General features: G+C 32.0%; 1 protein-coding gene across 1 annotated transcript; it reads right to left on the reverse strand.

The window, feature by feature from the left end:
* Positions 1-294: 294 nt before the first annotated feature.
* Positions 295-30,979, reverse strand: LOC131854366 (acetylcholine receptor subunit alpha-like 2). Its single transcript, XM_059205478.1, has 8 exons — positions 30,731-30,979; positions 19,432-19,476; positions 18,022-18,131; positions 13,243-13,423; positions 11,547-11,700; positions 2,756-3,326; positions 2,048-2,240; positions 295-1,516 (listed from the first exon to the last, which is right to left on the reverse strand). The coding sequence occupies exons 1-8, from the start codon at positions 30,908-30,910 to the stop codon at positions 1,280-1,282; spliced, it is 1,671 nt and encodes a 556-aa protein (XP_059061461.1). The 5' UTR covers positions 30,911-30,979; the 3' UTR covers positions 295-1,279.
* Between the last annotated feature and the right edge of the window lie 41,110 nt (positions 30,980-72,089).

Consider the following 72,089-nt stretch of genomic DNA (forward strand, 5'->3'; position numbering starts at 1 on the left):
TTTCAGTATAATACCAATATCTGTATTCCATAAATACGATAAATGATGATTTTTATTGTTAATATTTTGTTACAATCCTTCTAATCCTTATTAATATTTTAAATGTAAGATAACAGAACAGAAGATAACAGAAGAACATATATAATGAAAGTAACTTTGTCTGTCTGTCTGTCTCGCTTGCTTTCACTCATAAACTACTGAACCGATTGAAATGAAATTTAGTACAGATAGCCTAGATCCTGAGAAAGGACATAAGCTACTTTTTAATGCAAAATTAGGTTGTAAAGGGTTTAAAAAAGAAGGATACTGCCAGACCTTTCATATCGTTTATATGGAAAGGATTTATTACATGGGATTATCGTCATTTTTACCCTTAAGGGAATAAAATAAAATAAAAGGTAAATTGTATGGAAATTCGTCATTCGTCTTTTATTCCACGCGGACAATGTCGCGGGCACATCTAGTTATGAATACCATTGGAAGGGAAATGGACACAACAATTCAGACAAAAGCTGAAATAGATTTATTACAAGTATGACGTTTTTATGAATAAGTGAGTGTGAATATAACACACATCAATCAATAACACGCATGAGAAAACTGCAACACGGACCAACGCGCGCTCTCAATGTGAACTCGATTCAATAATTTTTATAAATCAAACCTTTATAAAAGTTACACACAAAAATTCGAAATACGAATATCCCTTCACAATATTTAAATATTATTTGCTTTGTTGTGGTATACAGTCTATATTTTTGTACGGTTGGTAACTAATTGGTTTATAGGTTACATTAATTACTAGTGGTAAAATTTGTGCTACAGATATCTTAATATTAACAAATGTATCGAAATTATAATATATACTTACCAGTGTTACCCAACACTTGAAAGCGCTCCTATAAACGTGTTGGCGATATATCCTTAGCCTATTAATTATTTCAAATTTCGAATATATTAATACCAGCGCTCAATATGAATTCGAAATTTGAAAATTTTATGAGCACGTTCAATAACGAAGATTTTGAAAACATTTATTTCTATTACAATCAGTCATATATTGTAACGTAAATAAATGATTCAAAAATGCATAAGATTTCATCACATGATCCTATAATTTGTATGAAAAGTTATATTTCCTTTCCTTTATGTATGAAATTTTGGACTATGCCGTTGTAAGTGTCCGCTGCTTGATCGTGATCAACTATTCCATATACCTACTAAAGTTTATTTACTTATATGCATAGTGCTGTTATGTAGTTAATGCATTATAAAATATTTAAGTATTTTTCATATTGTCAGCTCTATCTATTCCATACTGAGAATCCCCACTGTCAACTGGCAAGAATTGCTGTTGGGCCACAGATGAAAGGATCATATCTATGGGTTTAGTATCATCGTACAGAGATGGAGCTTCACAGAGGATAGCGAATGTGCCGACAATGGAGGCAATGGTGAAAATCCATAGGAATAATCTATCCAGAACCATAGCCACGAAGCCCCAGTCTTGATCTTCCTGTTGGATAAAAAGTTATTTTAGGAACAGAAAAAGCTTAGCTTAAATTAAAAAATAAAATAACGTAAAAAGAAGTTAATAAGCGAAGTCGTACAGGACTTCACATTTGTAGCACGCTTCCAGTTATCGATCAGATGGGATCTTATCGCACATAGAAACGTACTCAAAAATAACCAACTTTAGAAAATCCACTCTACATTTTTAACAATAAAGTTGAAATTCAAGATATATTAAATTATTGAGTTAATACAATATTGAATTAGGTGTGTGTTCTAGTCACAATGTCTATATAAAAAAAAGTGTAGAATTTAGATTCGAAATTCAAAAATTCAATTCGAGAGTTGAATTAAGTATTGTGCGTAGATTATATCAAACATAATAAAAATAAAAGGAGAATTTTTAAAAATTAGTCTTCAGTAATTGTTTTCTTTTTTATTCTGACTCAATTAAAGTTGTTCAGAGACTGGCCGCTTGGAATATGGTTGTTTTGACTAAAAAATATCTATTCTATATTCAAAAGTCATACATTACCGCATTGAATTCATCTTGTCGTTGCATGTGATGTTGTATAAACATGACGTTGTGTATAGCTTTTTCCAATTCAAACGGATACTTCTTACGAGGTGCGACATCGCTCAGCGAGTCATCCAGACCTGACATCACTGAAGGCAGTCCATTGTAACCAGGGCCTAGACTTCCTAATGCACCCACTAAACCGCTGAATCTGTTTAATAATAAATATTGTTCAAAATAAAAAGTGTGGATTAAAATGAAATTATTAATTGACGGAGGTATTCCAAATATAATAGTAATATAAAATATTCTCTAGGTACATTATAATATAACCTGTGTCTTTGTGCTTCGTCAAATATGATTAGCTTTATTTAATACTAGCTATGCCCTTCGTTTCACCCTCGTGAATTTTATAGCCTGTATTACTCTGATGTGTAAGCTATATTATTGTAAAGTTTCATTAAAAAGCATTCAGTAGATTTTGCGTGAAAGCGTACCAAACATCTGTCTATCCATTCACTCTCGAACTCCGCGTTTATAATATTAGTAAGAACGTTAAATTATTCACCCAAATAAAGTCGTGAAAATGTAACAAACAAACAGACACTTTATCATTTATAATAAGTAGTGTAGAGCATGATTATTGAGTACGTCGGTAATGAAGGCAGGTGATGGTTACCATTTACCATCAACTTGTTTGCCGTTTGAGTTATAAAAAGAAATTACCTGTTTGTAGCAGTGGTAGAATGCAGTCCATTACATCCACCAGGTAGATGATGTCTTAATGAATCAGGACTTGAAGCATTGGAGTTGGTCTGGTCAGCAGCTGCCAAGGCATCTTTGAACTTGTTCTTCTTCATACTTCTACCGGCTATCTTCTGCGCTGCTAGATCCCTCAACAAATCCTTTGGTACTCTCATCAGTAACAATTTTGGGAGTTTTGTTATAAAGAACTTCCGAACCCACGGCGCCATTTTATGAGTACTCGGTTTGCGGTAATGCACGTTTAATATTATAATTGTTATGACGACTGACAGCCCTACTAACAACATTGTGAATAGTAGGTATTTGCCTAATAAAGGCAGAGCTAGGGATGTCGACGGTATAATTTCGGATATTAGTAAGAAAAACATAGTTTGAGATAGAAGAATAGATATACTAAGTGCTATCTTCTCTCCTGAATCTGCTGGCAAGTAGAATACCAGTACAGACAAATATGATATGCCTACACACGGCACTATAAGGTTGACAGTATAAAACAATGTTTTCCTACGAAGAGTTATGTTGAAGAAGATATCTGAAACAAGATATAATAAGTAGGTTTGAAATATTTTTAAATTAACTACAAAACGCTCTTTCTCCTTTATTGGGTTTACTGACTCCACGGTCTCTGTGTTCTAGCGTTTTAGCAAACCGCTAATATGTCTCATGGTCATAGGTTCTATTCCTCGTATAGTACAATAATTTGTATAGATAAGTTTAATTGTTTGTATGGGTTTGGGTTTTTTCTACGTATATTATGTATTAAAAAAGTATTTGTATGTATTTGTTGTCAGTTTTGTAGTACATCATGGGTACTACATAACTGAAACAAATACTTTTTTTGTAAATACATACATAATATGCATAAAAGTTCACCTTTACTTGAAACTAGATGGCGCTGTGTAATTTATCTAGGGTTATTATTATTTAGATGGTAAGGTAGTCAGTTATAATCTAGCTGATTCGAGATGCCTTGCATCCGATTGCATCCTATACACCACGCCAAATATTTTGTTCTCGATGTTTCCATTATCATAGAGTAATACACACAGAAAAATACATTAACACACTTTTTTTGCGCGCTGTACCAACCGATACTTATCAGACAATAATAAAATAAGAACAGTAAACTGTTTATTGCTATATTGATTATTTTAATGGAAATTCTAATTAAGTTGAAGGGTTCACTTGGAAATTGATAATTATCGCCTACAGATATAACTAAGTAAAAGCACGCACATCAAACAACCTCCTGATGGAAACAATGGTTTCACTTATATAACAGGACTATAAATATTCCAGGTCAGAATATTGAAAACATCTAAGGAAATATCACCAAAGGTCAAATGTCGGGTAATGTTATTTTAATATTATAGACACCTAAAATGGCATCTATAAGTTAGGACACCATTTTGTGTGGGAGAGAAGTTGAATAAACATTCTTTTATTTCATTCAATCATTATAGGAAAACGTGAAGCAAAAAGTTTGTATCCATTTTTAAGATAATTACACGGACGTAGGAGTAAGAAATTTAGCACACATATATCTTGTATAGAGAAGGAGTTCGTAATACTATTTTTTATTACATTAAAACAATAAAAAAAATATTACACACACTATCATATAATTGACACACACGTGTATATATACTCTTTTGTTTAATTGTTATTGTCACTTCAAAGATCTTTTTGTATTTTTTATTATGGTCCAATGTCGACTACTGAGCGAGCACTAGTTGGAATAAATGGATGTGAAGATAAAAGGTATGAGAGGATGACATCTAAGTCCTTCGAAATGGCAAAGTATGATTGGTTCCACATACATTGCGTGATGACGTGATGTCCATGGTGTTGTTTATGTATAAGTCAAGGTTACCACTTGCTACCCGATAGACCCTTAGCTTGTTTAGCGACGGTTTCCTATGGACTCCTGAGACACTAAGGGTATCGCGTGCGCGTTTCTGGCCCTTAAAAAATCCTTAAATCTGAAACCTATACTATACCCATCTTGTAAAACCCCATGCTGTAGTCTAGTTACAAAATCTTCGCAGATACTTCATTCTACAATCTACCTGAGGAAGATCCTCTGAAACCGCATTTTTTTTTTCGGACTACTCTAATGCTGTTGGCCGCAGCTGGCCTTTACAGCTTCACCAGACGTTAGGGGGCGAGTGCAGATAGCACTCCAAACCCGAAGGACTTATGGAGCGGCTGAAGGCCAGCTCCTGCCTGACGGATCCGACTTTAGTCTTAGGGCACCACTAGGGGTTTGAACCTCGGCTCAGGCCGTCGTAATTTCGATCGCCGTTTGAATTGGTTGGGGGATCGATCGAGGGGAGAAACCGCATGTAAAAGATAATAGGTATGTTTATATTATATATTTATATTATACAAGTATTTACAAATGAGATATAATACAACTAAGTGATTGTTGACAAGGTTATTTCTTTCTGCATCGTAGACGACGGTTTTGCCGCACAATGTTAGTAATTTCGCCACAAGAGGAACTAAATCGATCTTTCAAAATAACTATACAACTCAATAACCTAGTAACCGGTTTTATATTTAACCTTCACTAAACCGTAATACATTTTAATCAAGATTAAACACGTGTCTTTACGTGGACAAATGTACACGTATAATGTTAGGAATGTTAGAAGCTATTTGCTAGCACGTGTTACGGTGCGTAATTGTCCTTTGGCCTATTGTCGCATTGTCGTTTAAGTGAGGTTTGGTCACTAAGGTACTGTAGACAAATTACTACCTACGGGCATTCATGGGAATGTAATGGGGACATTATTGTTTTCTTTTGTGGTTGATTGTACTTATCGATAATAATCACATTTTTAAATTGGGAAATAACAAATTTTCAATTCGGGTGTACATTTTTAATAAATGCCTTTTCATTATAGAATATAGATAATGGTTTATTATCGAAATAATTATTTAAAAGTATTAAAAATAAACGACATGTTTAATTATGATATTACAAATGAAAGATATAACGGTATTTATAAAGAATCGAATAACAAAATAAAAAAGAACAATTAATATTCGTAAATAATTTCTCCATTCGCATAGCATTCCTTTCGTATTCCACGTCACAATTATTCGGTCGTATGAATATAATACAATTGAATTTCGAATTTCGACATTTTAAACTTTTTAACATTTTTAAGCAAATAAAATATCAAACACTGCATACGTAGCCTAAAATATTTCATTAATAACTATTCCTATTTTCGAAATTCGAATTATAAATTTACCAACCAGCATTATTTAATCCTTCCACATGGCTATTATTTAATCTTTGCTACCACGCCACACCATATTCCTGCTCTATAATACTTATTTAATATAAGAATTAGTATTTCTTAACTATTGTTGAACATTAAAGAATGGTATCTACGGAGGGTATCAAAAGCCTCGCTGCGTCAAAACCAAAGGATTCCACTTTGATCCTTTTATCCTGGCGTTGTCATGTATAAAACTTGTCGTTCCGAGAATACAGTGGGCTTAATATTCGTGTTTGGTTATTGTGAACGACTTTTACACCATATTTCATGGAATGTTTTTAGTGTATAAAAGGATTTTATAGAAATTCACATAATTTTTATAATAAAGTATATTATTTAATCTACATATGTATGATCTGTTACCTGTGTACAATAAGTTAGGATGTTCAATATGGTATAATTAAAAAAAAAAACATTATTTTTCTATTTTAATGCAAAAATAAAATATCCTATATATATATATATATTATAAACAATTGAAGTGAATGTAGTATAAGTATATGAATATAGTATAAGCAATTGAAGGTTTTATTCTGTGGAAAAATTAAACTGTCCCGGTACTTCCATAAAATACACAATCAGCAAATATGAAACTGAAGATATTTTATCAACCTATAATATTTTATCAGGAAATCGACTATAAAAAATAAATAATAGCCAAAAAATAAACAAAAAATAAAACAGAGTTGACACCCTTTTTATTTCAAGTCGGTTATCGAAGGCTTTTAACCGCGTACTAATACAATTTACGGCAAATTTCGGTCCACCTGACGGGCGTTAATTTTTCGTGTCGCCATAAACGTTGGCACTATATAAGATAAATTACGTGCAAGTACGTCCCTTCCCGCAGTTACCGCTGATTCAACGGAGATTTAGTACTGAAAATTACTGTACTTGTTTTGCCCTATGTTTTACTCGGATACAAACTGGATTACTTTTTAGGCCTTTAAAATAAAATTTATAATTGTTCTTGATATTTTCTGTTAAATATTTCTGATTAAGGGATAGGGCATTGTTAGTAGTGGGGATAATATTAGCAATACAGTCTATCAGCAATACAACTATATGAGGTTTACCAATCGTTATAAATTCTAGGTAAATTCACCACGACAGCAACAGTTGCGTATCTCATTCCATTAATATCGATAAAAAAAATCCTTGACACACTTTTTAGGCCCTTTTAGAGTACTTTATTCACCGTTTAGCGTATATTAATGTATATATAAACAAACTAAAAATCAAACAATGTTATGTATACGACATATTTTGCTCCCTGTATTATTTCTACATTAAAAAATCTCATTATACTGTATGTATCCTAATTTTCAACAAATATAAAAAAATATTAAGTCTAGTATTGTGATCGCGCCATATAAACAAATTACCTATACTGTATCTACTCATAGCAAACCAACAAAAATACAAAACTGTCAAAAATATATAAAAACATAAATACGTGAATATAATACTATGGCCGTTCTCTTAAAAAAATCCATAATATCCCATATTTCACTAGTAGGATAGTGCATTGGCTTTTACGTAAGGTTTACGAGGTCACCTACAAATGTTTGTACTGAATTAATAATGAACCCCAGTTGCTTTATCTCAAGAAGCATGTCTGCCATAATAGGTGCTTTGTACTGGGTTAGTCGTAAAGCATACAGCTAGCCGAATATCAGGTAGAAATGAAAGAAGCACTTTTATTAAGAAACAGTGACAATATAAATGAATTTTTCATATAAAATTTATCATGTGACCGCGCAGGTCGAATAAAGATTTCAAAAATATTTTAAAGTATACACATTGTCATTTTGGGAAACTTATTCAGTTTCAAAATTACCTACCGTCATTAAATTTAGGCTTAGTACACACTTTTATGAGGAACTACGTATATATGTTCACCGACTGAGACTTATAGTGATCATTGTCTTGGATATTTGAAAACATTTAAACAAAGTGTGTGTATGTTTATAATTTTACTATCATAATTCATCTTTCAAACCAGATATAGACGATAAACATTCAAAGCAATATGCTAGGCGGTAGATATACTTACATCTAAGAGACAGAGGTACGCAGATTTCTATTAAGTTTGTTTATAGCTAATGTAATAAAGATGCTTCGATTAATCAAGTCCATATACATACTTTGTACCACAGATAACATAATATGCTTTGTACCAAGTCACGAAAGGTGTCTGAGTACCTTTGTTATACATGTTTAGGTGGTTCACTCAACTAGTAAGTGACATGTAGTAATCACAGGATACGGAATTATAATATCTTAGCCCTCCGGAATATTATGATAGCTTGATATACATGATCACACTCAGGGTCCTGAACTTGCTATTCCAGTAAACAGATAAATTACAAATTTATATTATCTCGTACAATAATAATATATTTTATTGCACTTTGCACATTAATAAATAAAGATAGTTATACAAAAATGTGAGCAAGGGTGGGCTTATCTCTGAAAGAGATTTCTTCCAGCCAACCTAATGTTGTGATAAACGTGATAGTTAGCAGGCAGCGATAGTGCTCGAGTTTTAGCAATAATAAATAAATTATATTCAAATAAATACTTACATTAATACTTATATATGCATATACATAATTTTATTTACTCAAAAATTAATACTGTAGTATATTTATTTCATAAGTCTGTCAGATATAAGAACCCTTTAACCTTTGATAGGACGTTCGCTGTCGGGTTGTACTCGAGAACAAATTAATTAAATGACTCCGGGTGTATACTCAAATATCTGGGGTAATATAAAATATGATACGGATCTCTCACGTGTAATGGTTTGTGATTAAGTATCATTTGTTTGAAAACGTAATTTTGGGTTTTCGTATATTTTATGGGTTCTACCTTTTGCATGAAGTTAACGAAACTTTTGATGTGTATGATACGCATTCAAATTTGGTATTTAAAATGATTCAAAATGAAGGTTATTAATATCGTGTTCAGATAAATGTAAAAAACAAAAATTTTACAAAGTATATGTATAAAACTCAAAAGTACTCGTCAGATCTTGAGCAAATTATATATATGGACCACAGGAGAGGAACTAGTTTTAAAAAATATATTAAAATTGGTTTACTAATAAAAAAGTTCGAAGGTTTTAGGTACAGAACCTTAGAACTTAAATTAGAAAATACCCCGACACATATAAACAATAATACTCTTGAATACAAATGTTTATGCCGTGCGAGGAATCAACCTGCGTCTATCTTAAATTTCAAAATAAATAAGATAGGATAGATAACATATAATATACTAAATATTTTTACAAGGCACTACATTCTTATTACAGTTTCCAAAATATCTATCATAATTCTAATGTGTTCATTTCGTTTAGATAAACACGTTTCGCTTTGGTAATGACGCCTCTCATTCCAGCTGAACGGCTCCCACGAGATTATGCAACTTTTTCGTTGACAGTGCCCGAGTATTATGGTTATTACATCTGACGGATCTGGCCTATTATTATTTTTTATATGTTACACTTATCTTTTTTTGCTTTTGGGAAGCGAATTAGGCCGGGTATCGTTTGAGATGGAAATATTTTTTTTCATAACTGGAATCGTAAATACACTGATGGCTTAGCTGATGGTTGCGGTAACTATAGACTATAAATATGTTCATATTTCACTCCACAGATAACACATGCCTCTAATGGGTGGCATTCCAGATAACTAAGATATTAGGCCTCTATACTCTGTAATTTTACTATTATACCTTCAAGCGAACCTACTTAGTGGCTGAAATAGATTAGACTAAGGTGAAACAGACTTACGCTGACGATTATGTACACCATCTTCATATTGGTAAAATTAAAGCCAAAAGTTTATGATAATAAACTGCATAGTTTGTATCCGGAAGTCCACGATCCTTCTGATTCATTCATGATTCTACCCTATTTCTAATTCCTATCTCTTTCTCCTACTGTCTCTGATCTCTTAAAAGAAGATTAAATTATCTTAGTGTTGCAAATGGGATCAGCGGCTAAAATCAATTACCATCAGTTGAGTTGCGAGCTCGTTAGCCCCAATTTTATAAATTTTATTGTTACAAATGAGAGGATTAATATATTTGTCTAAAAGTGTATGGTTTCGGCACTTTTTCGATGTTAAACTATGTGTTTCCAATTACTAATCTTTATATTCTCATAATACATATATACTACCCTGTAACTTTAGTAAAAAGGTATACAAAGTTTTTGCTTCACCTATTAATGTTATGGTTAAATAGATATTTTTTTTTATATAGTACAAGTTTCACAAACCCCAAAGTTTTACACCGGTACACCGCTAATCTCGAGTTGTTTACGGCACGGAACCACGTCGCTTATCTATGCTAAATTACTGCGTTTTACGTCTACAAGTACAGGTTAAACGGTTGTTTTGCTAATGCTCACGAGTTACGCTAACGTCACGCCATGAATACAGATCGAGGTGATGTAGGAGTGCCGTTCAGCGATTAATCAGATACGGAGATATAAAGGAATTGCGCTATTTTGTACCATTTCTCCAGAGTACGCATTTAGGAGCCAGCGTTTTATTAGTTTCGGTGACAGTGTTTTGTTTTCTGTAATTCGAAGATCGTATACTGGCTTTGGTGAAATCTACCATCTGTGGATGTGGTTTGCTTTGCTAAGATCCCTTATTAAAGTATATTAAAAGTTTTTTAGTAACTAAGTAACTCGAAGGGTCAATAATCTGACGACCCCATCTAAATAATAATAACCCAAGACAATTTACACAACGCCATCTAGTCTCAAGCAAAGCAGAGTACCTATAGATCTTGAACAAGTAATAAATACTTAGGTACAATTTGTTTATAAAGTCATACAAAAGATTTATTTAATAAAAATAGAGACGAATATCATCGCAGACATTACTCTCATTGTCATGTGACGTCCGTAGTATTCTTAATATATTGTATGTTGTTATTCCTGAAGATTAAGATATAATGTAATGCCCTCGTACCCTCTTATTTCACTGCTGTATCACATATTTCTACTATAGTACTTAAATTTAAGTTTAATTGAATAAACAATTGTTTATTCTATTCTTCAAATATATACATAGTTCACAATTGAAGCTTCACATAAAATCTAACATTGCGTTTGCTTCTACAGAATCTATTTCAGAACCTAATTTTCTCGCTAACCTTAGTAATATCTTTAGACATGTAAGATTCTTGTGTTGCAGTGTTAGTAGCCATACTCCTAAACACCTTACCCAATTTTGTTTAAATTTTATGTGTATACTTGGTAGGTCTGAGAATATGTTGTTATATATTTATACTCCTAATTAATAAGTGTGCCCACGTGTGTGTGACACGGAATAACCAACCCCTATTTTTTAATAGCGATATTATTTGTTATGGCAAATTTTCCGAGTCAGCTAGTATAATATAGATATATACTTAAGTATAATTAATGTTCATACCTGGATAGGGCTCCTGACAACACGGATAGTACCTCTCGTGACGTTCAGCTGGTACTCCCAATATGTCCCATTCAACTGAAGGATAATACTCCCGGAGATCGATTCCAACGTCCACCATGTCTCCTTTCTTTTGATTTATGTGCTTTAGGTCGATCTACATTAAAAGAAATTGGTTAAGTACTAGATGCTAAATTCCGATATTACTTGAAACTGTGCATATAGGAGTTGTAAAAGTCACTCCAAGTATATTTTATTTTTAAATTACAAATAATAAAAATAACATCATTGGACAGTTCACATAGCGTCATTTAATCCCAATCTAAGCAGAGCTTGCCTTATAGGAACTAGATAACTGATTAGATATTTTTTTTTGTAAATATATAAATAATATAACACCCAGACCAACACAAATAATCATACCCATAAGTACCTGGTACAAGTACATGTACCATTCGAGGAATGATCGTGTCATTATAAGTAAAGCGGTGTGCTAAAACTCAAAATCACCGAGACCGTCAAAAAATATCTTGTTAAATAGCCAAATAGGGACAATAATTATTAATTAATTCGTTTCATACATTTTAATGTATTAAATTAAAATAAATACTATTATATTAATTTATTCAGCGAGTAAATATAAATCAATAAAGTATTACATAACGAAGCTTCAAAATTTATTGACGATAATCCAAATATTACTGAGCGCACGTGATTGCATTGAACGTAGCGAGCTTAACTGAGCTTATGCTATCTATGAGTGAGCTTTGCAAACTCCTGAAAATACAGAACTATGATCAATGTAACGAAGTGACGGACCAGTAGTGCAAATCGGGTTTTACTACCGGCCTGGAGCTTTGTTTTGGATATTATGCCTTTAAGCACGATTGTGTTATTGCAAATTGTCATTTATTGACTGACTTGAAGTATGAAATATTTTATATACATTTTATTTTTAAAAGGTTTTGCAGGGGCAGACCAAGGACTGGGTGGAAGGATGTAGTTGCTAGGGATATGATATAATGCAAGATCTCTATGAACGAGAGGACTATGTCCAGGAATAGGATAAAGTGGCGTAAAAAATAAGGAAACCTGACCTCACTACCATATGGCATATATAGGTAGGAAGACAGAAATTCTATTTTTAAGATATTTATTTTGTAGAAAGTCATCTGTTTAGGTACAACTAAAAAGCGTGTATACAAAAGTAAACTGCGTTTCGGTTGAAGGTTTAGAATAAGGCAATGAAATTATGGGAAATGGATAGGGTATGTATCATGTGTGTCAGTTGATATCCGTAATACTGTTCATATATATAATCATTTACTATTAGGTGAGCTGATATTTTAGTTATGTAAAAAAATCTACCTGGTTATAGTTTATAAAATGTTATTTGCGTAGCTATATTTCTGTCTGAGCTAATTCTATGCTAAGCAGCTTTATGCAGCAGTGTTTTAGTTTGAAAAGTTGCACCTATGATAATACATACGTAGGTTTGACACCTTAATCCCATATCAATGTACAATAATGACATCTCGGAATCAAAATTTATTTTATAATCTATGTTTATAGACAACAGTTACTGTTTCTAGTCAGGTTGTTTTCCATTAAAAATAGGTAATATAATCATAAGAGAAGTTTTATATTATAAAGGAAATACACTTTTTATATATATTACTAGTATATAAAGATAACTTGCCTGGTCACCATCGTAACTCCAAGATCCAAACTTTAAGAAGCAGGTCTGCTGATCAAACGGAAAGTAGCGTACATCAATCTCGCAGGAAGACTTGAAGATAGCTGGTGGGGTCCACAGAACTTTGCCGGTGTGATGGAGTACAGCTTTTGTCATGGTTGTCACCACATATTCACCATCAGCACTATTAAATAATTAAAATCACGTTAATAACATTGTACTAATGAACATTTGCTTGAAAATCCAAGGTGAATTCCGTCCCCCAATACTACAAGATAGGCAATCGATGAAAATTATATGAAAACTGATTATAAAATTACGATAAGAGAAAAATATACGAAATAATTAATTAAAGTACTTGATTTTTTTTTAATTCTGTGCAGGAAAGAAGTAATCTACTAAGAGGCATTGCATAACCTGCTGAGTTTAATAGGTCTCTCATACTAAGAGCGTACCATGAACCGGTTGGTACATTTTCATTGGGCGGGTTATATAGAGCAAATCCAATTATGATTTGCGCGCCAAAAAATAAAACGACGTGTGAAATTTAAAAATGTTTACTTCCAAATTTGAATTCCATTCCAAGAAAATTGTATAGACTGATGACTTAATGTATATAGAGCCGTGAATAAGCATCTATATTTATTGGTAGTAGTTTCACAGTATAAATCATAGACAATATGTTGCATATAATGTAGCTCGAGGAACGTAATACTGTCCCCAGTTAGCGGATTACACACGGTAATAACGTTAACTCTGCGATCTTACATAGTTTATGACAACCACCATAAACCTATCAGGGGGTAACTCATACGTAAAGGGACGGATATACAGCCAAGAGATGACCTTACGCAATTGAGGAGAGGAAAGCGTTAATTGAAAGAAAATACTTTGAGTGGGATTAGCTTTATCTTATTATTATTCTGTAGAATTAAGACAATATTTATTCAATACTATTGAAGGCTAGACAAATTATCGGCTACTAGTAATTAATGCCAGTACATTGTCTTTAAGAAGACCATAGAGATCATAGAAATATGGTATAGCGTCTATGGCAATCTTGATAGGCTTAGAGTTTCTGTAGCAGTGCAGTCATTTACATATATTGGGTACCTACGATGTAATGTACCTATAATATTATGTTATGCGTAATCACTGTAGTGTGGGTGAGCCTTTGAGTTCATTTAGTATTATATAACCAATTTAAAATATCGTCATTTATAAATATTTATATACTTGTGGTGACAGCGACTTTTTCGACTTGAAAATTTAAATAATTAATATTCATATAATTTATTATTCCTCCCTTTTCTGCTTTTAGAGCTTACATCTTTAGCCTACATGGTGGCCCTTATTTAAGAAAAAATTCTGTGTAAAATTGATTCTAATTCTTCCGGTGTTTATAAGCGTAACCTTATAATAAAATCTATTTATTTGTTTGTATGTTAACAAACAAATAAATAGATTTTATTATATGTATAGATATATACTATAGGTATTGCCTTAATAATACTGACTGAAAAAAGTCGTCTGCGGGGAAACTTCAGTGTCACCTATTTCTGCCGCCAAGATTTCTACGTAAGCTGTGTTTTAATTGTAGGATGAGATTAGGCAATAAAATTACAGGACAAAGGATACAGCCGTCCAGCAACTTGCTTTGTAAGCTGTGTTTCAGATGTTAGGGTTGCAGATTAGACCGTGAAATTCGCGACAAAAGACATGGCAACTTAGTTCTCTGAAATGGCAACAAATTGGTTTCACATGATAACGTGATATCCGTAATGCTATTATGTATACGTCTAAGGTTACCGCTAATCGTCGATTATAAATTTGATTGCAAATCCAATGTAACAAAAAAAAATCTTATATAATTTACTAGCTGTACTTAAAAAAGTATAATATGCTTTTTTCAATGATAACATGATATCCGTAGTGCTGTTCATATATACTACTTAGCGTTATGTCGACCATCATTTAATCAAATGATCCATGAGTCAATATAATTAATAAAAAAAATCTTATATAATTTACTTAGCTGTAGTTAAAAAATATATGTGTGCTATTTTCCATGATAACATGATATCCGTAGTGCTGTTCATGTATACTACTCAGCTTTATGTCGACCACCATTTGATTGTCAATATAATTAAAAAAAAAATCTTATATAATTTACTTAGCTGGAGTAAAATAATATATGTATGCTATTTTCTATGATAACATGATATCCGTAGTGCTGTTCATGTATACTACTCAGCTTTATGCCGACCATCATTTGATTGTCAATATAATTAATAAAAAAAATCTTATATAATTTACTTAGCTGTAGTTAAAAAATATATGTGTGCTATTTTCCATGATAACATGATATCCGTAGTGCTGTTCATGTATACTAGTTAGCGTTATGTCGACCATCATTAGATTGTTAATCCAATTAATTAAAACAATATTAGATAATTTAAGAGCTACAGCTAGCTCAAAAAAAATATGGTTACTTTTTCTATTAGTAACGTAACCTTTAAGAAGTAAACTCCGCGTTGACTTCTACACTTAGACAGCGTAGGGTCGACATAGTGTAAGATTAGTCACACGTGCGTCGCTCACTCATTCGCTGGGGATGATTAATCGTCCCCCGGGCTGTTTTGACACGACATGATGTATCATTCCGGTACGCTTTCTTGTCGATATTCGACGCAATCAATTAACTTCAATACGCCTATGTATATTGCGTGCGTCAGCTAAGGTCAAGTGCAGTTTATCAAATCGTTCTTTATTAGTTAATAGTTTCAATTTATCGTCCGTTCACTTGTCCAATATATCAAACTTCACTATTTAATATTTTTGGGAGCAATTTTATGTAGTGAGATTGTCGACGACATACGAACCAAGGTTAAACTAACATTGAGGGTGACGCAGCTAGAGTCGAGTCACAATCTTAGTTTCAAGGCGTTTGTGGCTTGGGTCCCCAAAAACATGCAGCTGTCCACCTTCCTGAATGAGGACTAGTAGCAGAAGGAGATGGTGTATCGATGCTACCGTGGCAGATGTTGTAACCACAGATTGTAGACACGATTTATATTATTACATAATTATGTATGCTAGTATATAAAGTATTAATAATATGATCCATTAGTAGCCTCAAATAAATAAAATATATTTATGTTAGCACTTGTGGCCCGCTCCGAATTCATCCGGACAACGGCGGATATAACTCACGAATTAATACGATATTGAAACCTTAAAAAAAAAGAACTTATTCTTTATTAAAAGGCCGGCAACGGACTTGCAATTCCCTGGTGTTGGTGCTTATGGGCAGCGATAATCACTTACCATCAGGTAAGCCGTAAGCTCGTTTGTCCCCTATACTATAAGAAAAGGAATAACGTAAAAGTACCTTGGAATATCGAAATAAATTTCGCAAATCAATGCAGTGATTTCGTAGTTAATTTTCCATATTTAGATTAGCATTTGATTAAGACCGTTGTACATGTAAGATATTTATTATATAGTTATTATGCATCCCTAATGGTTTCCAAAAATAATAGAATCAAATTGAATTTATGACAGAGATATTAAAGGAGACTACAATACTGCTTGAAAATAATGTAAATCTTTATTTGTTTGTATACATAGAAAAAATAAAATCAGGAATACTAAGTACATATCTTTTTAGCCTATTTTTATTAATAGCTTATGTTTGTTTGTTTTAAAACTTATATTTTTCCTGAACATTTATTTATGTATATGCAGATTTATATAGTAATCATAGACTAAGTATACTGTTAGTATAAAATGATCCACAATAGTTATTCGAGTAAAATAACGGAAGTAAATTAACTAGAAACGGAATTGATTCATTCCAACATCAGATATCGAGTTATGCAGTATACAAATTAATTCGGGCAAAGCGCCCAGAAACTTTGAGAGCAAGGCACATTAGGTTGCACCAAATTGCATTGTTGCATGCCCAACTTGTCTGGGAGATGTGGTAATTGGACAATGTTTAGTGCCAGTTGCTCGACAGATATTTTAAGCGAAATCGACAAGATAGACAACGTCTCATAAGAGAGACAGAGACAAACTACAAGTATCAAGTGATTTATAGTATAAACTTTTTGTATTATATATATAATATAAATATGATATTTACCGTTGACTTTTTTAGTGGATAACGATGGAATAATGCTTTTGGTTATTTGATACATCTCGGAAATTTCAGGACAAGTTGACCATGAGGATGTTTAGAAGATCATGTGGGGGTAGACCTAATACAGAATATTACTAGCAATCGGACCACTATGCCCTATTACTAATAGACCCCCCGTGATAACAATATTAATAATAACCCAGGTCAATTCATACAGCAACACCTAGTTCTAACCTAAGCAGAGCATAAATTATACTAATGATATAAATACATAGCTGCTTTTTATGTAAATATATCTATAATATAGAAAACACCCAAACCGACATATTCATGAATACACATATTTATACCGTGCGAGGAGTTATACCCGCGATCAAAGGATGTAAGGCGAAGTGCTAAACCTCTAGATCACTGAGGCCACAGTGATGTTAGTTGAGCACCTTAATACCATCATTACTGACAGGTAACCTCATTTCTTAACACCTTATGTGAGTTATTTAGACTAGATCACCGAGGCCACAATGATAATGTTAGTTGAGCACCTTGATACCATCATTACTGACAGATTACCTCATTTTTAACACCATATGTGAATTATTTAGACTTCTACAGTCTAGTCTAAACTTTAATGAACTTACTTGTTGTAAAGGACGATATCCGGCAACCAAATATGTTCAGAAGGGACATATAATTCCTTAACTCCGCCATACTCCAATGGGTCCCACTTAAATTTGTGATCCTCCCATTCCTATAAAAAAAGAAGCATAATTAATGCATGACTCACAACATATGTAGTCTTATTATAAAAATTCTCGTGTCACATTGTTAGTTACCATACTCCTCCGAAACGGCTTGATCTTTATATGCATATTCGATAGGTCTGAAAATCAAATCTATTTTTCATATCCCCAGGGTGATAAGGGTAGTCCACCCCCAATATTTATTTCTTATTTTTTTATAACGTGGCATACAACCCTAAATTTTAACCCTTTTATCACCAACCCCTAAAATTGACATGAAGGCAGATTTATCATGAGGACGGCTATAGGTTATATTTGATTTAAAAAAGCAGACGATTTGGGCATAACAGTTAAATAATAAAATTGTAGGAAGGGAAAGGAGAGGTGACAATTTAATCTTGAGGTATGGTAATGCATGAGGTAGGGGCACTATATCTATGGTGCCGCTTCCATTGCATGAAGACATGGTGTTATTCATGTATATAAATAATCGATGGCCATTTTACCTCTGGTGGGTTGGTAATAAAAATAATAACAAAAATATTAAATATCAAAATTGTTCATTACATATTAATATATGTAATGAACAATTTTGATATAAACTGAAAACTATATTGATAATGACTTCCACTGGGTTACAATATCAGTAATGCTTGCACAAATAATACTTTCTAATATTAGTCAGATACATAGGTCAGGATTAATAACAAAGAGAAAATGACTAAAAACAATTAGAAATAATTGAATTTAAAATAAATGAATATTAAAACTATTTTAAACATTTCATTCGTGTGTTTACAATAAATTAATAAACTTCTCCAAAATCAACTTTTTCAATATTTTTTGTTTATTTATTTTGGGATTTATATATTTAAAAATCTGGATTTTAAAATAAAATGTTAAATCAGAGAAAGCTATTAAGACGTAAACATGTCATCTGTTAAAAAAATTTATATGCTACATAGCATATAAATTTTTTATATAGACATATATGTATAAAAGAGAAAACTAAATAATAATGTCATCTTTAATCGATCCCCCGTCTAATTAAAACGGGGATTGAAATTACGACGGCCTAAGCAGAGCTTCGAACCCCTATATAGCGGAGCCCTCAGACTAAAGTCGTATGCGACAGGCAGTAGGCTTTCAGCTGCTACATAAGTCCTTCCGCGGGTTTGGAGTGCCATCTGCACTCGCTTCGCTCCCTATCGTTCGGTGAAGCTGTAAAGGCCAGCTGCGATGAACAACATTAGAAAAATGGGAAAAAAAAAACTTTTAATATTAATAAATTGAAATAAATATACTTACATGTTCCAACCATACGTTAGTTGTTAAGATCTGATCCTTTAAATTCTGAAACAAAATCAAACAATTATTATAAGATCCACAGAAAATGCTATTTCAAAAATTTTCAACGTTTCTAATATAAGATAAATGTATATAGACAAATCTTACTGCGCAGTCTAGTCCCAAATTAAGCAAGACTTGTACTTGTTTATGTGCTGTATATAGTAGACTAGCGACCCGCCCCGGCTGCGCACGAGTGCAATGCTGATACTAAAGAGATAGACATATACAATGGCGGACTTTTTTGTTGACCTTTTTAAGGTGTACAATACTGTAGTACATTACTTTGATTTATTTTGTAGGGTTCAGCCAGCTTTTTCAATGTAAGTACTAAAAATGTGTTTATTTACGACATCATATTAGAAACCTCTAAATTAATCAGTATTTCTCTACAATATTATGCATGTATTATACATATAAACCTTCCTTTTGAATCACTCTATCTATTAAAAAAAAACCCGCTTCAAAATCCGTTGCGTAGTTTTAAAGATTTAAGCATAATTAGGGATGGACTGACAGCGACAGCGACTTTGTTTAATACTATGTAGTAACCAAAGAAATTAATAAATCAAGAACTCATGTATCTATATGGTGCAAGAATCGAACTCTCGACATATCAATTTAAGATAGTACACTAACCCGCTACACAAAAGAGGTTGTTAAGGTCAGTAATAAAATATCAAAGTTAATAAGATGTTTGCTCTACTTTTTTCCAGATTTTTATGCCTTTTGAAGCTATTTATAAAGATCTAAAGAGGCTCACGGCCTAAATAAGTACTTACTCGGAATTCCTTTATATTTTAATTTTAATATTAAAGACTAAGAAGAACAAAAAAAATGTAAGTAAATATACTACGTTAAAATTTGATTAAAAAAGTAAGTATTAATAATATATTAGTTCAGTTTTGTCAGTCTGTATGTTAACTAAACTAAATAGCGATGTTAACTTAATACCTATAATCCTTACTAATATTATCAATGCGATAGTAACTCTGTCTGTCTGTCTGCCTCTCGCTTTCACGCCAAAAGTACTGAACCGATTTAAGTAAAATTTGTTACATAGTCTAGACCCTGAGAAAGGAAATATGCTACTTTTTAATGCAAAATAAAGATTTGTAAGGGGTTGAAAGAGGAGATGAAAGGTTGTTGGGAAGTATCGTCATTTTTAAAGTGAGAAACTTGAAACTTATTTTTGAGGCTGATGATTAAATATAAATAAATATCATTCAAATTTTGTAGAAATTACCCTTAAGGGCTAAAATAAAATAGGGGATGAAAGTTTGTACCGACATTCGTCATTTTTGAAGCTATAACCTTGAATTTTTTTTCTTAGAGCTTATTAAAGTATTTATACGTATCGTCTTGTAAAATAATTTAAAATGCTATTAAGGGTCACTGTTCCACGCGGACAAAGTCGCAGGCACAGCTAGTATTGATATAACTGATTGTTGTGTGTAATGTAAGAAAAAGTGTGATCTCTACAGTCATTTCAAAACCGGAGTCTATGTATATTTTATATATTTTAGTATGAATAAATATGGAAGTACGATTTATGTATCTTTGGTAAATTTATACTACAATATATAAAATATATGTAATATTATATATTGTATTAACAATTTGTACGGAAGTACGCATATATCTTTAGCAAGTAATTTTTACTATTATTAACACTAGACTAGTATTGAAAAGGCATCAGATAGTAAAATCGATCGTCGGATGTGCCACCATCTTAATATGGGCGAATCGATTGACGATTCTTGGGCGAATGCCAACAAATTCCCCTGGGTCATCAAAACGAATGTATCCATGGTGAATGGTATACGGAAGCACGTAAGAATATCGGCTTTGGCCGTTCACTCATTGGCTCATGTTTACTTCCGGATTTAGTGAGCGATTTTCACTTTATTTCTACTAAGAATTTGGACTTTTCTATATACCACTGGTAGATATTATCAACTAGTTTAAGTTCTAAAAGAAACATTTACTTGAATTTATACAACCATACTGACGAAATTATTTATTCTGCAAAGAATTTTTTATTTATTTTCTGGTGATAGAAAGTTTAAGTTATCCGAACTTACGAAATTAATCGAATTTAAAACATCTACTAGTTGAGGTTCTAAAGCAAGTATTTACTTGATTTTATTAATACAACTGTACTGACGAAATGATTTATTTTGTATATAAATCATTTCGTCAGTACAGTTGTATTAATAAAATCATAGTATTTTGTTTTCTATTCTATTCTATTCTTTTGTATATTAATTTCTCATTATATTTCCGGTAACTTACGAAATAATCTCTCTCTCCGATTACATCATCTATAGTGATGTCATTATTATATGTTTGCTTGAAGAAAGATAATTTCAATTCGGTGTTGAGTTTTGTATGTACATAAGTACACGCATATGCCAAGCATGCATATCGTTATCGTATGCTATTTTAGGCCTTAAAATAATCAATAATAATTATGCATAAATCTCCTAATAATATTTTCTTTTATACATCTTTTTTGTACAAACAGAATTCAATTACATTTAAATTATAGGTATTAATGCGATTTGACTGTTTCCTATTCGTCCTTCCTTTAACTTTTTATGGTCGTTCTTCTTCGCACGGTACAAATATTTTCATTCTTAAGTATGATTATTTATATCAATTGGGGCGTTTTCTATGTATAATATATATTTTAAAAAATTTATATCATTATTTCTATCAGTTGTCTAATACCCATAAACACAGGCTTTGGTTAGCTAGGAACTAGATTTATTATTACTCAGAGTTATTATTATTATTATTATGTATATTAGGCCCGAGGATACTTAATAATAAAATTTGGATGGTTACGAATTTAATGTCTATTCAAAAGGCTTGAGGCTTCACTCGTCCGTAATCTGTAATTTTAACCCACTTTACACTTCAATCGAAACAGCTTACAAAACAAGCAGCTCGATAGATAAATAAATCCTAGACTTCGTATAAAGTCTACTTGGGTGAATAAACATATATATATCTAAGAAAATTTCGACGCTACGAAACTGTCCTGAACTCAAAATTTTACTAGGCAGTAAAAGAGTGTAGCTAAATTAAGCGTTTCGAGGTTAAGTAGACCCGGTTAAACAAGTTAGCTGTCATCCTTCACTGTCATCAAAACTGATTCGCCTGTAAGTGGCCATTTTATGACGGCACTACACTTCCAGGTTTACAACTGCCGTTTCTTTAATACGTGTCCTGGTTACAACTATTTGGTTTGTTTTGCATTTTCTGTTTAGAGAATTTCTAAGGAGTTAGTCTATGTGGTGGCAATTTATTAATACAATTTAAACTTTATGACTATAGGTCCAAGCATCATATTTAAGTAAAAATTATATCTCAGGACAATTCAGACAGCGCCATCTAGTCCCAAGTTACCAAAGCTTGTATTATAGGTACTGAACAACTGATATAAATACATAGTTTTTTTTGCAAATAATATTGAATAGATAATAAATTTATAATATTAAAGAATTATACATAATGATTATTTGCTTACTGATATCACTCAATACTATATTTGTACTTTTACTTACTGCCTCTCATCTTGTTCGTTCTGTAGATCTCGTGTTTTTTATTGTACAAATTAATATTAATTAGTTAATATAAGAAATATAGTGTTTTAATATCCCAAACCAATAAATATATATAATCTTAATAATATTATAAAACGAAAGTTAGTACGTATTGATGTTTGATGAAACTTTACAGTAATGTAGCTCATATATCAGAATAACACATAGACTATGTTTTATATTGAAATTTAACGCGGGTGAAACCGGGCACAGCTATGAAATGCTATAAATAAAAAAAAAATCTAGTACATAGTACTAGTACATAATACTCATGGAAAACACCGAGTACAATCTTATATATAAAATTCTCGTGTCACAGTTTTCGTTCCCATACTCCTCCGAAACGGCTTGACCGATTCTCATGAAATTTTGTAAGCGCATTGAGTAGGTCTGATCGGCCAACATCTATTTTTCATCCCCCTAAATGTTAGGAGTAGTCCACCCCTAAATTTTTTTTATTTTATTTTAAGGCAAAACAACGCTTGCCGGAACAGCTAGTAATTTATAAAAAAAAATGACTATTGAGATTTAACTCCAGAGTAAATCTACAGATTAACAATGTATGAATGTGTCAGTACAGTTCAGATTGAAGCGGTTGTTAGTGTGTTCAGGTTATATTATTCTAAAGCCTTTGTTGCTTAAGAGGTTAAGATCCGTTCAGCAGCAATGAAAAGATAGAATTATAAATTTTACATTTATAAATTAGAACATTTATATGGATTTTTACATACATAAGAAAATAAACATTCAAATTAAGAACCCTCCCCATTTTAAAGTCGGTTGTAAAACATCAAACGCACATGTAACTGAACAATATTCTTATGGTAACAAACAATTCTGTATTTCAGAACGAAAACTTTGTGAGGAAACTGCTGAGTAGTAAAAACGGTATAAACCGGGGCGAGAGCAGGCAGGAATGGCCGAGAATGGCTCAGAATAGCCCAGAATGGCTTACGTGGCGAACTGCATAGCAATTAAGAGACCCGTGGGTGGATTGTAAACGTCAATTTCATTTCAATTAGGGACCCTTTACAGCCAGAGTCGTTAGCGACTGCGTTATGCGAGAATAAAATTTCTGTACGGTAGCGTTATTTCATTTTAGAAACATGTTAAGTAACAGATCTTTTTAACGATGCATGCAACTAAATATTCCTTTTTTAGAGTCGGCTGATAAATCGTATTAAGGCAATGAATTTGTAGCAATGCTGGCCTTTTATTGTGTTAGGAGTTTCGCAGAGGTGAAAAGTGACTAGATTAATTTGAAATATAATTTAATATTATTTAATGACTGTCTGACAGCTACAATAGCCTGCTTCATATAGAACTATAATAGAATATAAATAAATAAATACTTTATACGATATTTTCTCTCACGCGCGATATGTAGGGCGGGCGATTTAGCGCGGGAAAGCAATCGCAAACGTGAGTGATTGCATTTCACTATTTTTGTGTTCACTCTTTCGCGCGTGATAGCCCGTATGTTTCAGTGTCATTTAATTTAATTTTTTATATCTACGGCCTCGGTGGTCTAGCGGTTTACCATACCGCTTTATTTCTGATGATCGGGGGTTTGATTCCTCACACAACACAAGCATTTATATTCATGAGTATGATTGCTTGTATCGGTCTGGATGTTTTCTATGTATTTACGAAAAAAAGCTTTAGCTAGCTTAACTTAGGTCTAGATGGTACTTTGTAAATTGTCCTGAGATTATTATTAATATATATACTATATTATATAATAATAATAATATTTTTTATTCCACAAATTTTCTTTTCCAAGGAGACGTTTAAGATTTATAAACTATAACATAAATATAATTATAAAATATACTTTATATTCTATAATTATGCCTTTGGTCCATTGACAAATGGCTGTAACTTTAGAATATTAATTAATTAATATATAAATACACGCACGATTGAAGGACGCAGTAATGCGCTAACTTTCAGCGTGAGCGGTCTTTCTCGTTCTCTTTATCTACTTTTACATGCTCATTCTACCGTATTACTACTACTCATTCGGAACGCAGACTCATCACAAGAAGATTGAGCTAGAAAAATTAGTTGTTCAGAATTACATTTTTAAGAATTTTGTGTGAAAACTACCAAATAGCGAAGTTGACATAAACAAATAAATAGTTACTTGAGTGACAAAATCAGTTATAAACATCAGAAATAATTAAGATATAGAATAGGTATATATTAAAACATATAGTATATGTATGTATAATTTAAATTACGTTTGTACTTGAAAATGTTATACGTTCAGGTAGTAGCTTCCTTGTAAACAGTTACGGCGCGGAATGCAAACTATGCGATACAAAGGGGCCGGTATGCACAAAGGCATAGTACATTTTTAGTCGCTACACGATATACGAACAGACGGCTTTGTAGTTTAGCGTACATTATTTTTAAACGAGTAGAATATTCACCACGCCAAATTTATATTTCACGCTAGCTGATACCCGCGACGCGGTCTCACTTTCTTACTAATATCATAAACGCGGAAGCTTGTGAGTATAGATGGAAGGATGTTTGCTAGTCTTTCATGTGAAAACTACTGAATGATGACTTTACAGTAATATAGATTATACATCAGAATAGGGCTATGAATTTAAAGAGAATCAAACTGCCAGCATATCTAGTATAGTATTTTGTATTTTCCTTACTAGAAACATAATAAACTTTTTTTTCTCAATTTTTCCAATTTTCTGTTTAAAGCTTGGGTAATAATAGGCTTCTTCGTTTATTTACTTTTCTTAATATTTATATTACTACCTAGTCGTTACCCCCGACTTCGTTCGCGTGGAATATAACTTCTTTGCAAACACTAAACAAAAATTCTAAAATGAAACTAACCCAAGTTACTTTTTATACATTTTCGAGTCAAGTCGCGTATGTATTATTTTAAATCGGTCAAGCTAACCACGAGATACAACTTGACCTCTCCCTTGTACAATATTTCATATAACATACAGGTCTACATTAAATGGATGTTTTATTAAGTTGTGAGAAAAATTAGTTAATAATAAATATATATACAGCGTTTTCTCAAATCCACTAATTGGGTTACATGTAAAAATGTAGTCTATGAATATAATAAGGTACCCGGAGGCTGTTTCTCGTTTCTATTCACAGCTAGGCACCTCGTAAGCTAATTAAACTTGGTTTATTTGTATTTGACCTGCTAACGAAGTGACGTCAACGCTATGTACAGTCAGTTTCATTAATTTATAAATCAATAGGCATAATATTAAAGATTATTTTAGATTCTTTAATTAATTTTTGCCACGAAATAAGATACGTAAATTGTGCCAATTAAAAATTTTGCTTTAATTTGTGTGTTATTCTGACAAATCAGAAAAAAGACCTAAAAGACCTAAGAGATCTAAAAGACCTTATATCAAAATTTTACGGCACGGTGGTCTTGAGGTTTAGCACACACTAACTGTGTTTATAAATATTGTTTTACTTCCGATGGTCTTGGGTTCGATTTCTCGCATGGTACAAACATTTGTATTCATGAGTATGATTATATCGATTAGGGTGTTCTCTATGTATAATTTATATATTACTTTATTTACAAAAAAATCTATCTATTTACATGTATTTAGATGTCCAATACTCATAATACAAATTCTGTTTAAAATTCTTCGAACTAGATGGCGTTGTGTGAATTGTCCTGAGACATTATTACAATTATAAATTAAATTATAAAAGTTTGGACATTCTGAAATGTATCAGAATATTTATGTTAAATATTTTGTTCAATCACTCGAATATCAAATTATTCTAAACATCAAAGAGGTCTTTAGTAATTCACATTCTAAATTTAAATAGGACTTTGGCATTTGAATGGCCGGTGACTTTTGAGGTAAAATATGATACTTTTAAATTCACCTTAGTGAGTATATATTTCGTTCGATATTTAAAATATAGGATAACTAGCTGTCCCGGCAAATGTTCTTTTACCTTAAAATAAAATAAAAAAATTAGGGGTGGACTACCCCTAACATTTAGGGGGATGAAAAATAGATGTTGGCCGATTCTCAGACCTACTCAATACGCTCACAAAATTTCATGAGAATCGGTCAAGCCGTTTCGGAGGAGTATGGGAACGAAAACTGTGACACGAGAATTTTATATATAACATATATATATGTTACTCGTCATTAAACATTATAGACTACTACACGCATTAGTTTAATGAGGCCAACTGTACCTACTACACTGGATGGTATAGAGATAGTTAGATTTGATTTGTGTGGAAACTAGACTGATTGAGCTGATGTGTAAGTAATACTATTTTAAATATACATACTTAAAATATTAATTAAATTTTCCCGTTATTACATATAGCTGACCCGCCCAACTCGTTTGTGTCGCGATTCCCCCGTTTTTGAAACAATATTGCAGCTCCGCTGCTATTGCTCGTAGGGTGATGTTATATAGTCTATAGCCTTCTTCAATAATTGGGGTATTCAACACTAAATAAATAATCAAAATCGGTTCAGTAGATCCAAAGATAACAACAACTGTACAAACTCAACGAAAGAGTAACAAACACTGATCCATCCACTACTCACAAACTTTTGCGTTTATAATATTAGTAAGATTATATGTGTGTATATATAAGCATATATATGTTATATAATAAAATATCTATAGAATATAACGTCTTAAAAAAGAATTATAGTTTAATTCAATAATTTTAATCTTACACAATTTTTTGGCTCTCCTATTTGTAATATAGATAATTTTGTAAAATAGCCAATAAAGCTTTGTTAGAACGTCCGTGACGATATATCAGTTTCATATTTACAATCTTAATAAGGATAATAAACGTGTAAGGGTGAATCTCTGGGGATGACGAGTAGTCCGATGGTAACCTTGGATATCATGTTTAAGAAATATCCAGAACACAGTTCATTAGAGAAGCTGTTGATATGCGAAAGGTGACTATGTTTGGTTCTTTTACTGCTTTTTTTATAATATTATTTTGCTTGTTGTAATGATTTGAATACTGACTTCATTATACAGTATAAAACAAAGTCGCTGTCGCTATCTGTCCGTCCCCATGTAGGTATACTTAAATCTTTAAAACTACGCAACGGATTTTGAAGCGTTTTTATTTAATAGATAGAGCGATTCAAGAAGAAGATTTATATATATTATACATGTACATCCGTGCGAAGCCGGCGTGGGTAGTTAGTATAGTATAAAACAAAATCGCAGTCGCTGTCTGTCCGTCCCTATGTATGCTTAAATCTTTAAAACCACTCAACGGATTTTGAAGCGATTTTTTTTTTATTATATAGAGTGATTCCAGAGCAAGGTTTATATGTGTAATACATGTACACCCAGGCGAAGCTAGGGCGAGTAGCTAGTTACCCATATTTTTATATGTAACAAAAATTTTGTTACACAAGAATTTTATCATTATTGATAATATTAATTTGTCTTTGCCATATCCAAGTATTGTTTTTCAATCTACTGTCGATGGAAACTTTACGCGTAACTTGAACTTCGAAGATGAACCGTATACTTATTAGAATTTCTGATTAACTATATTAAAGTAAATTGGCAATTATTTAGAACTAATCAAAAGGCAGACCCGCAGAGCCTTAAACTTGGATGTGGATTAAGTTAAGATTACTTTGGATACAGGGTGTGTAAGTAGGATTATATGGGTGTAATTTCAACAATTTACTATATCGATATTAAATCCACTGTAGGTATATACGAAGTGATCACTGATATGAGTTATTACTATTGGGATGTGTGTATATACATATACTAGCTGTCCCGACAAATATTGTTTTATAATATAAATTAATAAAGCTATAAAAAATAGTAGTGGTTGATGATAGAAGGGTGAAAATTTTGGGGTTGTATGTATTTTTAATGTCACATAATAAATAAATAAAAAACCTCGGTAAAATGAAAAAAAATTGGGGCGAGTCACCCATAACATTTAGGGGTATAAAATTTTGTTATAAACTTATTCTCAGACCAATTGAATATACTTATAAAATTTCATCAAAATCGGCCGAGCCAATTAGCAGGAGTATAAACACGAAACCTGTGACACGAGAATTTTATATATATATATATCTGTTCTGATCGGTTCTGGTGATTTGTCACAATGGGTTAACTGACCTGACCTCATGCTCATCCTATTATCCTCCACTGGTGCCCCACCAGCGTAAACCATTATCGCAGGCAGGTGCATCGTTACATTATCATCTAATAAAATCATATATGTGAATGGATGATAATTTTGAAGATTCTGTATTGGACACATGAATTAGTTTTGAAATTATATTGCTTCTTCGTTTATTTACTCTTCTTATTTATTTATATTATACTATCTATGTATATATCATTATGTATAAGACTAAGGTATAGGTAAATATTAATTTATATTTTTATTCCCGTATTAATTTTAATGGTTTGAATAATTGTACTTTATTAATAATAATTCGCCATTTAACACTACATATAAAGGTTATTATGAGGGAAATATTTTTTTAGCTGCCGGCCCACCTGATGGAAGTGACAACCGTATATTTACTGTATACTAGCTGACACAGCAAATATTATTTTGCCATATGAATTGTACTAATATCACTATTGCTAGAATAGGGGTTGATGGTAGAAGGGCGAAAGTAAGAGTTGTATGTATTTTTTATGGCCGAATTATATATAAAAAAAATAAAAAATAAAAATATATCTATGAACCAAGTAGGAGAAAGAAAAATAATTGAAGTTCTATTCTCAGACCTATTGAATATACATACAAAACTTTATAAAAATCGGTCATACCGTTTCGGAGGAGTTATGTTACAAACACCATGACAGAACTTTTTATATTAGACATATATCGCCTAAATACATAACATCGCGTAAATATCTGATGCTCGTACCAATGTTGGTTTGACATTCAGAGGATGAAGGTTTTTGTACCACAGAATTGTATTCTTTACAACAGAGAACATAGCGTACACAGCAAGCTGCTTGATTACTTGAGTAGTTGAGATAGAGGTACCCACGAAGACGTATCACCTGTACCTATTCACGTCAGAAAAAAAAACAAAAAAAAAAGAATCCTGATACGCTGACCATAACTCAGCCGCCTAGTTACTATACTATATAGATAGATAAAAAGCTTATTTTTACCAAATTTACAATCTCTGTCTTGCAAAACTCTTGTCGGTGTTTGTTTGCAATCAGTTCTCTCTTACTTACTTTACTAAGTAGGTATATATGTTAATTAGACAGTATATTTTTTTTATTATTATATTATAGCATGCAATCGTTTATATAATAGCTTATTACTGACATTTTACTGTTCAAATATATCTTACTTAAATAATTCATTCAAGTTTTAAAATATATATTCATAAAGTATATAATAGAAATAATCTTTATTGAAATAAACTTAATATAAGCACTTTTGAATAGTTTACTCACTTTTATTCTACCACATATTCGGAAAGCAGAGTCATCACAAGAAGAATGAGTAAGAAACTTGCGTGTTGCTCTTTTAAATAAATGTTATTACAAATTAACAAGGATTAGGCATAATATTACTAATAATTTAATTTGTTTCTGTCAAGTAAATAAGTAAAAACAAAAACACTTACCAAGTCAATGAGTTGAGACAATCGTAGACCCAACTTGACTAATACGGTGTTGTTATTTTTATCGACGGGACGAATCAGTCTATTGTAATTACTCAGCAAATCATCATAAAGTCTCTTCGCATCAGGGTTCGCTAGACAACCACTAATAAATAAACACACCAATAAAATTGTCCCATGCATTTTGGCAGATAAATATCACAATTTTCAACAAACAAAGAGGTTAGGAATAAAGCAGCTAAATTATCTCATAACTACAATATTATAAATTCATTAAAAATAAACGAATGGAATTCTGAATTTAAATTTTCGAATTGTATTTGAATTTGGAACGTGATTATGATTGTTTCTTCTTTTTTAAATGTAATAATTTTGACAGCTACGCCCGTGAGACTGCAGCGATGGCGACTGTGGCGCCCCTGTCGATACTAGCGGGAAAACAACGGAAACATACAGTTACTGCGCCGACTCGAACGAAATAATTTGATGGTGCCAGTATTCTTCAAGTAGTTGTATGAAGGTGATTTACATATAAATTATTTATATTATTTATTATATTTTATAAAATATTGATCTGGTATATACAATACCTTTTGTAAATATGTATTTCTTTTGACTAACACAAGAGGAAAATGTTCCTAAATTAGAAAATACCAATTCAAAAATTTGAATTTCGAATGTTGTAATAATGTGGTTTTATGTATTCATGTGTGTTTTATTTATAGCTGCTGACGTCTATGGGTTCATCCAAAATATTACAGGGCGACTTTTCGTCGTTGAATACATTATTTACATGCCTGTATTCTGGATCGATGCGTAGTACGCATGCGTGGTGCTCCATTCATGGACCTCTGATGCGTGATTGGTTTGCTTTAATAAATAAGAGATGGCGTTACTTGTATGTAACTTTAGCGATTGTTGGCGTAAAAATGTGGGTTTGTTTTGTGACGCAGAGATTTATATTTTTATTCATAGAGGATTATCTAATAGGGTGGTTGAGATTTCGTAAATAACAAGATGTAGGGAAAAAGAGGAAAGACGCCGCGGAAAATCATAAATTATGTAGTGCAACTTCGTAAAGTTGGATATATTACTGGCCGTCTTCGTGATGATATTTTGACAAACATGTATTATGGTAATACTAGGACATAAATACGATCTATGCAATCCTTACTAATATTATAAAGGCGAAAGTAACTCTGTCTGTCTGTCTGTTTGCGCTTTAACGACAAAATTACTAAACCGATTTAAATGAAATAGACTTTGAGTAAGGACATAGGCTTTTTAATGCGAAAAAGGGTTGTATGGAGTTGAAAGAGAAAGTGAAATTTGTATGGAGGTATTGTCATTTTTAAAACTAGAAGCTTCAAACTAATTTTTTAGGCTATTGATTTAATATATATTCAAAGTTTGTAAAAAAATTTACCCTTAAGGGGGTAAAATAAAATAAGGGATAAAAGGTCATGTTCTACGCGGACGAAGTCGCGGACACAGCTAATAAAAGATAAAGCAAATTTTCCGAATATACATTTTTTTTTATTTGTATTAAGGAGATCGGTTTCAGACAGTTTTGTACCCAATTCTCAAGTCAAATATTTGTCCGTACGAAATACTTTCATTTATTACTAGGTGTTACCGTCGACTTCGTATGGTTTTTTAACATAAAAAATAACCCAAAGCCTTCCTCGTGCAACAATCAAATTAACGCTAGACTTAACTGTTTACTCTTAAAAAGGTACAAATGTAATGATACATTTGAATCGAAATTTGTTAGTTTGTATTCACACATATTTTGATTTAAAGTTACAACATCAGTATAAAAGAGCAATAGCCAAATTTCTCGTTTATTCTTCATGTGCTGAGACAGCTTTCTGAATAAGCGGTAGATTAAAAATTATGACTATTTAAAAGTGCTTAAATTTGGGTTTATTTGAATAAAGAATTTTTCTATTTCTAATTTTGATTCTGAAAGTAAAAACGTCTGGTCTATATACAAATATTAATTTAAACTGAACTTACGACTTTTAACTGTACGAATACATGAAATAGTAATAAAATTGTCTGTATTTTTGCTTTAAACTACATTTTGTTATACTCGTACATAGAGAAAAGTTGTTCCTAAAAGTTGTTAATATACATTAACGTGCGAAGTCGGAACGGTTCGCTAGTTTATGATAATGTGAAGCCGCCTGTTAGCAAGGTCTTTCACACTATTAAATTTATTTTCGTTTCCTGGACTTTTAAAGTGTAAAGGGGTCTTTATAGTTTATTAAACTTATGATTATTGGGCGTTTTCTCTGCTTTTTTAAAGATAAAGGTGTCTTCTTGTCTATTTCCGTCTTCGTAATGTAATTTCATAGAAAACGTAGCTAAACGTGTAAAGATAAATAGATAAACAGACACACTTTTATGTATATAATATTAATATGGAATTAAAAATATATTATATCATTGCAGTTAGGTTTAAAAATAAAAAAAGTTTTATGCCAACTTAATAATAAATAATATGATTATAGGTATAATGTCTTTAAAACGTATTCCAATATTAAAATTATATCCTAAAAGTCTATCAACGTAAGTCAATAACAGGCCGGCGGTAATAACGTAACGGTAAATCCAAATTTGAAAAATATGAAAAGTTTTTCGTTTAAGTTTGGAACGCCCGCGTTTTATGTTCCCATTACTGACAAACCTTTTTGTTATGGTTCCCAATCATACAGGGTCCAGAGAGACTGTCGTGCAGTTCATTGTACTGGAAGTTAAAAAAAAAGGAAACTAAAACACCTTTTTATAAATTTACAGAATATTATCTACTAAGGTGTATATGCAAACTAACTTTTGCCCGCGGCTTCTTTCGCGTTAATTTATCCCCTTAGAGGTGGAATTTGTCAAAATTCTTTCTTAGGGGATGCCTACGTCATAGTAACTTTATGCATGCAAAGTCTCAGCCCGATCGGTTTAAAATTGACAAAGTTTCATACAAACTTTCATCCCCTATTTTATCCCTTTGGGGGTAGAATTAATCAAAATCCTTTCTTAGCGGATACCTACGTCATAACATTTACCTGCATGCCAAATTTCAGCCCGATCCGTCCAGTGGTTGATAGATCACTACGTCAGTCACCTTTGAGTTATATATATTTAGATATGCGGGTTAAATGTAATAAAGTGTGTAACTGTAGGCTTTGTGTTTTTGTTGTTCATAATTGTGAATTTGTGAAATAGAATAATCATATACATGAATGAAAGTAGTATGGATCATATTTATTATAAATTGTCAAACCTAAATTGATTTTATATGCATTTTGTTCCGATTGTCGCTTATAAGTCGATCCATAACTAGTATTATTTTCTATAATTTTGTTTATTCTATTTAATGATATATTTAATGTATTCTATATTTTATTTACCCTAAGGGCTCCGCTGAAAATCAGCGCTGTAGCTTCGGCTGCAGCAATATGCTGACCGGAGTCCTGTTTAGCAAATAATTGTTAGTAGTGTATAGGTTTTAATTATTGTTTTACTATATTGGAGTGGCGGTGTATATATATATATATATATATATGTGTTCATTCATGTATACATACTGCAAAATTAATTTCATGTAGGTATGCTAATGTTGACTTTTTTTAGTAAATAAATGTATATTATTAGTATACAGTATGCAGACTTATCATTCTCTTGGGCATACACTTTGGGGGCACCAAAAGATTGCATAACTATTTTTTTATTTTTTTTAATCAACCAGTATAATAACATAATTTAAATGTACATCAAATGATGAATTATGGAATGGAAGATATAAAATTATTTTTCAGATTTTCAATTTGTTTTCCTGATGTAATATCTGTATATGACTATGCAGCTAAATGGATTTTCGTGAAATTTCACATAAAGATACATATCTCAAGGACGGGCATAGGCGATTTGTCGATTTATAAAATACTACCGCCCCTTCCGGCTTCGCACGAAAGCATTACAAATCTTTGAATTGAACAAGACGAGCTTGTTGTATGTTTGAAGTCAAGACTCTTTTAAATTACGCAACAGATTTTAATGTAGTTTTCAACAATAGATAGAGTGATTCAAGGCGAAGGTTTATATGTATAATACACGCATATTAAAGAAAAAACAACCGTAATATTGAAAAAAATATCTATGGATTTTTAAATATATTAATATAAAGGAATTGAAAAGTCCTCCTTTATAAAAGTCGGTTGGAAATTAAACGTATTATATGAGTGTCTGCACAGTATTATCTATTTATAACAAAGATCCCTTTGGGGGTTGGAGCGTATTAAACAATTCTAACTCAGGATGTATGTTGCCAACCACTGCAATGCGGTGATCATGGTTCTATATTTTGAATACGCTGCTTTATTTTCTAACGATCATAGGTTCGATTCCAGCAAAATATAAATGTTTATATTGCGGAGGCATATTTTTGTATTGGTCGGGTATTTTTGTATGTTCCTATATTATTATATCCGTTGTTATGATATAAGTTCTACTTTGTTTGAGACAGAGTAGCATGAGTTATATAGATTATTTTTATTATGTCTGTCTGTCTTATTGCTACCTTATCACGGCTAATAGCTGAATGAATTTTAAAGAAATTTAACATAAAATGATACTATATTATTAATGTATAATAAAAGATTGTATAATGAAGATAGATAGACTTTTACATGAAAAATTACAAGCATAGTCACGGTAATAATTCGGTATTTATAAAATTAGTTCCATTTGTAGTCTAACATTAGGTTATTGTTTGGGTTTACAAGAGATATAGGTACTTCGTGTGTGTATAGAGTAAAGAATACAGTTCGTCTTGTTTTCGTGCATAGGAAAGTAACTAAGAGTAAAAGGGATAGATAAGGATAGATAGATATAATAAACATAGTAATAGCCGTAATAAGTGGATATTTATTTTTAATTTTAGTTTAAAATTAGGTTATTTCTCGTGGTAACGAGAGATGTGACTAACTGCGTGTGTATATACAGTAAGAATATATTGCGTCTTGTTTTCATACATAGGTAAATAAGTAAGAGTAAGAAGGACAAAATACATTAAACAGGGCTCATTTTATAATTAGCAAATCTATGGAATACTACAGCACGATAAACTAAAGTGGAATGGAAAGTCTTCTTTTGAAATCGGTTAGAAATACAAACGCAAATATCATAATACAAGTAACTGTATTTACCTTACTGTTGTACCCATAACACTACCACGGAAACCATTAACGTTTAACGTCACAATATTTCTTAGCGGATTTAAGATTCAAATTACAAGTTCCTAAAGTCGGGCAAAATTCTGAAATGTTAATTAAATTAAACAACCATTAATGGCAATTGTTCGTAGCCAGGCCCCCGGTCTACAAATAACGGTGTACACGCAGAAGTTTGTTTTGTAAATGCAGAGAAATGAGCGATACTGCGACGCTACGCTGTGCCGGGACCTCTTTGTTTGTTTAATGAACTATTCCACTGTTTCTCTATGCGTAGATTTAAATCTAAATTTCTAGGCTAAATGTTCTTTCTAACATTCTTGCTACGTATTCTGAATACTTCCTTAGTACAAGCAGGTTGTATCACCGGCTTGCTTACTGGAGCAAAGGGCGCTTGATAATACTGGCCACTTAAAATTCAAATTTAGAAGAAAAAAGCAATTAAAAATAAAGACTGAAAGAGAAAGGACGCTCCATATTTTAACTATTTTTAAACAAGGAAATTATTTATTTAATTAATATGATTGTTTTTTATTAAAATATACATTCTAGAGTACGTGGCCACTAAACTGTACTACTATATTACTATACTTACTGTTACTATACATATACACTACTATATTGGGATGTTTCTGAGCAAAGGTGAGTAAGTTTGGTGTTACTTTGCTTACTTTGGGTCTTCGGAGTGTGGAAGATGTTCTTCCCTGGCAAAATCGTATTTTGTCTTGCCTTTTCCAATAAATAATTTCTTTTCAAAAGTCAAAATAAAAGTACAGTCTACTTTTATTTATTTCTTATACGGTTACGTAATCCAACAATTGTAGTAATAAGTATAAAGTTCAGAACTGGTATATAATTCAATCTAATAATAAACTAATATTAAAATGTAATTTTTTAGTAGTTCTTATTTACAGATTCTTGTCAGTATCTTATGGATTAAATGTTTTATGAGAAAGATATTAATAATAATAACATAGAAAAGATAATTACTATACCTGACAGCTTCTCCAGTTCTTCCAGACATAGTTACTGTACACCCGGTCTACAAATAACGGTATACACACAGAGGTTTGTTTTGTAAATGCAGAGAAATGAGCGATACTGCGACGTTACGCTGTACCGGGACCTCTTTGTTTGTTTAATGAAATATTCCACTATTTTTCTATGCGTAGATTTTAGTTTAGTAGAACTTTTTTTGGATAAATTTTATTTCTAGTACTATATTACAAAGGAATAGCCAGAATTGGTATATATTTCGGTCTATTTATTAAACTAATATGTAATGTTATTTTGAGTAGTTTAATAAAAATAATAATAATAATAATCTAAATTCACACAGCGCCATCATATTTAGCTGGTTATCCTAGATTTATTTTTTTTGTAAATACATACATATTATACATAGAAAACACCCAGACCGATACAAACAATCATACTCATGGATACAAATGTTTGTGCCGTGCGAGGAATCGACCTTGATTTTTTGCTTGACCGCTAGACCACCGAGGTCGTCATCGTCAATAGTTTAATAAAATAATAATTCCTTTTATTACCCTAATTTATATATGGAGTGCTATCCAAGGATAATATTAATAATAATATCACAGGTAAGATAATTAGTATACCTAACTGCATCTCCCTGTATCCATAGTATATACTATATTCCCGGTATACAAATAACGGTGTACTGCGACGCTCCGCTTTTTATTTGTTTAGGACTTTTTAGCAGTCTTAATGTTGTTTCTTATACTTTAGTGAAAAGGATATTTCACTATTATTATATTAAGTAATCTTCGTGTAAATTATTTTGAAAACTTGTTTACTAATTCGATCATAGATTTGGTCTATTTAATTAACAAAGATTGAATTATTATTTACTGTAGGTACTGAATAGTTTAGGTTTCCGAGTTTTCGTTAATGTCTTGAGTTATCCATTAAGCATCTCTTGGGATTGCTACTAAGAATAATAGAACTAATAAGAAAAAAGAAAATCACAAAATGATTAATAAACTACGTTGCCACGTACATAATCACTGTATTTCCGGTCTACAAGTAATGGTGAATGCCGAAGTTTGTTTAGTAAATGCAGAGTAATGGGCGATACTGCGCTATTCCAGAATATTCTGTTTGTGTAATAAACTATTTAACTGCTTCCTTTGACAGTAGTTTTTAAGAAGTTTCTTAAATGAATAAAATTATAGGTACAACATGTTTAGTGAATCGATGCACTACCATTCACCTCTAGATCACTAAGGCATCATAAATAATACTATTATTAATATTAATATGCTCTTATCACTACGACTGATTTAATCTTATTGTATATTTATATTTGACCCAAATAAATTTGTGCTGGTTGGTAGTTTGTTTACGTTTCGACTTGTAAATGTAAACTTACAAGGATTATTTAAAAGAGCAACACACAAGTTTCTTGTTCGTTCTTCTTGTGATGAGACAGATTTCCGAACGAGCGGTAGATAAAAAAAATACAAAAGTGCTTAAATTAAGTTTATTTGAATGATTGAAATGATTTTCTATTCTATTCCATTTCAAAAATATAATAATAATATCTCTGGGTAAATCACGCAGCACTATCTAGTTCCAAGCTAAGCAGAGTTATGTGTACTGGGCACCTGATAAAAATACATAGATACTTTTTTTTGTAAATACATACATAATATACATAGAGAATACCCAGACCGTTACAACAATCATAGTCATGAATACAAGTGTTGGTGCGAGTCATCGAACCCGTGACTATAGGATGTGAAGCGGTGTGCTAAATCGCTAGACCACCGAGACTATCTATTAAATCATATATTCTAAGTTATTCATGCCAAGTCGTAGTATACTCGTATATCTGTAATATGAACAAGCAATTTTATAATCAAAAGAAGACAATCTTAAATCCCCGCTCAAACATCACATTCCACATTTTAATTGAAAGTGCTGTTAAATTATTGAACGCGGGGATTCCTTAGTAATTGCTATTGCGTTAAGATAACAGGCCGCGTGCCCTCGAGGACCGTTTTAAAATTATATACGTCCGTGATTACGTCAAATATTGCCATGGTGGCCTTATCAGTTACCTTTCTGTGGGTGGTGTTCATTGTGGAATCATTCTCGAGAGAATACCCAGTCTTATTAATAGAAAAATAAACGTGACGATGGAAAGTTTTATATATGAATACTAATATTATATAATAATATAATATAATAATAATAATAATAATCTCAGGACAATTCACACAGTAAATACTTACATATTATACATACAAAAGACCCAAGTTAAGCTCATGTATACAAGCTAGAGCTTGTGTTATGGGTCATCAATATTTAGATAACGTTTTTTTTTAATGATACATATACATAGAGTTTTTTTTTTGTAAATACATCCATATTATACATAGAAAACACCCCTACCGATGCAAACAATCATACTCATGTATACAATTGTTTGTGCCTTTATAATATCGAACCCGCGACCATCACTAAAAAACGTACGTAAACTCTAGAATTAAGGAGTAGAAAGGTATGTGCATTATTTCAGAGTGAATGAGGCAATATATTATGTTAATATACACAATAATCAGAAAGTTATAAAGCAAAGCTTATATATCTAAAATATTAATGTAAATTATTTTATATATATTTGCCTTATTCATTACTATATCAATTATATATATTTATATAGTAATAAAGAATATATTTACTTGGTTTTAAAATATGATGAAAATAATTTCTTATTATACTATATACACAGGCCCCTAATTATCATTCTTAATTCAGAACTACAATATTCAATATATTTTTTGGTTAATTGTATTATATCTGAACCTAAAATTAAAAAAAAATAAAGGTACGAATTGTGTAAGTATCCTTAAATAAAACTACTTAATTTTGTTGGCTAATATTTGTCCACCTTCTTTGAATAGGCCGGTAAAAAATTTGCATAAAATTTTAGGGGAAAAAAATTGTTAATTACACAATTTAAGTCATGTGTACACGGATTAAAATTTGGGACTTATCTCAAAGCAGTCAAAAAGATAAGATGTGATGAAGGGTCACAGTTATCGCATTATCAAAAAGGGCCCACTGAATTTAACTGCTTTATTTTCATTCATGATGCGTTCACAAATTTTTGTTAATGGTCCAAAGTTTCGTTTAGAAATTCTTTTTGACGACATTCTTTGCTTAGCTAAATAAGGCCAATCCTCGTTCGGGGGAATATAAACTGCTTTAAATTAGCTTAGGTCTTCCTAGATGTTATATGTTATTTAACTATATATCCGTTGTTTTTTTCCTCTAGCTTTTTTAATCTTCATTTACCCATATCATCTTCAATTATTCTTTTCTTCCTTTAATGTTTGCACACTATTTTTAAAACATTGATGAATTTTAAACTTAATTTTTGTTAGACTACAACATTGGCAAACTAGCATGGTAAACAGTTACCGTAGCCCTTGGATGCTATAGACACCAGGGATATCACGTGCGCGATGCCGACCCTTAATATATATTCTTGAAAAACCTCATGATGTATTCTCTCAAGAAAATGGTAGGTTGTACATTCCACAATCTAAGTGTACTCGTATGTGGTATGCTACATGCTTTGTTCGAGACCAGTTAGGTTCCAGAGTGCGGTGATGAATTCCCTGTCGATGGCGAGCGGTGCGATGGTAAAAGATAGCTGTTATGATGGTAAGATAGCCGATGGTAAAAGAATTAAGTTGTATTGTATTTTAGCTTCTCTTTAATAATATAAATATTTATCAAGGTAATATATTTAATAAAAAGAAAACATTTTAATTACACGAGTTTGCTCAGGTAAGTTAAGCTTGCTTTGTAAGCTATATTTCGGTTGAAGGGTGAGAGATGGCAGTAAAATTACGGTGGCACGACAGTTTAATCGTCTGGAATACTGTTACGGTCGTTGAATGATGACGTCTCTCTATTGTGATGTTCATATATGTATGTGTCGGCTAGCACTTACCATCATGTAGGTTATAACCTTGTTTACAATTCCAGTTCAATAAAATAATTAATAGCTTGTGGGGACTGGTCTGTTAGGGTTACGAACACTGATTATTTGCTTTTGCAATAGTATATGCTGGTGGTCACACTATGATCTCACCCCTCCGATCCCCCGTCCAATTCAAATGGGGATCAATATTATGACGGCCTGAGCTGAGCTTCGTATCCCTAGCGGTATCTTCAGACTAAAGTCGTACCCGTCAGGCGAGAGTTGACCTTCAGCCGCTCCATAATTCCTTCCGCGGGTAATCTGCACTCGCCCCCTATCATCCGGTGGAGCTGTAAACGCCAGCTGCGGCCAACAGCATTAAAATAGTCCGAAAAAAGAACTATTCTCCCAAATTCGAATTTAAAAATGAATCTGTATTATTGTAAACATGTACAACATTTATTTGAAAATAATACGAGCTGAGTTCCTTGTCAATTCTTCTCATTTTGAAATCATTCCGAACTAACGGTAGATTTGACATATTATAAGAGTCTGTAATAGAAATATTTTGAATTTGAATTTGAGCTACAATGGACCGCCGACAATTTTCTCTGCACCATTCATGGTTGTCTGGGGAAAAGGTGTTGACTAGTTGATATGGGTTAAATTCATCATAATTATGTACAGTTCATTTATGTGCATTGAAGTTAAATAAATAAATAAAATAATTTATACGTCAAATATTGACGTTCCGATAAATAACAGGTAAGGAGTACAGACAAGAACAAGTTTCTTTATTATATTTGTTGTGTTATAACCAGGAAAGTAATATAGAAAGGTGGGATCGGATCAAAACTTTCCGTATGTTAACACATATCGGAGGAAACTTGTCAATATTTTATTTGTACCTTTTATCGCGTCGTTCTTGTGTTAGTCGTGATGGTAGGTGATGTGAAAATCGGAACAATATTATTGTTGCTATATTTTTATTTATTCGTTAAGATTAATGTATATATCGATATCTAAACTAATATTCTAAACTAGCTGTGCCCGCGATTTCATCATTGTGAGATTTATAGGTTATGGTATTTGTTGGGAGAATATTACTATGTTTATATTATAATAATCGAATAAAAAATTGATACAATTTATTGTAATCTGAATTGAATGGTGACGCAGCGGAATGTTCGAAAAGAAGTAAAAAATGTCTAAAAAGAAAAACAATACGTTCTATATTTAAATTTTATAACTTTATTTTTAAAAACATTAATTCGCTATTCGCGATCGCTAATATTTATGTGTTATTCAAGTGTTAATATTTAAGTGTTGTTATGTTAAAAGCTATATTACTATGAAGTTACATCAAAATCCGTTCAGTAGTTTTTTTGCGTGAAAGAGTAACAAACATCCATCCATCTATCCATACTGACAAACTTTTACGTTTATAATATTAGTAAGATTCGAATGTATGCCCGTCAGTAATTTTACGTTCATGTAGAGTGTATTTTAGGATGGACATGGGCAGTATATCTTTAATACTTTATAACAAATCCATGGATCCAATAACGCTCTTGGATTATATTAGTATGGATTATTATGACTATCATTATATATTTCAATAGAAGAAAATCACAATTGTCTTCATTAAAACAATATGCAAATTATCGCATCGATTTCTCATATATCATTCATTTCAATTTCCGATAATATGTCATATCTATACCCGAAACAAATACCCGACCGATATTGGTATTTTAACTCTAACGTTGTGTTAAATAAACACCCTTATCGAAACTGCCATAAGGGTTATAATCGAATAGTTTATCACTAGATTAGCCTACTAGAACGTAGGTTTTGTTACTGCCATGGAACTAAATATCAAATAATGAATTAAATTTTGATTTAGGTCCGTGTAGAACGAAGTAAGAATATAAAAACTCAATGCCCTTTTTTTAACACAAGGAAAACTTCATATACTATGTTCCCATATATTAACTGCATTTGAGAACATAGCATATGAAGAAGGACTACTGGCCGAAGGAGGTGCATTCGTAGTGCTGCGGCAAAGTGGCGTCATTAGTGTCGTGACCCAGAGACGACTTATTATATTATTATTACATATATATGTTATTAATTGCTTATATTTTAAATACCTTGTAGACTACAAGGTATATGAGCAGGTATTTACAAATTAGTAGCCTGAATGAAATAAATATATATAAGTAATATAGGCGTATATGAATTTCAAGCCAACTTACTTGTCAGCAAGATTTATAAGCAATTGGAAAGAAAGAGCGATAATTAAGGTTTAGCCCAGGTTACACTACTATCGTCTTTATAATGTGAATCTTACAAACTCTCATTGTCACAATTTAATATTCTCTTTTCTTTGTCAATAAATGATGATAGTTCATTTTTAAACCATAGGGTTATTCATTATTCGTAGAGCAGAAAAACTAAAATAGTGTAAAGCAGGCTCAAGTTGTCAATCTTTAGTTTTTATACATAATCTTCATACCATACAATTCACAGTCTCTACCGTAATAACTTTACTATTAAAAGAAAAGATTTGATTTTTGGATGTATGTTTTTTTTTAATGGATTATATCATCATCGAGTGTGAATTAATGAAAGATATTTATTATCATTAAATTCCTTTAATTTGTTACTCGTCGTAATAAACTTACATTAAAATTTATAAAAATATAGTAATACTACTTACAACATGGCCCACATTCAACAAATACTGACCAGCTTACTGTTAAAGATCTGATATACTGTGTAGGCCAGAAGTGACGGATGGCTGATGACCGTGACTTTGACAGAAAAATAATAAAAATATTGAACTACATATTTAAAAAAAAATACAGGAAAATTAAAAATGTCTGTCTCTCTTTATAATCATTTACTTTACAATATAAAATTATTGAAAGCGAGCGAGGTTTTAAAGTAAATTTAACGAAATGGCTATTGGCACATTGTTTTTACAGTGTCAAAGAATTTATTCAATTTAGTAATTCAATGCATAACGTACAATAATTATATGTGTCAGTAATTCCAATGGAATATTCATTTTAATATTATTTATTAATTATTGATTAATTAGAATGACATAAACATAATAATATTTGCTCGCCTTTATGCAAGCTGAATACACTGGACATTAATATAAGCACTATATTTTGCAAATAAATTATTTGATTTCATTAGAAAAAAAAATGAGTGGTGCAATAACTGTACATATCTAATCGTAACACTAGTAGGTATTTTATAAAATACATCGTAGTTACTACATTATAAATAACTAAATAAATTATTAATATAAAAAATGTGGTGTCTTCCAGTTGGTATATAGTGCCATGACCATCCCGCCCTATACTTCCACCGCTGACAAGGGTGAGCTATTTATCATAATATCACGGGTGCTGTCAAGGTGCCGGCTAACTCTTATTAGTTTTTGGACCCTGTGTTTTATGCATGAACGACCGGTGTAATAACTATTCCTCGTGTATCGATGAAGATTAACACTTTTGCATGTACCTTGGGATTGATGAAAGTTTCTGTATTACTTAAAGAGGGAAATTGTAAAAGGTTATTGGGTACGAGGAACTTTGGGTTGAATAAGCTTTCTTTTATATACAGTTACTTGTTATAGTTTATATAATTATAATAACTACTGGTCACCCAGTAGTCGAAATGTAGCCATAATAAATTTAATATTCAGTAGATTATACAAATAATATTAATCTATTCTCAATTTGATCACAGATTTTAATAATAAACAATAGAGTATATATGCATATGTATGTCAAATATATGGTAGTGTGTGTAATGTTATTTTATTGAAATCATGTATATTATATGCTTAATTAAAGGTAATATTCGCTTCTGCACTTCTCTATATAAACTGTAAATGTACGAAATTTCATACTTCTCTCTCCGCGCAATTTTCGTAGTTTTTGCTCACGTATCAATATAAAGATATCTATGCGATATACATATGTATACATATTAGATTACATACACATACATATATATGTATGTGTATGTAATCTATATGTATATATATGTAATTTAATTATTCACCACGACGATGCCTGTTAACAATGGCTCTGACTTGCTCATATGGGATAACAGCCGTTAAAGTATATACCTCCTTACTAATATTATAAATTTAAAAGCAACTCCGTCTGTCTGTCTACTTTATAATGATAAAAAGGGTTGTAAGGGGTTGAAAGAGGAGATACAAGCTTGTATGGAAGAATCGTCATTTTTAACGTTAAAAGCTTGAAACTTCTTTCTTGGCTATTGTTTAAATATAAATAAAGAAAAAAACGTTTGAAAGGGAAAGTAAGAGGTTGTAGGGAAGTATCGTCATTTTTAATGCTAGAAGCTTGACATTTATTTTTTATACTGTTGATTGAGTTGTATGGAATTTTGTATAGAATATTCGTCATTTTTGAACCTAGAACGGTGAACCTTTTTTATTTAACTTTTATTGGGTGAGATTATTAAATATGTTTTCATTATTTCATCAATGTCACTATTTTAAGTGGACGAAATCGCAGGTACAGCTAGTACAAAAACGCTAAAGACTCGTACACATATTGGGCACCTGTTCAACGCAAGTTCAGTTTGATTGCGAATTTCACTTCGCTAATTGCGCTAAGAAGTGTTCGTTCGATCTCCAAGTTGCCGAATTGAGCTTACTCAAATTCCGAGTTCGTAATTGGTGAAACTTTTGCACGCCGGCATAGTTAAGTCGACGCTCGTATTCTCTACGTGTTCCTTATTGTTTGAGTAGACAAATCAATTCTCAAATAAGTAGCTTGGGATTTATTTCTCAATGTCATATATGTATGTACATCATTACATCTCAAGTTTGTAAAGTATTCGTATATGTATAAAATTATGAAATGGATACACAGCTAAATTATATACTCAATATAATAATACATAGTTATTTTACTGTAATGCTTTTTTTTTTATTATTGACGGCCCCGGTGGTCTCGTGCCTTGGTTTCGATGGTTGCGGGTTTGTTTCCTCGCACGGTACAAAGATTTGTATTTGTATTCATGAGTATGATCATTTGTATCAGTTTGGGTATTTTCTATGTATATCATGTATGTATTTTCAAATATATATATTTATTAGCTGTGCCTGTAATAATATCATATTCAAATTTTTTTAATTTTAAGTTTTCCATGTAATTTATGAAATTATGAATTCCATGTAAACTAAACATGTAACTAAACTAGTGACACTGATTAGTATTTTGATTTTTATGATTTTTTTTTATATAGTATATGCTGGTGGTCACTCTATTCTCCCAAATTTGAATTTAAATGAAATAGCATTATTGTAAATGTGTACAAAAAAAAAAACATATGGATTACAGTTACGGTTTTCGAAAAACAAATGCATGAGTAAATAGCTGTATAAATTTAAATTTGGAATTCCTAACCAAAGAGGATATTTGAAATCAAAGTGGCCAGTACAACAAAACGTCAATTTAATATTATTATGTAAGGATCTAATAGAATAAACGTCATACTAAGATCTTTTTACTCTCATATACTATTGCTATAATACCAAACATGTGCAATTTATATATACCCAAATGTGAATCAGTTAGACTCGTCTAGTGAGCGAGAGATTCCTACATGCAACTGAAATTAAATTTGCTGCAATTCGTTAAATAAATTTTCATATTTACACCATTAGCATAAATGTATGTGTCAGTAATTTTAATTGAGAATGATTTTGCCATGAGGAAATAGAATTAAAAAGCCGAGGGCTGCGGTGAATAATTTCGAAACGTTGTTCAAACTGATTCGTGACATACTGGCGGTGTTGCCCGAAGGCATTTATTTGAAGTTACAAATTCTACGGTTCAAATAACGCTTGTTAAAGTTAAGCTGCAAATTTATAGGCCATATATTTATTATTAGCTGTGTCGGTTTTACCCGCGTTAAATTTTAATATGTAAATGTCAATATATGTGTTTGTATATATGTGTTATTCGGATGCATAACTATATTACTATAAAGTTTCATCAAAATTCGTTCAGTAGTTTTTGCATGAAAGAGTACAAACATCTATACTCACAAACTTTCGCGTTTATAATATTGTCAAGATAACATACATATTTTTTAATATTTCAGCACAACTCGCATAGTGCCATCTAGTCCCAAGCTAAGCAGATTTTGTGTTATAGATACTAGACAACTGATTTAAATACACTGATAGATTTTTGTTGATAAATTCATTCTTAATATACATATAAAACAATCACACTGATGAATACAAATGTTTGTACCGTGCGAGGAATCGGAACCGCAACCATCGGGAGGAAGGCGGTGTGGTAACTGCTAGATCACCGAGGCAATACTGAAAATAATATTTAAACAACGTCGTATTTAACTACCAAGGAACTATGAGTAGTGAAAGTGAACTATATTGATGATCTGGATGGAAGGGATAACGATAAAAAAATACAACGTTAATAAGTGTATAGGACAGTTTCATCAATAAATAATTGTGACTATGATTTTAGAAACGTAAATAGTTCTAGCATTTTTTTTTTAATTTGGGTAGTTTATTATGTACTACTTTACTGTTATTATGATTTAATGCGTATAACACTAAAAAATAATATTCTACGCACGAAATATTAAGAATAAAATATTATAAAATATTTAATAGTAAAAAATTAATAGTATTGAAATTATTCTTTTTAAAGGTTCGATTTCTAATAAAATATATTACTGTCATTTTGCATTTATGTACGGGATACTAATGAATTTACTGTTGTATGTTGTCGTCTTTCGAGACAATTGTTTTGGCTTTATCCGGAAGGCGTTTTGTAACATCGTAAGTTAATTAAATTTTAAAATATTAGTCGAAAATAACATAAGTTTTTAAAAATTATATACTCAAGTGTTTTTAAGAATTCTAACATATATTGCGGTAACGTGAAGTTTACTTCAAAAAATCTTGGAATATATACAATAGTACGCTCGCAGAGCCGTGTTGGATAGATAGTTTTAGATATTGCTGTCTGACTAATATTTTGTATCACACTAGAGTTAGTTGCATTCTGTTGGTGATAATATATAATTAGTGTTAATACTAATATGTTGTCAAAAAATACTTAACTGATTTTTGTAACATCAATAGCAAATTACATAATCAGCCAGTAACATGTGTTGAAAATTTAGAGACCCTGCAATAGCCATGCAAACTCATGTTAGATCGCTAGTGTTAGATATTATTGTCTAAACTAGTAGCTGGTATCTCACTAGAATTTGATTTTCAAAATTCGAACATCTATAGTAAATTATATAATCAGCCAGTAACATGTGCTGAAAATTTAGGAACCCTGCAATAACCGTGCAAACCCATATCAGATCGCTAGTGTTAGATATTATTTTCCAAACTAGTAGCTGGTATGTCACTAGAGTTTGATTTTCAAAATTCGAACATCAATAGTAAATTATATAATCAGCCAGTAACATGTGCTGAAAATTTAGGAACCCTGCAAAAACCGTGCAAACCCATATCAGATCGCTAGTGTTAGATATTATTGTCCAAACTAGTAGCTGGTATGTCACTAGAGTTTGATTTTCAAAATTCGAACATCAATAGTAAATTATATAATCAGCCAGTAACATGTGCTGAAAATTTAGGAACCCTGCAATAACCGTGCAAACCCATATCAGATCGCTAGAGTTAGATATTATTATCCAAACTAGTAGCTGGTGTAGAGTTTGATTTTCAAAATTAGTACATCTATAGTAAATTAGATAATCAGCCAGTAACATGTGCTGAAAATTTAGGAACCCTGTAATAACCGTGCAAACCCAGGTCAGATCGCTAGTATTAGATATTGTTTTCCAAATACATAAGTAGCTGATATTCCACTAGACTTTATTTTCAAAATTCGAACATCTATAGTAAATTATATAATCAGCCAGTAACATGTGCTGAAAATTTAGGAACCCTGCAAAAACCGTGCAAACCCATATCAGATCGCTAGTGTTAGATATTATTGTCCAAACTAGTAGCTGGTATGTCACTAGAGTTAGATTTTCAAAATTCGAACATCAATAGTAAATTATATAATCAGCCAGTAACATGTGCTGAAAATTTAGGAACCCTGCAATAACCGTGCAAACCCATGTCAGATCGCTAGTGTTAGATATTATTGTCCAAACTAGTAGCTGGTATGTCACTAGAGTTTGATTTTCAAAATTCGAACATCAATAGTAAATTATATAATCAGCCAGTAACATGTGCTGAAAATTTAGGAACCCTGCAATAACCGTGCAAACCCATATCAGATCGCTAGAGTTAGATATTATTATCCAAACTAGTAGCTGGTATGTCACTAGAGTTTGATTTTCAAAATTAGTACATCTATAGTAAATTACGTAATCAGCCAGTAACATGTGCTGAAAATTTAGGAACCCTGTAATAACCGTGCAAACCCAGGTCAGATCGCTAGTATTAGATATTGTTTTCCAAATACATAAGTAGCTGATATTCCACTAGACTTTATTTTCAAAATTCGAACATCTATAGTAAATTATATAATCAGCCAGTAACATGTGCTGAAAATTTAGGAACCCTGCAATAACCGTGCAAACCCATATCAGATCTCTAGTGTTAGATATTATTGTCCAAACTAGTAGCTGGTATGTCACTAGAGTTAGATTTTCAAAATTCGAACATCAATAGTAAATTATATAATCAGCCAGTAACATGTGCTGAAAATTTAGGAACCCTGCAATAACCGTGCAAACCCATGTCAGATCGCTAGTGTTAGATATTATTATCCAAACTAGTAGCTGGTATGTCACCAGAGTTTGATTTTCAAGGTTGGAACATCAATAGTAAATTATATAATCAGCCAGTAACATGTGCTGAAAATTTAGGAACTGCAATAACCGTGCAAACCCATATCAGATCGCTAGAGTTAGATATTATTGTCCAAACTAGTAGCTGGTATGTCACTAGAGTTTGATTTTCAAAATTCGCACATCTGTAGTAAATTACATAATCAGCCAGTAACATGTGCTGAAAATTTAGGAACCCTGCAATAACCGTGCAAACCCATGTCAGATCGCTAGTGTTAGATATTATTATCCAAACTAGTAGCTGGTATGTCACCAGAGTTTGATTTTCAAAATTAGTACATCTATAGTAAATTATATAATCAGCCAGTAACATGTGCTGAAAATTTAGGAACCCTGCAATAACCGTGCAAACCCAGGTCAGATCGCTAGTATTAGATATTGTTTACCAAATACATAAGTAGCTGATATTCCACTAGACTTTATTTTCAAAATTCGAACATCTATAGTAAATTATATAATCAGCCAGTAACATGTGCTGAAAATTTAGGAACCCTGCAAAAACCGTGCAAACCCATATCAGATCGCTAGTGTTAGATATTATTGTCCAAACTAGTAGCTGGTATGTCACTAGATATTTTCAAAATTCGAAAATCAATAGTAAATTATATAATCAGCCAGTAACATGTGCTGAAAATTTAGGAACCCTGCAATAACCGTGCAAACCCATATCAGATCGCTAGAGTTAGATATTATTATCCAAACTAGTAGCTGGTATGTCACTAGAGTTAGATTTTCAAAATTCGAACATCTATAGTAAATTATATAATCAGCCAGTAACATGTGCTGAAAATTTAGGAACCCTGCAATAACCGTGCAAACCCATATCAGATCGCTAGAGTTAGATATTATTATCCAAACTAGTAGCTGGTATGTCACTAGAGTTTGGTTTTCAAAATTCGAACATCTATAGTAAATTATATAATCAGCCAGTAACATGTACTGAAATTTTAGGGACTCCGCAATAACCGTGTAAACCCAGATAGGACCCCTAGTGTTAGATACTGTTGTCCAAACTATAATAGTCTAGCTATCTCACTAGAGTTAGTTGCATTCTCTTGATGATAATATATACTTGGCGGTAACACTGACACGCTGTGTATGCAATTTAAGCTGAACCCGCATTGCGGGGCGCTCCCGTGCTTAAAAGTCGCAATGTGAGTGTGTGTGGCTGATTTATGGGACGGTTTGGAAGTTTTGGGGTTTGGATTAGAAATCTCGGTGTATTTTTTTGTTGTTATATGACTGTTACCTACATATTATACGTATTCATTGCTAAATGGCTTAATGGATCTTAATGTAATTTATCTTTAAGATGTATTGTTGTACAAGAAAGAGCAGCCTGTATTTTATCTTAAACAAGCAGATGCGATAAACACCTTCTGTATGGCGATATTTGTTGTAGTTGTAGTTGTAAAATATGTATTGTATATAAACTACAAGTAATATCTTCTGTATTTTTTTTTCGGTTATATATATCATTACATAGTATAAAACAAAGTCGCTGTCGCTGCATGTCTGCCGCTATGTATGCTTAAATCTTTAAAACTACGCAACGGATTTTGAAGTATTTCTTTTAGTAGATAAAGTGATTCAAGAGGAAGGTTTATATGTATAACACATGTACACCCGAGCGAAGCTGGTGCGAGTAGCTAGTTTATTATATTTCATAACATATTCTGTAACAATTTCTTCGCGCTTACCTCTGCTATCTATACTCGTAAGTGAAGCAAACAAACAAACAAACAGGCATTATATTTTGTCAAGTTACCATTTTATTATATGTAATGATAACGTCAAATGTTAATACATTTGTTTTGTCCTATTCTTTCTAATTGTTTTATTAATAAATGTTATGTTACTTTCTATTTAGCGTACTTTTTATAATATAGCGTTATCTAGCGTATATTGCATGCGTCTATATAATTTAGCTTATAAGCATACAGAGTGTTAAATTACAATCACCAGTTTTGCACCAAACTACATGCTTCTAATCAAATTCTTGTACTGATTGTAATTTGTTTTGTGTGCTAGTATATTACATAGTACAAAATAAAGTTGCTGTCGCTGTCTGTCCCTATTTACGGTTAAATCTTTAAAACTACGCAATGGAATTTGAAGCGTTTTTTTAAGAGATAGAGTGAATCTAGAGGAAGGTTTAGATATATATATATACATATAATATATGTACACCCGTGCGAAGCCGGGGCGAGTAGCGAGTATATAACTAATGTAATAGGAAGTATTATAACATAACTCGATAATAATAAGTTTTTAGATTAAACAGAATATAAAGTGTACAATTACTTATTCTATGTTCAGATCATGAGATCTTAAACTATTAATGCTAATAGCATGCAACTAAAGAGACAGTTGAGAATTAAATGCTCTATAAATTTGTGCCCGAACAAACCTTACAACAGTTGTAAATGCACATTTGTTGATATTATGCTGTAAGCTATTTTCAACTAAAGTTTCCATAGTGGACTATTAATCAACTGTTTAAACTGTCTGTGGCAAAACCATAGCTATAATACTTTGTAAAATATATTCCACAGACTATAGCAGAAACGAGATCTGTGTTATTTGAAAGGTCATAGTAATTATCAGCTATGTATAATAAATAATAATAAACGACCCTGGACAATTAACACAGCGCCATCTAGTCCCACGGTAAGCAGAGCTTGTGTTATGGGACAACTGATATAAATACTTAGATTTTTTTTTATAAATACATAATATACATAGAAAACTCCCGGACCGATACAAACAATCACACTTATGAATAAAAATGTTAGCACTGTGCGAGGAATCGAATCCTCGATTATCGGAATTAAAGTTGCGTTGTGCTAAACCGCTGGACCACCGAGGCTCACAAATATATATAACATCTGGGATATCGTATAGAAAGACATAACATTTGGGATGTCAGACAATACATTGTAAAGCCTTGGAATCTGCACCTATATACGATAAACATTCTTGAGCACAAAAATTTTATGTTTCGATGCACTGTAATTACACTACCCTTCAAAATACGGTTTACAAAGAAAGTTAAAAGGCGGCTGAAATAGCACACAAATAATTTCATATTGTGTACTTTAGTATTTCAGTTTAACGACTGGGTTTGGGTTTCTAAAGGACTACTTAATAATAATTTTATATGAAAAGAAACTAGAGTCGCTGATCGTAATATATATATATTTTAAAAGTGACAAAAGTAAACGAACAATAGGAAGAAAGATTTTAAAATTAAATATCGTGTCGTTTAAATGTGAAAGTGCGTCGTGCACAAGTATCCTAAATAAATGCAGACTGTATGTTCAGACAATAAAATAAATAGAAGATTTAGCAAAATCATTGAATCAGGAGTACATAAAGGATCGTTGGAAGAAAATAGTAAAAATTCCGCACAATACAGAGCGGGTGGAATCAAGGCAATGCAGTTTACGAAGGCTCGCTGGCCCGACTAATGGGTGTATCCGTAGCAGATGCTTGCACCGGCGGGGCTTGCTAACGTTCTGTTTAGACATATATACTCTCCATATTTGTAGATGAAAATATTCTTTAAAATCTCTGCTCTTTTCGTTACCTATTGTTTATTGTAGATATGAAATTAACTTAACAATTGTTTGGAGATTATAACGATTTGTTCAAAAGGTAAAGAGCTCTCATTTTTAGTCGATTCATTTATAAAGTAGCTATCTAACCCGTTTCGTATGGGTCTACATGTATTACACAAATAAACCATCCTTTTAAATCACTCTATCTATTAAAAAAACCGCTTCAAAATCCGTCGCGTAGGTTTAAAGATTTATTTAAGCATACATACCTTTGTTTTATACTATGTAATGATAATAATAATGACAATAATGATAATGATAAGTAAGTGATGATAAGTGACAAATTCACCAAGAATTTATCACGATGATTTCCGAGGGGAACCGCATGGAGGTCAACCTGAAATTGCTAGCAATAAGATCATCAGTCCACATTACTAACAATCTCCTTTATCGCTAGCTGTAGGGGTTGCTAATATACTCGTACATGAGCTGAACATCGGACATAACATTATCATGTGTCACTCGCAATACCACTCGTGCGTTGTAATTCTAGAGGACTAAGCAGTCATGTCTTATACTGTAATTTTACTGCCTAATCTGTACCCTATAACCGAAACAGATCACGAAGCAAGCTGAAATAGGTTAAACAGAGATCGCAGACAACTTTTATGTCTGTCTCTAGTACATCTTATACATTCTGAAATTATTAAAGTATTAAGTATTAAAGGATATTAACATTAGCTACTATCTACTAGTTTAAGTTAGGATTACTAGACATGTATATCCTAAGATATATAATTATTATATAGTGTGTTTGTCAGACGATACGTCGACACCTCACCTAAAGGGCTGGATCGATTTTGATGTAATTTTGTGTGATTCGATGGTAGGTAAACACAATTGGAACCAATAGCTTTAGGACTTTATTTTTTAGGACATCTGCCTGATACTTTAGTGTATATATATTAATTATGGTTAGATTATTACTACATCAATACTTTTTTATGTGTAGGGTTCAAACGAATACCTGATGATAAGAGACTTTCGTTTTGCCTTTCCCTACCTTCATCCATCTTTATATGGGTATTTCAACTTATTTACACAAAACCTTCACTAATTATATCAGTTAATGTATAAAAACCGCATTAATATTCTTTCAGTAAAATGTGCGGTTATTGTTATTGTAAACATGTTTACATTTGTTTATAAATTAAATATATTTATTTCCCTAAGCTATAAAATAATTAGATTTACGATAGAATGAGGTGATACTTATACATACAGATTACAGATAGTTGTATAATATCTCTAATATATTGTGTATAATAGTGTATAAATGCAATATCCGTATAAGTAAACCAACAGGAGATTGCTTGTAAAAATCTGAAAGTGTACATTTCTCAAGATGGTAGATTGTGTCATGGTTGACGAAGGGGAAGCGCTATGTGAATGAAAAGGGATTCTTGTACAAAAGATAAATTATACTATAACACTATAGCTTCAACGCACATTATTGGAGTAGGGAAGCGGTTTATTAAACTTAGACTCTATTACCAGAGTATATAACTTTAAGTTGTACAATCGATTCGTTATCTTCGTAGATAAATTATTAGATACGTAATCAATTTATAATAAATCGTATATTAAAGTTATAAAGCTGAATTTCCATGTGTTTAATATTTAATAAGCACTTCTTGCGTCAATTAATATGGATCTTTAGCTTCTGAGCAGACTTAGATTTTAAGTATTTATATTACTTCGAACATTTACATATTTTACAATATATATAATAATATAAAACTTCATCCTATATTGGGTCAGAGGCTTTGTCAACATATGTTATCTTACTGAAGTATTTTAACAATGATGTGTTTAAGAATGAATGAATGTTTATCTATACATATAAATAAAATTAGAGTGTCTGTTTGTAATATTAAAATAACCGTTTTTTACTACATGCATATAAATATAAATACGGTACATACACTAAAATAACATTTATTACAATTTTTCTCTGTCTGTTTGTTCCGGCTAATCACTGAAATGGCTGGATTTTGACGGGACTTTTATTGGCAGTTAGTTGATGTAATAAGGAGTAACTTAGGCTATTTTTATTTTAGAAAAACTCATGCGGATGAAGTTGCGGGTACAGCTAGTTTACAATATATTGGTATTTTCAAAAAGCGGATATTATATACAAGCGTTCTTCAATATTTACCATTGTATGGCAACTAAATTATCTATACTTATAACTCTATTTTATTCTATTCCATTATTTAGGGACGCGACAATGTATATTCCATTTTTTATTTCAGTTTTCATTTAGACTGTAATAAATTGCAATAAGTTATAAAATCCTCTATAGAATACCCGCAATTTACCCCTGATTTTGTCATAACTTTATTGACCTGTAGTAGTAGTGTGTATGTTTATATATATGTAATGTTTACCCGGGATATTGTCGCTTTGACCGGCACAACTTTTTTCATCTGTAGCGAATCTACATGTATGTCAGAAAAAAATTGCAATAACATGATGGAACGTTTTATTTCGACTAAAATACAAATACTTCCGTATTCGAATATCTGATGCGTATTCGCGACGGATCTTTTCATAATAATTTCTAGGAATAGAGTTTCTGTCTAACAATACACAATATTATTGGGTCCACGGACCCCGCATGTTTTATGTATGAAGATTCCGAACGCACTTGGTAGCGCGTTAAGGGCATTATATTTACGGTGACCACAATGGAAAATATTTTGTACGGATACATACTTGCATAAGGTTACAACTTTATTAATATATACCATAGTTATCCAGCTAGGGGTAAAGTATATACTCGTAGCTAGCTAGGTCCAATTTTGAGAAAGAGGTCTATCGTGGAATCCTACTTAAATGAGCAGCATTCAGAAAGCTCCGATATATCTTTTCGTTCAAATTACCGCAGTGTCTTTAGACGGAGGTTTACGACCAATGTGTGTTGCCAGTATTGACTTACGGGTCAGAGAAGAGTTCAGCTCATTCAGACGGCAATGGAGAGTATTTCTCTGCGTGATCATATAAAAAATGAGAAGATTCGCAGAAAAACCAGAGTGACAGACATAACCCGAAGAAATGCGAAACTGAATTGGCAGTAGGCAGGCCACATAGCTCGTAGGACAGATGGACGTTGGGGCAGTAAAGTCTTCGAGTGGCGACTGCGAACCGAAAGATGTTGCGTGGAACGGCCTCCGACTAGGTGGACCGACGATCTAGTCAAGATTGCTGGAAAGCATTGGATGCAAGCAGCGAAGGACAGATCGTCATGGAAATTTTTAGGGGTGGGTGGGGTGGTGTTCAGCAATGGACATCTTCCGGGCTGAAATGATAATGATGATGATGAACCATAATAGTACGGTTTCAGAAGGGTTTCCTCCCGCGTACTCCTAGATTGTGGTATAAACTGCCTGCCGAGGTTTCCTCGAGAGACTACAGCATGGGATTTTTCAGGATAGGATTAATATAGGAAACCTTAATAGGTTTCCTAAGGGTCGGCAACGTGCACCTGAAATCCCTGGAGTTTCAGGGTATGATAACCGATTGCCATCAGATCCTTCCGTGGATTTGGAGTATCATCCGCACTCATCCACTATCGTCGGGTGAAGCTATAAGGGCAAGCTGTGGTCAACAGCATTAGAGTAATCGGAAAAAAGTAGAGAACCGGGTCTAATATCTAGTTGAATTATAGAAAAACGTAATATCCACAAATTTAGTCTCAATGATGTCACACTATTCACTCGTTATGCCGACCCGTCTGCCAATCGATGCCGGGTGCGATCGTGTGCGATCAAATCTCTGGGAGTTTTAATTCAATAATAATAATAGCATTTATCTATAACTATAATACTTAACATTATTAATGGAAAAGCTTAAGGGATTTTAATATAAGACGACACGAGTGTAAATTGTGTCACAAAGACAAGGCAAAGGATATGGACTATCATATACCTTCAAATGTTGACGGCCTCAGTGGTCTAGCTGTTTAGAACACTGCCTTACTTCCGATGGTCGCGGGTTCGATTCCTCGCATGGCCCCAATATTTGTATTCATGAGCTTCATAAAATGTAACATGGAGACAGATTATTACATAGGCTATATTTTATATAAAAAATAGACACCGTCACGGGAAATAGCAGTGAAAGAATTTTTTAAGTCGATGCACATGCTACAAACTTTATTTTTCCCGTAACAAAATCCTCTCATTCTTTTAAATATTAGTACAGATTTCCTAATTGAAAAAGTGAGAACTGCAGTTGTGTTACCCAGAAAATAACCACACATACAGACAGTAGTTTCTTACAAAACTTAAAATTAGCTTTGGTGTCCATCAACCATATTTTATAGTTATAACGCAACGGAACTAAGTTTTTAACGTGATATTTTCATATTTTTCCTCGCACTAACAACACGAAATGATGGCACAAGCTCCAAGTAGAGAGTCTCTGTAGGGTGCTTGGGATATGCTATAAGCGACTGGATATGAGCGGGTTTTATGTAACTGAAATGTTGTATTAATTTACACCCGCTTATTAGTGACAACCTTCGCTTATATAATATTGATCCTCAGTATAATATTTTTTTAATCTACTACTCATTCCAAATGCAGACTTATAACAATAATGAACAAGAAACTTCCGTGTTAAATACACATTAACAAGGATTAGGCATGCAATAATCAATATAGAACCCAACACTAGAAATAAGTTATCCTCATCCGTGAGTATTTTGTGTTAAGGCACGCGTGTTAAATACACATTAACAGGGATTAGGCATGCGACAACCAACATAGAAATCGACAATAGTGACAAAATATCATTACCCGCGAGTTTCTTTTGTGTTAAGGCACAATGTTAACAAAGTTACGCGGTGTATTCATACCAGTTTACTGGCAACTTTTAACTGGCCAGATGCGGCTCAGCCTCTAGGGTATGAATCTGATTTGCTTTTAGATTAATACGGGTACGGGGGATATTTTTTTAACAGATGAATATACGAGTCTGGCTGTGGGCTGTAATTTTGATTGTTTTTCTGACGTTTATTTATTTAAGCCCATTATCTGGCTGTGTATTGATAAGTTTGTAGAACGTCTATCTGACTATAGCTCACTATATATTACACATACATCATATATATTCTTAATTCGTATTAAGACCCGGTTAATAATATATCTTAAACAGAAAATCTTGAAAATATATAACTGTAAATAGTGATTCATTTTGTCTGTCTATTTTTCTTCTACTTTCGGACACTACGCAGCGAATTTTGACACAGTTTTCAGTAATATTTCAAGGTTTTATGTAAATGGTCCACATGTACAATACAGGTATAATTATACTATCTCCGTCACATATAAATATAGTAAGTACATTGGCTCTATTAAATTTGTGACCATAACTAGAACAATATGGACCAAATGTCTAGAGATCTTTTATTGATTTATTAGTTATTTATTTTAAGATCCTATTCAGTATTAAAATTTTACAGAGGTATACTTTGTAAAAACTTATCAGTATAAGTACCACAATGTCCTCTATGTCATGCGGGAAGCAGCTTGCTTTGTAAGCTATGGTTAAGTTGAAGGGTAAGATACGGGAGAAATAACTGAATTTGAAGGGACGCTATCTTAGTCCTCCAAAATACCAACGCGTACATAATATAGCACTGTTGTTCATTTTATAAATTACTAGCTGTCCCGGCAAATGTTGTTTTGCCATATAAAAAATAGGGGTTGGTAATAGGAGGGTAAAAATTTTGGGTTGTATGTATTTTTTAACGACACATAATAAAAAAATATAAATAAAAAATTTTGCCCAAAAAATAAAAAAAATATTGTTAGTGGTGAACAACCCTTATCACTTAGGGGTATGAAAAATAGATAGTAGCCGACTCTCAGATCTACTGAATATGCTATATGCATATTTGCAAATTTCATAAATATCGGTCAAGTCATTTCAGAGGAGTATGGTAACTAACATTGAGACACGAGAATTTTATATATGAAATGTTTACCACTTACCATCAGGTGGGCAGTCAGCTTCTTTGCTCGAATTACATAATAAAATATCAATACTACTCAACGTTTTTATTTTCCATCAAATATTCATTGATATATCATCTTTTCTTTCAATAAGAAAAGCTCTCCTAAACCTCTTACGGTATATAGGGTCCCAACGTAGCGTCCCATTAGGAATCAAGCTTATGTATAATCCTCTGAAAATCGACAGCTAAATTGCCTCGTTAATTACGCACAGCGTATTATTTTACATTGCTGTACTTATATATAGCTAGCTGTGTCCCGCTGGATTACCTGCCTGAATTACGCGATATTATATATACATATATATCCAATGGAAATCCTGTCAGTTGTTTAAGCGTAAATAAATAAGAAATATTTTGATGTTTGACAAAATTTTTCTACTTTTTTTTTATTTTGTTTGTTACAGATATTTAAATAAAATAAGAAAGTAAAAGTTAAAATATAATATGAATTTTACATGAAATGGCCAAGTTTTAATCCCTGAGGTTCATCCCATAATGGGATGAAAAAAGGTTTAAAGTTTGTATGAAAGTTAGTTAATTTGTAGCGACTACTACACTATTTTATCGTTTTGAATATGGTCTGATGAAGGGTTTAAAAAAAAGAAGATTCAGTTTTCTTTTGGCATATCCATTGTTTTTATGTTTGTTATATTTTTTATAGTACATATAGAAAAAAATTGCAAAATTTGTTGGAGGTATACTTTATACAAAGTTAATACTATAAGTAATATATAACACTACGTCTTTACAACACCTCAAACTCCAAGTTACTGATACGAGATACGGAGTAACATTTAAATTTTATGCAAAAGAGGCAAATAACACAGGGTACGAGCCTAAATACATATTCATAATGAGATTCGTGTTAAAGTTGACGTTAATTTAGGGTTAAATTTAACCAAACGGCTGGAGTAACTATGTAGGTAAAGCCAATATAAGTTTTCTTAATTAATTCTGTCTTAGGTAAAACAATTAGATGCTACGAAGGTATTTTGTATACAGATTAACATAAAGCTCAGGTTATCCAGTGGAAAGTAACGGTAAATTCGCCGATAGATTATTAAGTTTCTTGAGAAGTATATTGCGTAGATATACAGTCAATGTAATTACTTATTGATTACACCATATCAGAGTTGTATGTATGTACTATTACTACGAAATAATAGAACAGTACTTATTGAAATTTGATGGATTACACTTTTTCATCTCAGCAATGTGCTTAGTAGTATGTATTATATAAATATATAACAAAGACAGAAAGTAAAAATTAAACTTATTTACTTATATAGGACTTATTACTTGTTTAGTCACATATGTATATACGTTTATACGTTAATAATAGTCAACAAACCAAACACAGTCATTACTAGTACGTCAAATCCGACTAGAAACTAAATAGGGTACTGGGTTCGATTCCTCGCACGCTACAAACATTTGTATACATGAGTATGTTTGTTTGTATCGGTTTGGGTGTTTTCTATATATAATATGTATGTATTAAATATTATTATATAAAATATATCTATTTGTATCAATTATATAGTACCCATAAGACAAGCTTTAGCTAGCTTAACTTGGGTCTAGATGGCGCTGTGTAAATTGTCCTGAGATTATTATTATTATAGTTGTCAGTAATGACTGACAAACTGTACAGCAGCAAATTGATAGCAATAAGCAAAGATGCGTGAATGTAGACGAATATACTAGCTGCTCTTCAATTTACCCGTGATCACGGCGTTGCTAAACTGCTGAAATATCGGAAATTTAAATAAAATAAATAACATGTAATAAGATCTCGTGATTTTCTTAATATTAACATACCGTCACCTCATTTGATGACTAGAGATTATGCCACAATGATATATACATATGTAAGTAGTTCTAAATAATAATAATAGTGTTCACAACAAAATACGGAAATAACAATCCAGTTCTTAACGACATTGAATTTAGTATATCGAACGCAACATCAAGATTAACAAATGGATTGCGTGAAAAAGTTCCAGCAATAAATTTAGGTAAAGTCACAAAACTCTGTAGCGACACGTTAAATTTTATTAGTGCCTCGAGCCTGCGAAACGTTGCGTAGCTATTAAACTTCAGATATTATTGAAATGATCCCAGACAAAGGTTATTGCACGAAAATATATTCCAAGTTGCGAGTGTGAAGTTAAACGCTCGATCAGAGTTTCTTTCGATAATGCGTTAGAAAAAGTTTTGTAACGGTTTATTTTCGGCGTACCGCTTTTATTGATCTCCAGTTTATGTAATTTGTTTTAATATTCTCTCTTTAGAGAGAAGACTAGTCCTAAACATTATTAAAAACATTTTTCAAGGTTTCTTAATGGTCGGCAATGCGCACGCTACACCCTTGGTGTTTCAGGCATCCATAGATAATGGTAGCAGTTTACCATCATAAGGCCTGTATGCTTTTTTGCCAACGTCGTAGGTTATATAAAAAAACGTTGAAATTGTTTGGACACTTGCTAAGGTATGATGGAACTTATGAACATTATTTTTGATAGAAACATAGAAGAGGGTAGAAGAAGATCAAGACATAGTTATATAAAGCAGATTAAGGAAAATAGAGTTGTATATTAACAATAAATAAAGATTCGTCATTCGAACGATTGTACTAAGTGGCAAGAGTTCTACCGACAAGAGCGCAAGTCCTAAATTCTCAGTGATTCATTTTGCTCTTTTACTACTTCTACTGCCCTACCTTGCAAGCTGGGTTCTTTAATCTTTAATTGCAATGCATGAGATCTACTGGTGAGGTAATCTCCATGATGCTGTTCATGCATGGTATATAGAATAGTCGACGCTTTTCAACAAGGCTGAAGGTTTCCGTTACAATTATATTCTTGGATAACATACAAAATATTGCATGATGTCATGACAAGCCAAGGTAAGCCAGTTTTGTTACCATAATTACTTTTAGATAATACGACCGCGGTGTTCTAACTGTTTAGCACACAGCTTTACTTCCGATGGTCACGGGTTCGATTCCTTGTACGGTAGAAACATTTTTATTCATAGATATGATTTTTTGTATCGGTCTGGGTATTTTCTTAGTATATTAAATAAGTATTAACAGAAAAGATTATTTCTAAGTAATTATATCAGTTGTCTAATACCCATAACACAAGCTCTGCTTACCTTGTGACTAGATGGTGCTGTATGTATTTTACAGGTTCATTATTATTTTATAGGAGTTGAAAGTATTTCCTGCTTGATATGATATTGAAACCTTCAAGAAAGTTGAAGTAGATTACTAAAGTACTAAACACAAAAATTAGTAATTAATAAAATTTCGACCTCAAGCAATTCTAGTAAAGTTCAAATTTGACAGGAACAAAGGTTGCTTAGAACCCTCAGGGGGTTTACCTCGATATCGTCTAAAGTATTTATTATAGTATAACTTGGAAGATTCTTTGCTTATAAACAATGTTTATAGCTTAAGGGAATTATAATTGTAACTTTATGTTTTGCAAACAACAAGAAAATTGTTAAGTACTACACAACTACCTGAGTGGTAAGAGCGTTCAAAGTTACCCTAAAGTATACCCTTAAATAATATAAACCGCAAAGCGTAATTATTCAAAATAAATACATAATAATGACTGTTCTTGTTTTAAGCTAATTTAAGATATTGTGAGATATTATTTGCTAACTTTCTAAGATTTGGAGGTAATACTTTTGGAATGTATTGTGTACAGTAAACATATATTTTTTATTTACATTTTTTGTATCATATTAATATAATACAGAAGACAAACACATATATGTGAGATAAAAACATAAGAATTTTTATGATTATACTGCCTTAATTTCGATGGTCATGGGTTCGATTCCTCACACGATGTAATCATTTGAATTTTTCAGTAGTGACTGTTTGTATTCTTATGAGAATTATATATGTATTTACAAATATTATATTAAAAGTATATTCTTTTCATGTTGCTGATGGTGAGATTAGTCCTGGCTCGTCCTCTTTGTATAATATAATGCCATGGAAAGGCACTTCTTCACAACGTGGTTTTCGGGTTTATGCAGTATGTCCATACCACCTTTTTTTTTTACGTCAGAAAAATCCATTATGGAGAACCATTCCCTTAGGGAGGAATGGATACTGCAGGACTCCTAGCTGCTAAAAACCTGACGTTCCTCCTCGACATAATGCCCGTGGCCATGGGTCACTCAAGCATTCACCAAGACCACCGGCATGGTTTCTATCGAAGGGACCTCCATCTAGGCGTGCAGGGAACAGTGTCTGCACGCCACCTCCAGACCCTAATGTCTCTCCGGTGTGCTGCGGATTGTCATGTCCATACCACCATACCACACTCTTTAAGCTTTTCAATAATAGGCATTACTTCAAAACTGCCCCTTAATAGGTATTAACTTCAAAACTTACCAGTAGTGTATAGTTTTTGCTCAGGTATTTGCTAAGTAGCTCATGTACCGTATGTAAACGCGTAATGACAACGTAATAATATAATAATAATCTCAGGACAATTCACATACCAGCATCTAGACCAAAGTTAAGCTAGCTAAAGCTTGTGTTATGGGTACTAGATATACACAGAAATACATATACAAATACACACATATTATACATAGAAAATACCCAGACCGATACAAACAATCATACTCATGAATACAAGTGTTTGTGCCGTGCGAGGATTCAAACCCGCGACCATCGGACGTAAAGCGGTGTATTAAACCGCTAGACCACCGAGGTCGTCATCAATATCAATGTTATCAATATGCACTATTTGCACGAACAAGACAAATACACGTTTCGATCCACTTGTCGGTTTTTTGCGGCACATCAAAGGACTCCCAATGTGTCAAATATTTGGGTTGGCGGTATACATTTCGTTCGATCAGCACCGCGCGAACGGATGACCGCTCGGAACCTTTTATTTTGTTTGATACAGCCGAACGAATTGAACATACCGTACAGTAATAAGATTTATTGAATTATATTTATTATATATTGGATGAAAAAGGATATTCTATTAATAACCTTCTTCTGTTAAATATTGGTACATATTTTGTAACTAAATTTATGCTATTGTTGATATAAAACAGCTAATATATGAGCAATCTCTCTCGTAAGATATTGATTTATCTATCTGTATGTCTGTCTGTTAACTTATCCCGAATCAATGGCCTACTTTTCATTATATACCCTTAACTAGCGTATATTGAATGCGTCTATATAATTTAGCTTTTAGGCATACATAGTGTTGGATTACAATCCAGTTTTTAACCGAACTACACGCTCCTAATTATATTATTGTATTGATTGTAATATGTTTTGTATGCTAATAAATAAATAAATAAATAAAGGGATCTTAATTAAATTTGTGAAGAAGGAAGATATTATCATGAAGAAGAAAGAAAAAAGCAAACGAAGTCGTGGGTTTACAGTTAGTTTTGACATTTTTTTTATTCTTGATTTCTATTTACATATTGATTTTATTACATCTTTGTTTAATAAATAACATTTTAAAAATAATGGAAGCTTATTAAGCGGTGACTATAAATAAAATACGTAATTATAACATTACAGTAGTTCTACTGAAAATAAAATTAAAGTGAACAGAGTCGCAATTAAAACAAGTTTTACACAACAATTCAATAAAACTCTATACTACGATATACGTGTATAGTCAAAGGTTATTATATAGTAGTAGCAAAACAAGTTAATTAATTAAATTTAACAAAATACGGTTTACGGTTTAAAATTATTATAGTTAAAGGGAGAAGTTAAGGTAGGTTTCGGGTCATATGTGATGTCCATTAACATTAACGTGGTAATTATTATTTCTCATCTCCCCAGAGTGACAGGTCAACGCAGGCCGTATGTGATATTTTAACCTTATCATACTTGTAGAGTAGTATACCCACTTACCTGTTAAAAGACTTTGTTAAAAATTGTCTGCGTAGTTTCACCCTTTCAGCCGACACCCTTACTTGGATATATAGTACTTAAGCTATATTTTGAGTGAAGAGCGATGGTATTTGCGGTAAAATTACAGAATAAGATGCATGACATCTTTGACCTCTGGAATGCCGTCACGTGATAATGTGTTCCTAATATCTGTAGTAATTTGTTTTTTTTTTTCAAACTATTCTGCTCTTGGCTGCAGCTTCGCAGAACTATAGGACAACGAGTGCAGATGGCACTCCAAACCCGCGGAAGAGTTTATGGAGCAGCTGAGGGCGAACTTCTGCCTGACGGATACGACTTTAGTTTGTACCGGGTTTGAACCTCGGCTCAGTTAGATGTGACTTTGATCCTCATTTCATCATCATCATCCTTCATGGAAAGCGTGGTGGTATACATACCAGCTGGGCCGTCAGCTTGTTTGCCATTTATTTGTGTTTTTTTAAGTGATAGATATAGCCTGTCCGTTCTTATAATACATTCTACTTAGTAAGATTTATTAGTAATATTTTAACTTTTATGACTTTGTGCTATTTGGTAGTTTGTATTCACACAAAATAATAAACACGTGAAGTAGTATATCATTTATATAACAAGAGCAACAGCTAAGTTTCTTGCCCATTCTTCTTGACTAAATCTACGACTCTAGATTTCGAATATTGCTGTGACTAATCAAAAGTGTTTATGTTAAGTTTACTGAACTGGTAGAAAAAAAAAATATTTGACATTCATAAGCAGCTGATATGCTACATGAATAAATGATTTTATGAGTTTTGAATTTTATTTCATTAAAGATTATTTTAATTACATTATATATTCCCATTGTTATTATTATAATATCTTATCGATTAAACGATTTTTATAGTAGATATATGTATGTAATTTGTAGTACTTAAATGGAAAGGTTTCCCCAATAAGCTGCACCAGCGTTCTGGCAACGTAATATCATAGTACTTACGACTCTAAGCGCAGAGAAGGTAAAAATGTAAACACACGAAATTGAAATGTTACAATAAAATCTTTAAAACAATATACGAGATATTTTAAACTAATTTGACGAGGGTTTCCAATGTGTACATTATATTCAGCGCTTTACTTCCGATGGTCAATCCACATATGGTACAAGCATTTGTATTCATGAATATGATTATTTATTTTAGCGTTTTCCATATATATTATATGTATATTTTGTATAATATATATAATAGATTCTGTAGCATAAAAAACCCAAATAAAATTTGATCCATAATTTAAAGTCAAGAGTTGGTTAGATAGTTGTTTATTACTTTTTTCTGAAGTCTGAAGCAGACTTTGTATAAAGTCATTCGCATAGATACACCTCACCTATTTCAGCTTATTATAGGTAAAAAAATATAATTCCTTCTTTTTAAATTCCATTGATAAACTCAATATATTTAAAAAATACACACACAGAGTAAGAAATTCTAAGGCCACAAAATATGAGATCTGTCCAGCCCCGTTCGGAGCAGAACGAGTCATAATTGCAATATGACTGGCCCATTTGTAGCGTACCACTCGTAGCTACCGAGATTATTAGCCACCAACGATATTGCTTTGGAAAATTACAACCAACGCGGTCGCCAGTATTGACTGTATGTTCTTCTGAGCCCTTAATTAGAACTTAGATGTATGAGGCATTTCGTAGGCTTATTGAGCTGTTGCTGGGACTAATGTTCTTTGATTGCAAAAGCTTGTAATTTAGACCCTATATTATTATATTTGACGGAATCGGTGGTCTAGCGGTTTAGCCCACAGCATTACTTCCGATGGTCGAGGGTTCGATTTCTCGTACGGTGTAAATGTTTATATCCGTGACTATTGTTTGTTTGTATCGATCTGAGAATTTTCTATGTATATTATGGATGTATTTACAAAAAAATATGTTTAAGTATTTATATCAGTTGTCTAGTACCCATAACGCAAGATCTGGGAGTAGATAACATTGTGTAAATTGTCCAGAGGTATTATTATAATAGAAGTTTATATATAGTCTATCTTGTTGCAATGCATTAAAAGAATAAAAAATATCATTATAACTCTTCAATAAACGCTAAGCACTAATGTTAAATACATTTCACACTGAAATAATTGTAAAAGAGAAAAAATATGTATTTGTTACGCGTTTACGTCTTAACGGCTTAACCAACCATCATGATTAAACCATTATAGTTAATATCACAACCAAATATATTTTGTCCTTGAAAAAAGCTTATTATAAAATTAGAGTTTGTAAATGATAATAATGTTTTTGTAGAAAAACTTAAAATTCATAACGCTGACAATATTAACTGATTACACTAAGAATGAATACGTAACGGTTTCTATGTTTATTATCGCATGCCTCTTACCTGATATAGTGTAATTATTTATTTTAAAAAACATCTATTCCAAAGTGCTTGTATTAAGTTTATTTGATTATTTTTATTTCTGTCGCGGTCACGTCCACAATATCGTTCCATATGTGCGTTTTTATTCCGAAAATTGTCGTCGTAATTCTCAGAGATTCAATTTAAAATCGCTCGAAGCCTGACCGGTGGAATATTCCGCGGGGACCGTCCGCCCGAGTAATTGGCGGCCGTGCAACGGTTGCATTCAAAAATCGGAATGCAGCCTCCCCAAGTTTGGTGTTCTCGATTGCATCGGATATCCCGTTGATTGTTTTTCTAGTGTGTAGATATCGCAAATACGTTGTTTTGTTTGCGGTATCTATATCGATGATTTTTGTGTTATTTTTGGAGAATCGTTGTACCATTGTTTTGAGTAACTCTACTATTTGTTAAAATTCAGATATATATATTGACTTCATTCATTCTTATACTTTTGGTCGTCTATTAATATGTTTACATATCTTTATAGTGAAGCACTTCAATGTTTAGTTTGTATTGAATCATGCGAAAATATACTCATAGCTAAGTTTTAATTCTATTAAGCATTACATTATATTTTATTATTCTGAACTAGCTACTCGCTCCGGCTTCGCGCGGGTGTACATGTATTATATATATATAAACCTTCATCTTGAATCGCTCTATCTGTTAAAAGTAACTGCTTCAAAATCCGTTGCGTAGTTTTTATTTAAAGCTATAGGACGGACAGACAGCTACAGCGACTTTGTTTTATACTATATAATGATGAGTGATGGAATAAAAAAATACTACTATTTAAAAGTGATAGCGTGTAATTATATAGTGTATAAAGATTATTCTTATGTACATGTATTTTTGTTCATATGTTCCTTTATTTCTTTCATACGTAGAATTTTGTTTTTATACTACGTTGGTGACAAACAAGCATACGGCCCATCTAATCTGCAGCATCATCTAAGTAAACAGTTACCGTAGCCCATTGACGCCTGAAACAATAGATAACATTGCAAAAAATAACAATAAATTTATATATAAATGTATTGTTATTATTTGCATTCTGTAACTGCACTATGTAGTAAATTCAACAACACACGCTCACTTCAATTGGCACAATTCAACAAAGCACACGAATCAATAGTCCTTATACATCACTAACGAGTATGCATTCCAGTCAAGATACGAGTAGTATCCGTACAACGATCGCTTTAAGCAATCACAGAATGGTAGAATATGGTAGGCGAGCGTTAATATAGTTATGCTACGATAGGTTTCAATTAAGTGTTTATTTAGTTAATTTTAAACTTTCGTGTTTAATATACATTATTTAAATTATTAACCAGGTCTTAACACGAATAATTTTATGGCAAATAAAGATATTTACCTCTCTCGACGTTTCGACTAGGTTGCACTAGCCGTAGCGGTAGATGAAGAAAAAACTGCTGTCACCTATCTACATTGACATCGCTGTTACTCCAGTCAGCTCGTGACCACGGCTAGTGCAACCTAGTCGAAACGTCGAAAGAGGTAAATACCTTTATTTGCCATAAAATTATTCGTGTTAAGACCCGGTTAATAATTTAAATAAAGTGTTTATTTATTTATTCGCAATACCATATATTCCTGTCAATACCAATACGATTAGCAAAATGTTGAAAAATAGTAATTAGAAATAATAGTTTTCAGTAGGCATATGTTTCATACTTATGTATTATAACTTTTATTATACTGCCACAGATAATGCAATATTACATAATATTACATTATATAGACTATATATTTTAAAGATTTTAAAAAAAAAAATCAATTATTTATTATATAACTTTGAAGAAAATTATATAAAAAAAATATATGTAATTGAACCTGTATATCCAATACATTTACGATACAATAATAATACACACATGGACCCTATTTAAAGCAATTTAACAGTTATTTTGTGACTTATTCCATACTAATATAATTAAAAACCGATAAATGTCCGTTCGTCTATCGGTTTGTTACGACTGAAAGAAGCTTAATAAAATTTGAAATAAGCTCGCCGTAGCTACAAATAGCTACAGCGGGCTTATTTCAAATAACAGTGCTAAAATATTGCGAACGAGTGTACCATAATTTGATTATTGATGTAACCTTTATACAAAGTCATCTACATGGATACTGTCTCTTATTTCACCTACTACCAAGTACCTTGATTTGTAATCTGTGTTTGAATTTAAAGGTGAGATATGGCAGTGAAATTACAGTGTATACAAGAACGACATCTCAGATCAAAATGTTGTATTTTTGGTAAAAAAGTATAAAGTTTTTTCTTTGTATATATTATATACTTATTTATACATTTATTATACAAAATTATACATATCATAAAATTTAATTATCCGCCGCGTTAGTCTATTTGTATGCTTCTTACTCATCCGTCATACTCGTGAACGGGTGCTGCTTGTGTGGACTGGTCTGCTCTAATCACTATGACTTATTTTCTCTTATTAATTGTTTAACCAGTTGTTGTGTATTGAATGTTTTTTCTATTTTATTATTTCATTGAATTAGTGCTAATCGGTGGTTTGTATTCACACACTTAAACTTCAATTGTAAGTAAGAACAAATTATATATAAAAGTTGCGCCGGTTATAGAAAACACACAAGTTTCTTGCTTGTTCTTCTTGTGATGAGACAGCATTCCTGATATGAGAATGTAGATTGGGAAAAAAAATGTTGATGACTATTCAAAAGTGCTTCAATGTAAGTTTATTTGAATAAATTATTTTCTATTCTATTCTTCTTTCAACTCAATGGCAACTAAATGTACATATATTTCCTCTTGAAAGTTACAACGACTTTAGCGCATTCGATCGTATTTTTTAAGTCTTTCTTTACAGGATGAAGGGCATAACAGCATGACAGGAGAGTAGGTAGGCCTTCGTCTAGGATGGTTTCAATAGGAAATTCAGTTTCCATAGAAAATAGAGTAATTCCTAATGAGGGGTTTTGGTGTATATAATGTTTTAACCGTGACAAGCCGTGACAAGAACAGGCCGCTAGTATAGTAATATGTATATTATATTAACTAAATAGAAATATTTATACCAAAAAAGTATCAGTTGCCTGTTAAACTAGTCCTTTATGAGTTATTAAATGTTGTTATATATAAATATTAGAATCAAATCATTGTTACTTACAAGTTTTTACATCACTTGATTGGCAGCCATGTTGAAAAACGAATTTCAAATATGGACCACTTTTTAATTCAACGCTACCCAGCTCGGCTCTTGTAAATCAAATCAAGTTTTTGAATCTTTTATTGATCTTCTGACGAAAAGCATTGTAATTCGAATAAGCCGGCGCCATTTTTTATTTACTATCATCCACGCCGAGTTGAACTCTATCTGTATAATATTAAGGATGTTGCGTAGAAACATAAACTTTGTAAGGGTAGGGTGCTGTATTTTGTCAACGGGAATCCGACAAGACTGGCATACCTCGCTTAATAATATATGAGAAGGAGATCTAAGGGCATTCTTTATTTATTTGGTACTAGTACGTAAACGTTTATAGGTACGAATCGGAATTATTTAAATAGTTGATATACAAGTACAAAGGTCTCGGGTGTAGACGTTACAAATAACTTATGAGACAATGTTTTTATTGCAACTGTTACTATAGACACTGAAAAACCTGCTTGAATGTAACATCTAATGGACAAATCTATGTTAATATTATAAAGGAGAATTTGATTGTTTAACAGTTTGCATTGAATAGGCTCTGAAACTACTGAAACTACTGGAACTATATTATGGTTTATAAAAATAGGCGATAGAATAATTTTGAAAACATTAGGGATCTGTTTGAAAACTTTGATATAACCCACATGTGAAAATAGGTAATAAAAAAAACTTCATACTACGTACGCTTCAGAAATTATTGACGGTAACTTAAAGTGATGTACTACAGCTTCACAGAGGGCATCAATATCGAAGGGCTAGTATATATGTGTGTGTGCATGGAAGTGCGTGTGAAGGGCTAGTATATGTGTGCTGTGTGTGAGTGCATTTGAATTAAAAAATATATTAATTAAATTTTTGTTACTGTTAAATTTTAAGTTCTTTTACAAATTACAAATGATAAATCGGCTATGATAATCGGTTATACATTATTAGCTTCAAAGGCAGTCCGTGTTTAAAAGACACTGTTATTATTTGGTATGTGGTTATTTGGTATTACAAGTTTATCCTTACTTCCTGTGTTATAATTACGTATATTT

Source organism: Achroia grisella, unplaced genomic scaffold (genome assembly GCF_030625045.1).
Source record: "Achroia grisella isolate CSIRO2021 unplaced genomic scaffold, CSIRO_AGI_Agris_v1 utg1186, whole genome shotgun sequence".
Classification (NCBI taxonomy): Eukaryota; Metazoa; Arthropoda; class Insecta; order Lepidoptera; family Pyralidae; genus Achroia; species Achroia grisella.

Coding starts and splice junctions, on each gene's coding strand:
- LOC131854366 (XM_059205478.1), bottom strand. CDS start 30,910: ATGCATGGGACAATTTTATTGGTGTGTTTATTTATTAGTGGTTGTCTA. Junction 13,424..18,021: donor GATATCGTCCTTTACAACAA/GTAAGTTCATTA, acceptor ATTATTTAATAG/TGCTGATGGTGAATATGTGG. Junction 3,327..11,546: donor TTGTCAGGAGCCCTATCCAG/GTATGAACATTA, acceptor ATCTTGTTTCAG/ATATCTTCTTCAACATAACT.